Genomic DNA, 72,089 nt, shown 5'->3' on the forward strand with positions numbered 1-72,089 from the left:
CTCTACTTTTGCAAAAAAAAAACATTTATAGTGAATGTTATCTTCTTATGGCTGCAGGGGCAGTATTGAGTAGCTTGGATGAAAGGTGCACAGAGGTGCCCATATTCAACGGCCTGCTCCTCAGTCATAGTTGCTAATATTTGCATATTATTATTAGTATTGGATAGAAAACACTGTGAAGTTTCTAAAACTGTTTGAACTATGTCTGTGAGTATAACAGAACACATATAGCAGGCAAAAACCTGAGAAATTCCACTTTCTGCTTTTTTCCTGGAGGTGGGAGATTTTCAACCAAGCTCTCATTGAAATTACAGCGAGATATGGAGGAGTTTTCACTTCCCACGCCTTCCACTAGATGTCAACAGTCAATAGAACTTTGTCTGATGTCTCTAATGTGAAGGGGTGGTCGAATGAGACAGGAAATAGTCACCACTGCCATGAGTGGACTATGCTTTCACCAGGCGCGTTCACAGGGGAAGGACTTGCGTTCCACCGGTCATCTGAAGTAATTCTAATTCTCCGGTTGGAACGTTGTTCAAGATATATGTAAACAACATTCTAAAGATTGATTCAGTACTTCGTTTGACATGTTTCTACTGACTTTTACGGAACTTTTACACATTTCATCATGGTATAGAGGACGCGCTTTGTGACTTTGGAATTGTTTACCAAACGCGCTAACCAAAGTAGCTAATTGTACATAGATAACGGAGCATTTATTGTGGACCTGGGATTTCTAGGACTGCATTCTGATGAAGTTCATCAAAGGTAAGTAAACACTTATCATGTATTTTCTGGTTTCTGTTGACTCTAACATAGAGGCTAATTTGGCTACTGTTCTGAGTGCCATCTCAGATTATTGCATGGGTTATTTTTTTCCGTATACTTTTTTGAAATCTGAAACAGCGGTTGCATTAAGGAGAGGTATATCCATAATTCCATGTATATAACTTGTATTATCATCTACATTTATGATGAGTATTTCTGTTGAAACCTTATGGCTATGCAAAATCACTTGTTTTTGCATTTAGTGAATCTAATATGCCAATGTAAACTCAGATTGTTTTATATAAATATGAACTTTATCAAACAAAACATGCATGTATTGTGTAACATGAAGTCCTATGAGTGTCATCTGATGAAGATAATTCAAGGTTAGTGATTAATTTGATCTCTATTTCCGCTTTTTGTGAATGCTATATTTTGCTGGAAAATGGCTGTGCTTATTGTGGTTTGGTGGAGACCTAACATAATCGTTGGTAGTGCTTTTGCTGAAAAGCATATTTGAAATCGGACACTTTGGTGGGATTAACAACGAGCATAGCTTTAAAATGGTATGAGACACATGTATGTTTTAGGAATTGTAATTATGAGATTTCTGTGGTTTGAAGTTGGCGTCCTCTATTTTCTCTGGTAATTGTCATATCGATCCCGGTAGTGGGATTGCAGCCATAGGAAGTTATGAGATCTTCAACCAAAACCTGAAATTAGATTAAGAGAACTTCAGTGAACAAATAACACAACAACAAAATACTTGTTTCATTTATTTTCATAAACAAAGTCATGCAATAACCAATGCGCCAGTGTGAAAAAGTAATTTCCCCCTTACACTCAATAACTAGTTGTGCCACCTTTAGCTGAAATGACCCCAGCTTCCTGTAGTTGTTGATCCGTCTCTCCATGCATAACTGCTTTAACCCAGCAACATTTGTGAGTTTTCAAGCATGAACTGCTCGTTTCAATTCCCACCACAAAATCTCAATTGGCATTAGGTCTGGACTTTGACATTCCAAAACTTTAAAAGTGTTGCATTTTTTTGCCATTTTCTTGTAGACTTGATTATATGTTCTGAAACATTGTCTTGCTGCATGACCCAGCTGTGCATCAGCTTCAGCTCACAGAAAGATGATCTGACATTCTCCTGTAGAATTATCTGATACAGAGCAGAATTCATGGTTCCTTCTATTGAGGCAAGTCGTCCAGGCCCTGAGGCAGCAAAGCATCCCCAAACCATCACACTACCCCCACCATGCTTGACCATTGGGTATAATTTTCTTCCTCTGGAATGTTTGCTTTTCACCAGGTATTTGTTGACAATTTCACCAGACATTTGTTTTGTTGTTTTGATTCCTTAGAGGATTAATGTCTCTACGGTAGGGGGCAGCATTTGGAATTTTGGATGAAAAGCGTGCCCAAATTAACTGCCTTCTACTCAGGCCCAGAAGATAGGATATGTATATAATTAGTAGATGTGGATAGAAAGCACTTCAAAGTTTCCAAAACTGTTAAAATAGTGTCTGTGAGTATAACAGAACTGATTTGGCAGGTGAAAAGCTGAGAAAAATCCATTCAAGAAGTAGGATTTTTTGTTGTTGTTGTAGTTTTCTATTCAATGCCATTACAGTATCCATTGACTTAGGACTCAAATTGCAGTGCCCAAGCCTTCGACTAGATGTCACCAGTCTTTAGAAATTGTTTCAGGCTTGTATTCTGAAAAATTAGGGAGTAAGAGCAGTCTGAATGAGTGGATCCTGCCGTGTCACAAAGCTTTTTCATGAGCACGACCGAGAGAGTGCCTTTCTTGTTTGCCTTTTATATTGACTACGTTTTTGTCTGGTTGAAATATTATTGATTATTTAGGCTAAAAACAACCTGAGGATTGAATATAAAGATCGTTTGACATGTTTCTATGAACTTTATGGATACAATTAGGATTTTTTTGTCTGGCTGTTGTGACTGCGTTTGAGCCTGTGGATTACTGAAGAAAACGAGCAAACAAAACAGAGGTTTTTGGATATAAAGAGAGACTTTATCAAACAAAAGGAACATTTATTGAATAAATGAATGTCTTCTGAGTGCCACCATATGAAGATAATCAAAGGTAAGTGATTAATTGTATCTCTATTTCTGTTTACCTCTTCTACTTGGCTGGTTACTGTTTGTAATGATTTGTCTGCTGGGCTATGTTCTCAAATAATTGTAAGGTATGCTTTCACCGTAAAGCATTTTTTAAATCTGACACCGTGGTTGTATTCACAAGAAGTTAATCTTTAAACCTGTAAAATATGTAAAATAGTAGTATCTTTTCTGAATTTTTATAATGAGTATTTCTGTATTTGAATTTGGCTCTGCAATCTCACTGGATGTTGGCCAGGTGGGACGCTAGCATCCCACATACCCTAGAGAGGTTAAGGTCCAGTACTTGTCTTATTCTTCTCCATTGGTTTTTGTGAAGAGCATACATTTTGAGGCAATACCAATAGAGGGCAGTCATTCATTATGTTTTCACCAATTCTTGTCACAATTGCATATTCTGTTTGTGCTACTTTTATTAACAATTTACATTTATTTTATAAATGTCTGCGGTTTTCCAAATGCATGCAGTTTGCTGTTTCAGTGTCTTAAGATATTTTTGTCAGATGTTATTATGGAATACTGACATATAATTACATGCATTTCATAAGTGTCAAATGCATTTATTGACAATTACATGAAATTGATGCAATGAGTCAATATTTGCAGTGTTGACCCTTCTTTTTCAAGACCTCTGCAATCTGCCCTGGCATGCTGTCAATTAACTTCTGGGCCTGACTAAAGGCAGCCCATTCTTGCATAATTAATGCTTGGAGTTTGTCAAAATTTGTGGGGTTTTGTTTGTCCACCCGCCTCTTGAGGATTGACCACAAGTACTCAATGGGATTAAGGTCTGGGGAGTTTCCTGGCCATGGATCCAAAATATCGATGTTTTGTTCCCTGAGCCACTTAGTTATCACTTTTGCCTTATGGCAAGGTGCTCCATCATGCTGGAAAAGGCGTTGTTTGTCATCAAACTGTTCCTGGATTGTTGGGAGAAGTTGCTCTCAGAGGATGTGTTGGTACCATTCTTTATTCATGGCTGTGTTCTTAGGCAAAATTGTGAGTGAGCCCACTCCCTTGCCTGAGAAGCAACCCCAAACATGAATGGTCCCAGGATGCTTTACTGTTGGTATGAGACAGGACTGATGGTAGCGCTAACCTTGTCTTCTCCGGACAAGCTTATTTCCAGATGCCCCAAACAATCGGAAAGGGGATTCATCAGAGAAAATGACTTTTCCTCAGTCCTCAGCAGTCCAATCCCTGTACCTTTTGCAGAATATCAGTCTGTCCCTGATGTTTTTTTACTGGAGAGAATGGCTTCTTTGCTGCCCTTCTTTACACCAGGTCATACTCCATCAGTCTTCGCCTCACTGTGCATGCAGATGCACTCACACCTACTCCTCCAAACCCACGACTGTCTATTAAACTGAAGAAGGATAGAACCTGTGTGGATCTGGAGATCTCCTCTGCTGATGTAAAGTACTCTTCTCTGCACTCTTGCGCCTTGCAGTCCACAGTGCCAGGACACCTGGAAACATTGTACAAAAACCTGACAGTTCATGATATACTCCTGTTGTGCATGTTTTAGGGCAATGGTGTGGCTTACTACTGTAAGTAATAAAAAAAGCTACACAATTATTTTACTTTGTGTACCGACAGGTTAATAAATTACTGTATTCCTGTCATCCTCTTAAGGATCGGCCCCTTTTTTCCAAATTTTTGCCTAACATGACACACTCAAATCTAACTGCCTGTAGCTCTGGAACTGAAGCAAGGATATGCATATTCTTGGTACCATTTGAAAGGAAACACTTTGAAGTTTGTGGAAATGTGAAAGGAATGTAGGAGAATATAACACAATAGATCTGGTAAAAAATAATACTTAGAAAAAACCAAATGTTATTTTGCATTTTTTTGTATCATCATCTTTGAAACTTATGAGAAAGGTCATAATGTATTATTCCATCCCAGGTGCAATTTCAATTTTGGCCACTAGATGGCAGCAGTGCAAGTGCAAAGTTTTAGACTGGTCCAATAAACTGTTGCATTTTTGTTCATAATTTGGTATCAAGTCTGCCCAAATGTGCCTAATTTGTTTATTAATAACTTTCCATGTACGAAGTTGTGCAGTCTCCTCAAACAATAGCATGATATTCTTTCACTGTAATAGTTACTGTAAATTGGACAGTGCCGTTAGATTAATAAGAATGTAAACTGTCTGCCAATATCAGATATATCTATGTCCTGGGAAATGTTCTTGTTACTTACAACCTCATGCTAATCGCATTAGCCTACGTTAGCTCAACCGTCCCGGGGAAGGGACACCGATTCCAAAGGTTTACATTTTTTAGGCTAATGTATTTTTTTTTTAATCAGTATTATTGAATTTTAGAGTAAATACTAAGATCTTTCCTGATTTCAAAAACATCATTTCAAATAGACCATCCAGACAAACCGACATGAAGTATATGGAGAGGTGGGTAATTATGTTAAACTTTCCTGCAACTACTCCTCAGCATATAAAGAGTAACAGGAACAGGAACAATTCATCCTCTTCGCCCTCCATGCCTCTACGACTGTAGTGAGAGCTAAATCTCCATACTGTCACAAAGAGAAGACCCGTGTGAATCTGGAGATCTCCTCTGTTGAAATGAGAGACTGCTCTGTACGACTGTGCTGTAGAACCCACAATGACAGGAAACTGAGAAACACTGTACAAAAAACATAAATGCACTATACTGCTGTGCTGTGACGTCCACAGTGACGCATAACTTATTGACTTAGCAGTGAGCTGAATTTCATGGATTTACAAGCATCTGCTCTCTTCTGTTAGACATCACTGCCATCAAGTGGATTCTCTAGTGAATAAATAAAATGAATATGAAACATCTATGATTCTACATTGTCAGTAGGAGGAGCTAGAATATGAAACTCAGAATTAGATCACAGACTCCTCAAGATAAAACATGATACTACCACGAAGATCATAGCCAGTTGATGCTGTGCTTTTCACCAGCAGTTGGTGCTTATTCTACATATCCTGCCATCTACAATGTTGTTCTGTTCACTTTTACTCTTCTTTGACTTGATATGTAAGTAATTACATTTTGTTCATTTAAAATTAGTGTGATTATGTTTAGGTGTATTTATTTTTCAAATCAAGGAATATAAAGATAATGCACTGCATTTTTTATCTTTACACTGCATTTGGAATTAATTCATTCTGCCATGTGGTTTTAAAGTATTAAATGTAATATGTGTTTTATGTTTTACAGGTCTCAGTTCTGAACAGATATTAACACCCTACACTGATGTAGAAGTGGCTTCAGAAAGGGAAAGAATTACTCTCTCTTGTAATTACTCTTCTGGTGTTTCTTCTGGTGTCACTCTTCAATGGTATCGACAATATCCACAATCAGCACCACTGTTGCTGGTAATGGAACATATGCTTGCAAAAACACCAGGGTTCTTACTAAATCATGACAAAAAAGCCAAACGTGTGGATCTGGAGATCTCCTCTGCTCAAGTGACAGATTCTGCTCTGTACTACTGCGCCTTGCAGCCCACAGTGACAGGAAACCCAGAAACACTGTACAAAAACCTGACAGCTCACGATAAACTCTTCTCATTCATATTTTAGGGCAGGGGTAGGGCTTAGTCAAGATACTACATTCTCCTTTAAAAAACTATGCTGGGATTCAACCTAACATCTAACCTCAGATACAGTATGGCATTTATCCACACAATTATTTTACTTTCTGCACCCTCGCCTCACTGTAAAATGAATAAAGGGAAAACTTGGGCAGATCTGGAGAGCTCCTTTGCTGAAGGGAAATACTCTGCTCTGTATTGCTGTGTTGTAATGTCCACAGAGACACATAAGTCACTGACTCAGCAATCAGCAGAATACAGACCTGTCAGTTTGTGGTTTTACAAACATCTGCTTTCTTTTGTTTGACCACAGCGCCATCAAATGGAGTTTCTTGCATAAATACTTTGTCAACTGCTTTCAAATCTATATAACACCTTATTGTTTGATTCTACATAGTCAGTAGGAGGAGCTAGATTAGGATTAGATTATGAATCCTCAAGATAAAACATGATACTACCATGATGATTATAGCCAGTTGATGCTGCACTTTTCATCCGCAGCTGGTGCTTATTCTACACATTCTGCCATCTACAATGTTGTTCTGTTCACTATCACTCTTCTTTCACCTGATAGGTAAGTAATAACATTTTTATTGAAACGGAGTGTTATTATGTTAAGGTGTATTTATTTTTCAACTCAAATAATATGGAGATGATGCAAGACATGAGGATACATGTTTTGTTCCTTGAAAATATGTTCTCTTTAATCTGCTTAATTCAATCATTCATGTGTGTGTAGAGTATTACATCATATATAGTATTATGTTTTACAGGTCTCAGTTCTCCACAGGTAATAACACCCTACACTGATGCAGTGCTGGCTTTGGACGGGGACAGAGTTACTCTCTCTTGTAACTACTCCTCTGGAAACTATATTCAATGGTATCGTCATTATCTGAAATCTGCACCACAGTTTCTGGTTATGGGGTATGTGGATATTACACCAGGGTTCACTCTAAACCATGACACAAAGGCCAAACGTGGATCTGGAGATCTCCTATGCTGAAGTGATAGACTGCTCTGTACTACTGTGCTCTGAGGCCCAGAGTGACAGGAAACCCAGAAACACTGTTAATTAATATGTCCAGAACACTATTGTAGCCAAACCCTGACACTATCGTATTATCCACATCCCAGACCAATCCTAACCCGAGCCATAACTCAATCCCTAAATCCAGCTTAATTTCTACATTTGTTTTTGTATTTATTATGGATCCCCAATAGATGCTGCCATTAGTTCACGTTTTCTTGATAATGCAGTATAAAATGAATGGTCTGGATTCATTCAAAATAAATACATTAGCTTAATGTATATTAAGTACATTAAACAATGATTGCATTGCACACACAGAAAAAAGTTGGTTGTTCACCACCCCCTGTATTTGGGAATATATGGAGCTACAACATTTTCTCCAATCAGCACGACTGAAAGATTGCTATAGAGAGAGATATTCAACTCTGCCTGTAAGTCCTTGTTTGTGAGTGCTGTATTCAGTTTGACAATTTTAATTCCAAATCCAGACTACATTTGATAGTTGTCAAAAAAAGCTACCAAAAATAGCCACGTTTTTCCTTTTCTGGCAGATGGTAGTTTTGAAGATGACATTAAAACTTCTTAGGGCTGAAATCCCGTTAACGGGATTGATATGACAATAGCCAGTGAAAGTGCAGGTCTCCAAATTCAAAACAAAGCGCGTTCACTAGTTGCAGACAAAATGTCAAAAAGTTCCATTACTGTCTGTAGAAACATTTCAAATGATGTATGGAATCAATCTTTAGGATGATTTTAACATAAAACGTCAATAATATTCCAACCGGAGAATTCCTTTGTCTTTAGAAAAGCAAAGGAACGGGAGCTACCTCTCATGTGAATGCGCATGTTTGAGCGCGTGGCTGCTGGCAGACCTCTGACTCATTCCCCTCTCATTCAGCCCGCCTTCTTAGTAGAAGCCTCAAACAAGTTTCTAAAGACGGTTGACATCTAGTGGAAGCCTTAGGAAGTGCAAAATGACCAATATCTCACCGTATCTTCAAAAGGGGCTGAGTTGAAAATCGACCAACCTCAGATTTGCCACTTCCTGGTTGGATTTTTTCTCAGGTTTTTGCCTGCCATATGAATTATGTTATTCTCACAGAAATCATTCAAACAGTTTTAGAAATTTCAGAGTGTTTTCTATCCAATACTACTAATAATATGCCTATATTGGCATCTGGGACTGAGGAGCAGGCAGTTTACTCTGGGCACCTCTGGGCACCTTATTCATCCAAGCTACTCAATACTGCCCCCAGCCATAAGAAGTTAATTCTATGGTAGGTGGTGTGAGGGGTGGTACCATCACACTATCCTGCAGCTACACTGGCTCTGAAAACGATCTACAGTGGTATAGTCAGTATCCTAGGTCTAAACCAGAGTTTCATCACCAAATCAGGGTATGTCCAGAAAACTGTCCCTAAGGTCCATACCAAACGTGTGGATCTGGGGATCTCCTCTGCTGAAGTGACAGACTCTGCTCGTCCTCACTCTACTACTTTCATTTAACTTTTTCACCCCGGAAGGATAATCTGGACATAATGTTACTACTTAGCTTTTTGTCTTTTGGAGGTCCTGTAGAACTAACTTTATGCCCTCTACTTGCAGTCGCTGTACTCATAAAATGCAGCAGAACAATCATCTTAAGGATTGCCGAGTTGCAATCTCAGCTTCAGAAGCAATCATTAGGCAAGGGCAGTTTCAGTGTACGAAAGGATGAAACAGCATATGTGCCACAAGTAAGTGCATATAGTTGTGTTAAAATGTCTTATGGCTGGGGGGCAGTATTGAGTAGCTTGGATGAATAAGGTGCCCAGAGTAAACTGCCTGCTACTCAGGCCCAGAAGCTAAGATATGCATATTATTAGTAGATTTAGATAGAAAACACTCTAAAACTGTTTCAATGATGTCTGTGAGTATAACAGAACTCATATGGAAGGTAAAAACCTGAGAAAAAATCCAACCAGGAAGTGAGAAATCTGAGGTTTGTAGTTTTTCAAGTCATTGCCTTTCGAATATACAGTGTCTATGGGTCATATTGCACTTCCTAAGGCTTCCACTAGATGTTAACAGTCTTTAGAACCTTGTTTGAGTCTTCTACTCTGAAGTGGGGGTGAATGAGAGCTGTTTCAACCAGAGGTCTGCCAGAGTAGCATGAGCTGATCACGCACGCTCCCGTGAGAGCGTGCATTTCTAAAGACAAAGGAATTCTCCGGTTGGAACATTATTGAAGATTTATGTTAAAACTTCTTGCAGATCAGTGGGACGGTAGCATCCCACCTGGCCATCATCCGGTGAAATTGCAGAGCGCCAAATTCAAATTGAAATACTATAAATATTAAACTTTCAGGAAATCACAAGTGCAATACATCAAAATAAAGCTTAACTTGTTGTTAATCCAGCCAAGGTGTCAAATTCCAACAAGGCTGTCACGCCCTGGTCGAAGTATTTTGTGTTTATCTTCATGTATTGGGTCAGGCCAGGGTGTGGCATGGGGTTTTTGTATTGTGGTGTGTTTTGTCTTGGGGTTTTGGTGTGTATTGGGATTGTAGCTAGTGGGGTGATCTAGCAAAGTCTATGGCTGTCTGGAGTGGTTCTCAATCAGAGGCAGGTGTTTATCGTTGTCTCTGATTGGGAACCATATTTAGGCAGCCATATTCTTTGAGTGTTTTTTTGGGTGATTGTCCTATGTGTCGTTGTTCCTGTCTCAGTGTTAGTTTACACAAGTATAGGCTGTTTTCGTTAAAACCTGTTAAGTCTACCCTCTCCTTTTTCGAACATTCTGTTAAAAATCGCGCAACATTTCAGCGTCCTGCTACTCATGCCAGGAATATAGTATATGCATATGATTAGTATGTGTGGATAGAAAACACTCTGAAGTTTCTAAAACTGGTTAAATCACGGCTGTGACTATAACAGATCGTGTGTTTCATCGAAAAGCGCAAGAAAAACTGGTCACTGAAAACTGAAATATATCCATGCGCCACTTGCATGTATTGTTTAACTTCTTTCTCCTACTTGAGACGCAGATGTCTCAAGTAGACACCTGGAAATGCAAATGTGCTACGCTAAATGCTAAATGTACTCGTTAACTCAAACGTTCATCAAAATTCACATGCAGGGTATTGAATTAAAGCTACACTCGTTGTGAACCTAGCCAACAAGTCAGATTTTTAAAATGCTTTTCGGCGAAAGCACGAGAAGCTATTATCTGATAGCATGCAACACCCCAAAATGCCTGAATGCGACGTAAACAAAGATTTAGCTTAGCCGGCGCTACACAAAACGCAGAAATAAAATATAAAACATTCATTACCTTTGACGAGCTTCTTTCTTGGCACTCCTATATACCCCATAAACATCACTATTGGGTCTTTTTTTTGTTTAAATCGGTCCATATATACCCAAAATAGCTTTCTATGGAAGCTGTGTGATTCAGAAAAAAACAGTTTTAAAACGCTGCGTCATTTTTTAAAATTAAAAAAGTTGACGATAAACTTTCACAAAACAAATCGAAATACTTTTGTAATCCAACTTTAGGTATTAGTAAACGTTTATAATCTATCAAAATGATTACAGGGCGATGTATATTCAATGGCTCCTAGTCTTCAAATCAATGGCTGCCAATGTGCACATTCAAAACATCCTGGTGGAGACCGGAAGAAATTGAATCCAGTTAGTTGGATTTACCAAGAAAAAAGTCCCTGGAAAATGACGACAATGGCGACATCGTGTGGAATCTGTAGGGATTGCATGCAGGTCCATAATTAATTTTGTGCCCTTTTAACAACCCATGAAAGTGACGTATGGAAATAATTTTTAGCTTTCAGAGAGCAGTTTTTCTTGCGCTTTTCGATGAAACACACGATCTGTTAGTCACAGCCGTGATTTAACCAGTTTTAGAAACTTCAGAGTGTTTTCTATCCACACATACTAATCATATGCATATACTATATTCCTGGCATGAGTAGCAGGACGCTGAAAAGTTGCGCGATTTTTAACAGAATGTTCGAAAAAGGAAGGGGTAGACTTAAGAGGTTTTAAGGGGCACCAAAATTAATAGGGCCAAGGATGCAATTCCTACAGCTTCCACACGATGTAGCCAAAAACGTAATTTTCATTGACAAAAATCCTTTGTGTCATGACAAATAGAGCCTTCATTCCATCCAACCTACAGCAATCGATTTTGGAAGAGAGAAAAATGGACATTGTTTTCTTGAGTAGCTGCTATTGAATCCAGATCGCCCAGTGATCAATTTGATCGCTTATTAACGTTTACAAATACCTAAAGTTGGGTTACAAAAGTAGGTTGAAGTGTTTTGTCAAAGAATATAGGTAACTTATATAATTTTTAAAAATGACGTTGCGTGTTGGAAGAGAGCTTTTTTCCTGAACCAGACAGGCTATACAAATGGATATTTTGGGCATACATGGACGGATTTAATCGGGAAAAAGACCCAATTGTGATGTTTATGGAACATATAGGAGTGCCAACAAAGAATATCATCAAAGGTAATGAATGTTTTATATTTTATTTCTGCGTTTTTGTGTTGCGCCGGCTACGCTAATTCTTTTGTTTACGTCCCCTTCAGGTATATTGGGGTGTTGCATGCTATCAGATAATAACTTCTCATTCTTTCGCCGAAAAGCATTTTAAAAATCTGACTTGTTGGCTAGATTCACAACGAGTGTAGCTTTAATTCAATACCCTGTATGTGTGTTTTAATGAACGTTTGAGTATTAACGAGTACAGACGTCTGCGTCTCAAGTAGGATCAACAGGTTAAGTTCTTTGTTTTGTAGTGTTTGTTATTGATTTGTGTTTTACGTTCGTTCATTAAACATGGATCGCAATCTACACGCTGCATTTTGGTCCGACTCTCCTTCACACCTAGAAAACCGTTACAAATGCTTTATGGCGAAAGCAAAGCATGCGATTATCTGAGGTCAGTGTCCAGCACACAAATGCATAATAAATCATTTTCAAACAGGGAATAACGAAACGAAAGTCAGAAATAGCCATATAATATATGCCTTACCTTTGAAGATCTTTTTCTGTTGGCACTCCAAAATGTCCCAGAAGCATCACAAATGGTCCTTTTGTTCGATAATGTTCTTCTTTATGTCCCAAAAATGTCAATTTATTTGGCATGTTTGATTTAGAAATACACCGGTTTCAACTCGCCCAACATGCCTACAAAGTATCTAATAAGTTACCTATAAACTTGGTCCAAACATTTCAAACAACGTTCCTAATCCTTTGTCAGGTATTCTAAAACGTAAATAATCTATCAAATTTAAGACAGGATAATCTGTTTCCATTACCAAAGAAAAAAATACCACGAAGCACGCTCCTGTGTACGTGCAATTAAAGACTTCAGCCCTTCACAGTGAAACGAACAATTTACAATTTACAACAAAACCACACCAAACGATAAAGTATAGATGTTGGGGTAATTGTACTCTGCCAATCAGGTGATGTGCCTATCAGGTGGCAATGGAGGAGATGGGGAACAAAGTGAAAATGACATGGCTTGGGAACACCTCTCGGATCCTGGGGCCGGAAAGGGGAAGACTGGGCGAAAGCTTAAGGAGGCTTTTTAGGGCTTTCATTTTTGTGGAATGCAGCAGAAAAGTATCCTGGAGGCATTGAGTCAGGTGAAGAGAGAGTGGGAATTGTCATGGTCTCAGACTTTGGGTTTTCATGCATAAATCATTATGCATAGCTTACCACATTGTTAATACTGTTATGTTTTGTGTTTATTTTTGCTTTTCAAGTCTTGTGCTATCATTCTCTTAGGAACCAGAAGAGGAACACTGAACTGGAAGAAGTCAACAGATCCATTGGACACGTTATTATCAGTGTACAATGAGAAATGGAAATAAGAGTGTGCATGGTGTGACTATAGAACAGAGGCCTTAAGTCTCTGAGTTTGTAAACCTCAATGTTAATCATGTTTTATCCTTTGTTCATGTTTTGTTATCCTACTGTAAGTTGAACAGTAGGAAGCTATTGTTCAAGAGGTGGGACTGTTGGGTTCTGAGAATATAAATATACTTTTTCATGTCACTGGGGGAGAGAGGGTAATGTATAACATTTACATTATGTCAGGATATGTTATTGTTAGCTATCAGGCATCTTATGGTAGGGATCCTCTGGGACGAGAAGAGACACAGTCTGGTACCAGTCCCCATGACAGCCTTGAGTTGGGGAGGAGTGGGCACTTTGGGGCAGAAGTCAGGTCAGATGAAGTAAGGAAGAACATATCACTAAGGTTATTTATAGCAACAGATATGCATTGATTGTTTAGAGGTGTAGGAGGAGACTCAGCAAAGGAGATATAATTAAATATCAATGCTTGTGTGAAATGTCGTCGTCTACCGCAGCTGTATTAACCCTCTGGGAAGAATACACTTGGTTTGAGCTTTCATAGTGTCCGTTGAGTTTTTATTCTGAGAATTAAAACAACAGTAACAACAGTAACAACAGCAACAACAGTAAATGTTAATTATCTCCAGTGATACAGAAAGTACACTGGATGAGCATCCCAATTCCTCCTCCTCAGACACTGTAAATCTGCTTGTAGTGGGAGCTACTCATCCATACCCAAGAATGGCTGCTAAACTGAACGATGTGAGAACCTGTGTGGACCTGGAGCTCCACACAGGTTGCTGTAGTGATAGACACCACTGTGCCCTGGAGCCCACAGCAACAGGAAACCTGCCAACACTGTTCAGAAACTGCTATCTATTCAAGAGGAGGAGCTAAGCAGACCACATGGGGATATCATTTAGTTTGTTACAGGGGAGAGGTACCTCAGTGTTACTGAGAGAGCTGCTGAACTTCCACCATCATGTTTCTCTATCCACTTTTATTCATTTCTGCACTTGTTGGTGAGTTTTTTCAATGTTCATTATAGCCACTGTTTAATCAAGGTTCCAAATTAAAAGAGTAACGCTGATAGTGTGCTGCAGTTTGAAACGTTAGTAAATAATGATGGTGGAGATGGATTTTTTCACATGCCTTAAAACTTCTTAAGTCTACCCCTTCCTTTTTCGAACATTCTGTTAAAAATCGCGCAACTTTTCAGCGTCCTGCTACTCAGGCCAGGAATATAGTATATGCAAATGATTAGTATGTGTAGATAGAAAACACTCTGAAGTTTCTAAAACTGGTTAAATATAACAGATCGTGTGTTTCATTGAAAAGCGCAAGAAAAACTGCTCTCTGAAAGCTAAAAATTATTTCCATGCGTCACTTTCATGAGTTGTTAAAAGGGCACAACATTTATTATCGACCTGCATGCAATTCCTACAGATTCCACACGATGTCGCCATTGTCGTCATTTTCAATGGAGTTTTTTCTTGGTAAATACAACTAACTGGATTCCGTTTCTTCCGGTCTCCACCAGGATGTTTTGAATGTGCACATTGGCAGCCATTGATTTGAAAACGAGGAGCTATTGAATATACATCGCCCTGTAATCATTTTGATAGATTATAAACGTTTACTAATACCTAAAGTTGGATTACAAAAGTATTTCGAAGTGTTTTGTGAAAGTTTATCGTCAAATTTTTTAATTTAAAAAAATGACGCAGCGTTTAAAAACGATGTTTTTTTCTGAATGACACAGCTTCCATAGAAAGCTATTTTGGGTATATATGGACCGATTTAAACGAAAAAAATACCCAATAGTGATGTTTATGGGGCATATAGGAGTGCCAAGAAAGAAGCTCGTCAAAGGTAATGAATGTTTTATATTTTATTTCTGCGTTTTGTGTAGCGCCGGCTAAGCTATATCTTTGTTTACATCGCATTCAGGCATTTTGGGGTGTTGCATGCTATCAGATAATAGCTTCTCATGCTTTCGCCGAAAAGCATTTTAAAAATCTGACTTGTTGGCTAGGTTCACAACGAGTGTAGCTTTAATTCAATACCCTGCATGTGAATTTTGATAAAGGTTTGAGTTTTAACGAGTACATTTAGCATTTAGCGTAGCGCATTTGCATTTCCAGGTGTCTACTTGAGACATCTGCGTCTCAAGTAGAAGAAAGAAGTTAAGCATGAACAGAGTCCAGCACTCAGATTCAATCTCTTTTTCAGGTGTCAGTTACCAGGATGAATTTCAACCAACAGCAAAGATAATTCATGGTGACAAAGGAGATTTTGTTACACTGTCTTGCAACTACTCTAGTTCACCATACAACCTCCAATGGTATGGTCAGTATCCCAGATCAGCTCCCAAATTCCTTCTCCTCACTACAGTCTCCTCAAACCCCTCTATAGTGAACGCTACTCCTCCATACCCACATCTGTCTATTAAACTGAATAAGGAGAGAACCCACCTGGATCTGGAGATCTCCTCTGCTAATGTTACAGACTCTTCTCTGTACTATTGCGCCTTGCAGCCCACATTGATAGGAAATTGAGAAACACTGTACAAAAACCTGACAGCTCATGATAAGCTTACTACTGCAGGTAAAAAAAAATCTCCAGCAAAACAATTATTATCCTTTGTGTACCGACATATTAGTAAATTACTGTATTCTTGTAACTCTTTTAACTACATATTTTTTAGGCTAATGTATAGTTTATTTGTATTATTGGATTTTAGAGTAAATACCAAGATCATTCCTTATTTCAAATATATCTACCTTGTGATTTATCCAACACCTCCTCACATTTGTAGGTGACAGTTTTCTCCAGACCATCCAGCCAAACCAACATGAAGTGTATGGAGAGAATGGTAGCAATGTTAAATTTTCCTGCATCTGCTCCTCTGCATACAGTGTACTGTGGTATAAACAGTATCCAGGATCAGTTCCCCAATACCTTCTGCTCATCCACCATGCCTCTAGGACTGTAGTGAGAGCTAAACCTCTATACCCTCGCATCCCTGTTAAACTGAACAAAGAGAAGAACTGTACAGATCTGGAGATCTCCTCTGTTGAAGTGAAATACTTTGCTCTGTTCTACTGTGTTGTGACGTCCACAGTGACGAATAACTTATTGACTCAGCAGTGAGCGGAAATTAATGAATTTACAAGCATTTGCTGTCTTCTGTTACACCACAGTGTTATCAAGTGGAGTCTCTAGTGAATAAATCAAATGTACATATCTTTGTTTCTACATTGTCAGTAGGAGGTGCTAGAGTATACAACTCAGGATTAGATTATGAATCCTCAAGATAAAACATGATCATAGACAGTTGATGCTGTGCTTTTCATCAGCAGCTGGTGCTTATTCTACACATCCTGCCATCTACAATGTTGTCCTGTTCACTATTACTCTTCTTTGACTTGATAGGTAAGTAATTACATTTCCATTGAAACTGAGTGTGATTATGTTAACCTTTTGCGTGTAGGGGGCAGTATTTTTGTTTTGGGCTAAAAAACATACCCATTTGAAACTGCCTATGTCTCAGTCCCAGAAACTAGAATATGCATATAATTGTCAGATTAGGATAGAAAACACTCTAACGTTTCAAAAACTGTAAAAATATTATCTGTGAGTATAACAGAACTGATATTGCAGGCGAAAACCTGAGGAAAATCCAATCAGGAAGTTCCTCTTATTTTGAAACCTCTCTGTTCCTATGCATGCCTATCCTCCATTTAAAGGAATATCAACCAGATTCATTTTTCTATGGCTTCCCTAAGATGTCAACAGTCTTTAGACATAGTTTCAGGCTTTTATTTTGAAAAATTTGTGTGAAAGACCACATTGCGTAAGTGGATAGGTGGGGGCTCTCAGAGTGAGTTTTGCGCTACAGAGTAAAGTGGCCATTGTTTCTCCCGGTGTTTTTGAAAAACCTACACATCAGGCTGATATATAATCAAATATATATTTTAAAAACAACCTGAGGATTGATTATAAAAAAAAATTTGACATGTTTCTGTGGACATTATGGATATTATTTGAAATATACGTCTGCGTTGTCGTGACCGCTCTTTCCTGTGGATTTCTGAACATAACGCGACAAACAAACTGAGCTATTTTGGGTATAAAAATCATCTTTATGGAACAAAAGGAACATTTGTTGTATCCCAAATCAGCACCACAGTTACTGGTTAAGGAGTATGAAGATATTACACCAGGGTTCACTCTAAATCATGACAAAAAAAGCCAAACGTGTGGATCTGGAGATCTCCTCTGCTGAAGTGACAGACTCTGCTCTCTACTACTGTGCCCTGATGGCCAATGTGACAGGAAACCTAGAAACACTGCACAAAAACCTTCATTTGTGATTCTCCCCAGTGGAGGGAACGAGAGATGCAGTATCACTGAAGAGAGGACAAATGAGAGGAGAGGAGAGATTGAGTATTTTTAGAGCAACTGTACTTTGGGGTGGAGCTTGTAGCGAAACTAAGCAGGAACGATCAACAGAAAACATTTGCAGATTCATTTGGTTTGGAGTTTTCAGGTTCTGTTGTGCTATTAGTCAGTTTGACATCCAACCATAGCCATGTTGTTCATCTGGTCAATTATTACCTTCTCAGTAATAGGTAAGTTATGGCTTTCAAAGTAGTGTCATGTTTTCTGTTAAGAAAATTACAACAATACAATTTAATTTTAATAAAATAATTTCTCATTGTTCATCTCTTCCCATTTACAGGTGGCAGTTATGAGCAGACTATAGAGCCAAACCAACATGAAGTGTATGCAGAAGTGGGTAGTAATGTTCTTCTTTCCTGCAACTACTCCTCAGCAGACAGTCTACTATGGTATAAACAGTCTCCAGGATCAGCTCCCCAATACCTTCTGCTCATCCCACACTACAGTGGGATTGAACAGAGAGCTGATTCTCTTGACTCTCGCTTTTCTGGTAAACTGAAAAAAGAGAAGACCCGTGTGGATCTGGAGATCTCCTCTGCTGAAGAGACAGACTCTGCTATGTACTACTGTGCTCTGAAGCCCACAGTGACAGGAAACCCAGAAACACTGTACAAAAACTTAACATTGCCTGAGAGAGTTTCTACACTGTAGTTACAGGTTTCATTTGACAATAGCTCCATCAAGTGGAGTCAATATGCAGCCATTATATTGTGTCAAGAGGAGGAACTTAGTTTTACAAATCATGTGTCATGAGAGGAACTGAGTGAATGTTCCAAGAGAAGATCATTTAACAGAGAAGTCTCTGTCTCACACCCAGTCGCTATGATGCTGCTCTTTTCAGTCTTGTTTTTGTGCACTTATAGGTAAGAATTCCCTGTCATTAACTGAATGTGTACAAACAGAATGCACAATGTTCAGCATTCATTACAATATGGTATTATAAATATCAAGTGGTAAAACGTGATCCATATTTTCTTTTTTACAGGACATAATTTCTCCAGATTTAGTGGATGTTATGGAGGGTAGTAGTGTTAAACTCTCCTGTAGATACAACAGCTCATTAACCAACAGTCTGTTATGGTACCTCCAGCAACCTGGATCCTCTCTACAGATCCTCATTCTGGACTTCTCTGGGATCATAACCAACACTGATAGTACAAAATGGACCCTCATACACGAAGAAGAGGAAAACCGTGTGGATCTGGAGATCTCCTCTGCTGAAGTGACAGACTCTGCTCTGTAATACTGTGCACTGAAGCCCACAGTGACAGGAAACCCAGATACACAGTAGAAAAACTGATATTGACCAGTGGTGTAAAGGAATTAAGTTAAAATACTGTAAAGTACTACTTAATGAGTTTTTGGGGTTTGTATTCTGAATGTAAATCCGAGATACCAAATGTGTGTAGAGGGTAGGTTTGCTGTCCTGCAACTACTCCTCAACATACAGTGTTTTGTGGTGTAAACAGGGTCAGCTCCCCAATTCCTCCTCTTCATCCGCCATGACTCTATATTCTCACCTCACTTTTAAACTGAACAAAGATCTTGAGATCTCCTCTGCTGAAGTGAGACTTTGATCTGTACGACTGTACTGTAGAGCCCACATTGACATGAAACAGAGAAACACTGTATAAAAACTATACGACAGTCTGCACTGTACTGCTGTGATATGACATCCACAGTGCTTCAAAACTTATTGACTCAGCAGTGAGATCAATTTTATGGATGTACAACATCTGCTTTATTCTGTTAGACCACAGTGTCATCAAGTGGAGTTTCTAGTGAATAAATCAAATGTTTATGAAACATCTTTGATTCTACATTGCCAGGAGGAGGAGCTAGAGTATACAACTCAGGATTAGATTATGAATCCTCAAGATAAAACATGAAACTACCATGAAGAACATAGACAGTTGATGCTGTGCTTTTCATCAGCAGTTGGTGCTTATTCTACACATCCTGCCATCTACAATGTTGTTCTGTTCACTATTACTCTTCTTTGACTTTATCGGTAAGTAATTACATTTTCATTTAAACTGAGTATTATTATGTTGAGATGTGTTTACTTTTCAAATCAAAGATTATAAAGACAAGGCACAACATGAGGATCCATGTTTATATATTTATATATATATATATATATATATATATATATATTTTACTGCATTTGAAATTAATTACATTTTCAATGTGGGTTTTACAGGTCTCAGTTCTGAACAGGTTTTAACACCCTACAGTGATGTAGAAGTAGCTTCAGAAAGGGACAGAGTTACTCTCTCTTGTAACTACTCCTCTGGTGACACTCTTCAATGGTATCGACAATATCCCAATTCAGCACCACAGTTACTGGTTAAGGAGTATGTGGATATTACACCAGGGTTCACTCTAAATCATGACAAAAAAAGCCAAACGTGTGGATCTGGAGATCTCCTCTGCTGAAGTGACAGACTCTGCTCTGTACTACTGTGCCCTGGAGCCCACAGTGACAGGAGACCTGCCAACACCGTTCAAAAACTGCTATCTATTTAAGAGGAGGAGCTAAACTAAGCAGACCACATGGGGATATCATTTAGTCTGTCACAGAGGAGTGGTACCTCAGTGTTACTGAGAGAGCTGCTGAACTTCCAACATCATGTTCCTCTATCCACTTTTATTCATTTCTGCACTTGTTGGTGAGTTTTCTCAATGTTCATTATAGCCACTGTTCAAACAAGGTTCAAATTTAAAGAGTAACACCGATATTGAGCTGCAGTTCGAAACGTCAAAATCCATTGACAATGTTTGTAATGACATGGTCTCAGAGAATTTTATATTCTGAATGTAAATCCGAGATACCAAATTTGTAAGATATGTTATGAATTACAATTTGTATTTTAACCATCTGTCTTCTGTAACCATACCAAACAGAACATCTTACTTTTTTCACTGTCCTGGACTAACATTTACTAAGTTACGTCTAGTCTATGAGACCAGGCTGTGTATAAAGCTGTCATATCACAGAGCAGTAGTGAACCTATTCCTGATAAGAAATAATCATCCACAACGTCCCGGCCCTCAACTGAACTGATCATAACAAGCCTAACCCTGACAGGTTCATCTCCCTACTACATTGCTCTCAGGGATTGTTATAACCAGAGTATTTCTACTCTGTAGGTTTTATTTGACAATAATGCCATCAAGTGTAGTCAACAAGCATCCATTCTATTGTGTAAAGAGGAGGAGCTTAGTTTTACACATGACATGTAATGTTCACCCAGAGAGTGAATGTTCCAAGACAAGATAATTCTACAGATAAGTCTCTGTCTAACACACAGTGGCTATGATGCTGCTCTATTCAGTCTTGTTTTAGTGCACTTGTAGGTAGGAATTCACTCTCCATTAACTGAATGTGTACTAACAGAACGTTCACTGTTCAGTATGCAGTACAATATGGTATTATCAGTATCAAGTGGTAATACACTTTGAAACACCAAGTGTGGATATACTGTACACTGTCTATATTGACTCAGTAATACATGTTGTTATTTTTTACAGGTACAAGTGTTGAAGACATAATTACTCCAGACAGAGATGTAGTGGACGTTACGGAGGGTAGTAGCATTAAACTCTCCTGTAGATACAACAGCTCATTAACCAACAGTCTGTTATGGTACCTCCAGCAACCTGGATCCTCTCCACAGTTCCTCATACTGGACTACTCTGGGGTCATAATCAACACTGATAGTACAAAATAGACCCTCATACATGAAATGGATCTGGACATCTCCTCTGCTGAAGTGACAGTCTCTGCTCTGTACTACTAAGTAGCAATTCTGAAGATGACAATTCCACTAGGCCTATGGTGGGTGGTGTGGATGTTGATACCATCACATCATCCTGCAGCTACACTGGCTCTGTAAACAATCTACATTGGTATCATTAGTGTCCCAGGTCAAAACCAGAGTTCCTGAATCTCGCCTTCCAGCTCAGGTTCATACAGACCGCGTGGATCTGGAGATCTCCTCTACCATGGAGCACACAGTGACAGGAAACACTTCCTCATACAAAAAGCTGACAGTCTGACACAAATATGCAGATGGTATATATAGTATAGCGGATCTATTGAAAAAACAAACCAAGACTACAGCAAAAACTAGACCAAAAGGAACTGAAAACCCTTAAACACAAACCACAGAAGAAGAGTTACATATCAAAATATCGGAGGAGGGGCCTCATAGTTAAACACTGGTAAAGGCTGGGTATACCTGCAACCATGAGGATGTCTCTGTAGAGGATCTACTCAGCTCTCTCCCTGTCTTGTCTCTCAGTTAGTTTATCTAGTCTGTGTCAGGATGTCACTCATATTACTGTTGCTCCTCTCTGCATTTGTAGGTGAGTGCTGAGTTCTCAGTTTAAACAAAATAACATTTTGAATACAGTGACATTGCTTTTTTTCAGTGAATGATTGCATTAAAAACTAAGTGGTATTTTACTGGAAAGATTCAATTATTTCTCTGGTCATACTTTATCGCCACCTAATCCATGTCTTTTTTATCTTTAGAAATAAACATTGACACAATGACAATACTTATGTTGTTGCAGCTGATAGTATGGAGCAGGAAACAATAACTCCAGTGAAGGCTGAAGTTAATGTTCTCCAAGGAACAGACATCACTCTCTCCTGCAACTACAGGGGCATCGTTAACAATCTACAATGGTACCGTCAATACCCCGGATCCAGACCAGAATGTCTTCTATGGATCCTACCAACCAACAAGTATGCACAGAATACATCCATAACGACTCCACGACACACTGGTAGACTGAATGAGGAGAAGACCCGTGTTGACTTGATGATCTCCTCTGTTGAATTGGAAGACTCTGCTCTGTACCACTGCGCCTTGCAGCCCACAGTGACAGGAAACCCAGACACACTGTACAAAAACCTGTCAAGACACTTGGTGGTGAACAGTGCATTGTGTTCTGATCAATCAGTTATTATTTAGAGTACATTACATTACACATTATATATATAATACATATATTTTTTTCCTGCATCTCCACAATAAAACACATTTAATAAAAATATTATTCAGGAACTACTAAATAATATTGTCTGCATCTTCCTGTTCTGATATAACCTGATCCAAGGTACCAGTCTGAATAAATACAGAGTGAAAAGCATTCGTGGTGTTGTTTCGCTTCCTTTTAGCAAAGGTTCCCAACCTTTTTCACTCGGTGACCCCATTCCAGCATTGTGGAACATCACGCCATGTTAATTCATGTGATATTTGAGTGATACATTTTTTTTTACAATATTTATGGGATAAAAAACATAATGAAAAAACTTTAGCTGACATGGGCTTGTTGATCTGTACATTGCTGACAAGTTATAAATAGCTCTCTAAGGTATGCAATGAATAAAATGACAAGAGGAACTGATGATAAACTACCCAATTTCAAAATTGCAGCTTGTGCATTCTACTTTTACAACTTTCTAGAATGAGTTTAAAGCCGGACTGGCTGACCCCTCGCCTCACGGTTTGGGAACCACTGTTCAGAAGATGAAGAGCAGTAATTGTCTTATTGTTCTTATTTTGGTGAACAGCATACATTTTAAGACAATACCAATAGAGGGCAGTCATGAGCTGAAATGCCTCCATTCAGAACTAGAGCAAAATCATGAAGATGACATTTAGCAGCAATCCAACCCAGAAAGACAATTTAACTAAAATACCCGACTCTCTTTAGTGTAGAGAGGTAGAGCTACATAGTCAATGAGTGCTTTGACGTTACAGTGTGTAGTCTACAATATGTAGTCTACAATTGAAGAGAGGATAGTGATACACTCTTACTTGACAGCGCATGAAGCCAGCCATTCAGACCCCCTGAAGATGATTTTCGCAATTCTGCTTTTTTCAATGTTCATTGGTAAGTGCATAGGTTTTGCATTGCAGTTTTGTATTGCAGACATATGTCTATATAGCATTTACGGTACATGAACTGCAATATGATTTATTCAAAACATGTTTAACATTATTTATTTCAGGTTGCAGTTATGAGGAGGAAAAAATATCAGCCACAACTGAAGAGCGTGTTTTTGAGGGTGTTGGGGATACTTTATCCTGCAACTACACTGGCTCTTACAGTACTGATACTTTACTGTGGTAGCAGCAATACCCCAGAACAAAACCAGAATTCCTGCTCCTCATCACTGAAGGAGGGATAAAGACACATAATGAATCGACCCATCCTCGGGTGTCTGTTAAACTGAATGAAGATGAGACCCATGTGGCTCTGGAGATCACCTCTGCTGAAGTGACAGACTCTGCTCTGTACAACTGTTCCTTGCAGTCCACGGTGGCAGGAAACTGATAAACACAATGCAAAAACCTGACAACATTTTCTGAAAAAATAAAGCCATAACAGAAAACATTTCATGTTGGTGTCAAGAGGAGGGGCTGAATAATCAAAGATCCACATGTAGCTTATGTTATTGTTGAGGAAGTAGCTAGTTAGTCAGGTCTCTCAGTGCTGTCTATCGGTTTCTCAAAGGTCTAGCAAGATTTTTTTCTTCTCATTTGTTCTCTTTTCAGCTTTTTTAGGTGAGTTATTATATGGATTTAAATATTTTAATTTAATCTTACAGTGAATTAACAGCACAAAAACATGGTAATTCCACATTCATAATTTTTAAATGTCAGTTATAACTGCACAGTTGTACAGTTACAGAAGTTATTTGACCAAACATTTTTGTAGGAAACAGTTTTGGGGATAAAATAAACCCTTTGACTCCAGAAGAGCTTGTTCAGGAGGGAAGGAATGTTCATCTCTCCTGCAAATATGATGGCATTGTCTACAATCTACAGTGGTACCGCCAATATCCCAGATCCCAACCAGATTTCCTCTTGTACATCACACCAAAGTGGTCTCGTCTGACACAAAGTGGACAAACGTGTAGATCTCTTCTGCTGATCTTACAGACTCTGCTCTTTACTACTATACCATGAAGACCACAGTGACAGGAAACTGTGACACTGTACAAAAACCATGGGAGGAAACAGACATCCTGCATGACATACTTACGTAACATAACTATTGTATGTGATCTTCTGTTTCTGTTATCCTCCTATAGACTGCCCTCCACAGTTATGAAGTCCAGTGACAAGGTTTTTCTATGTATAATAATGATACAATAGTTCCGTACAGTGTTCAACATTCTGCCCAACAAGGTGAAACCTTGATAGAATTTTCCCTATACCACCAAAATTCCATAGAAACTGATTTAATAACACGTTCCTAAATGAAGTGTCTGTCCTATATCTATCTATCTATATCTGTCTATTAATTACTTAAAAATCATACAATGTGATTTTCTGGATTTTTATTTTAGATTCCGTCTCTCACAGTTGAAGTGTACCTATGATAAAAAATTACAGACCTCTACATGCTTTGTAAGGAGGAAAACCTGCAAAATCGGCAGTGTATCAAATACTTGTTCTCCCCACTGTATATATATATATATATATTTATTATTATTATTATTTATTTTTTCTTATATCTTATATCTTATATATTTCTTATATCTCATAGATAGATCTCATAGATATAGGACAGACACTTAATTTATGAACGTGTTATTAAATCCTTTTCTATGGGATTTTGGTAGTATAGGGCAAATTCTATATTTTATCAAATCATCTTGTTATGTATGTTTTATACCTAAAGGTGTTCTAAAATTCCAAATCAAGTAGCTGAATGATCCATTCAGTATGTCCTGAGAAGAGATAGTCATGCAGAAGGGAGCAATATTGATGAGCTTAAGAAGAGGTTTGATTCCAGGCTGAATTTCACTTCTAGCTCTGTCCCCTTGACAATCCAGAGGTCGCAGTTGTTTGACTCTGCTGAGTTCAACTCTGCTCTGAGGCCCACTGTGACAACAGGATGTACAGCCCCCCTACAAAAACGAGTGTATCCTTGGCACCAGTGTAGAAAAAATGCAAGACTTACATCTGTGGTATGTGTGACATTAGCAGGGCTGTACACCTCACACAGTGACACACATAAGGACATTTCAGAGGAGAGTGAATGAATGCAAACATCAGTCTGAAGATGGAGAAATCAACCAGCGTATTGATCATTCTGATTATGTCTACAGGTAAACAACACCTCAACATTTGAACTCCTTGCATCCTTTATCACATTATTAAATTATGGTATTGGTAGTAAAACATCTTTGTTGATGTAAAGTCATTTAAATGTGAATAACTTAGTTGATTTCTAAAAAGTCTTTAAAAAAGCATGTGTTATCAATCAGCTTTATTATATATTGTTCCTCTGCAGGAATGGTATGTGGAGATAGTGTGACTCCTGACAAGGAGGAGTACACCCCCACTGAGAGATCATCAGTATCTCTGAGATGTACATATGAAACAGGCAGTGAATATGTTCACCTTTACTGGTACCGGCATTATTGTAACCAGGCTCCTCAGTTTCTACTGTATAAAGGTGCCAGATCATGGAGCTCTGAAGAACACATCCCTGATAAGAGATATAAATCCACAACATCCCGGACATCATCTGAACTGGTCATATCAAGCCTAACCCTGGCAGACACAGCTCTCTACTACTGTGCTCTCAGGGAATATACACAGTGATACAAAGTGCATAGTACACCATACAGAAACCTGCAGACCAAAATGCTTTGATGAACTGGAAATCATAGTTAAACAGCAACCACATTTGATGTCATGATAGCAGAAGTTGAGATCAGAGAACTGTGGTCACAACTGTGCTGTGTGCAATCATCAAGTGGTCTAGTTTTTCTCTGTCTTAATTTTCAATGAACTGTGAGAAATATGTATTCTTCACTCTTCAATCAGTAGTCTTCAATTTCACTTACCGTAGGCATTTAAAAAAATATTGGTTAGATAATCACTTTGGAATATGACAATGTGCAAAAATATTATTATTTATCGTTGGCCCTATTCACAATTCACACAGCTTGGTGGTGTAGTATGAAAGTCAACCTGAAGGGGGCAACCTAACAAAGCACAAACACCCCATGGTCTACTACTGCATGTAATACAGAACAACAATAAGCATCAGCAGTAGGACAGAGGGTGTCAAAGCTCTGTGATAGATAGATCAGCATTGTTCTGCTCCTTACCTTTTCCACTTCAAACTGGCTGACTAGTCATGAGAAATTGTCTGATCCTTCACATTCTGGCTGCATGCTGCTTTGGTAAAACATCACTCTGTTCATCTGTCTCTTTCTGTGCATTTGTTCATTTGAATTATATACATTTTTATGATACAGTGCCTTGCGAAAGTATTCGGCCCCCTTGAACTTTGCGACCTTTTGCCACATTTCAGGCTTCAAACATAAAGATATAAAACTGTATTTTTTTGTGAAGAATCAACAACAAGTGGGACACAATCATGAAGTGGAACGACATTTATTGGATATTTTTTTAACAAATCAAAAACTGAAAAATTGGGCGTGCAAAATTATTCAGCCCCCTTAAGTTAATACTTTGTAGCGCCACCTTTTGCTGCGATTACAGCTGTAAGTCGCTTGGGGTATGTCTCTATCAGTTTTGCACATCGAGAGACTGACATTTTTTCCCATTCCTCCTTGCAAAACAGCTCGAGCTCAGTGAGGTTGGATGGAGAGCATTTGTGAACAGCAGTTTTCAGTTCTTTCCACAGATTCTCGATTGGATTCAGGTCTGGACTTTGACTTGGCCATTCTAACACCTGGATATGTTTATGTTTGAACCATTCCATTGTAGATTTTGCTTTATGTTTTGGATCATTGTCTTGTTGGAAGACAAATCTCTGTCTCAGTCTCAGGTCTTTTGCAGACTCCATCAGGTTTTCTTCCAGAATGGTCCTGTATTTGGCTCCATCCATCTTCCCATCAATTTTAACCATCTTCCCTGTCCCTGCTGAAGAAAAGCAGGCCCAAACCATGATGCTGCCACCACCATGTTTGACAGTGGGGATGGTGTGTTCAGCTGTGTTGCTTTTACGGCAAACATAACGTTTTGCATTGTTGCCAAAAAGTTCAATTTTGGTTTAATCTGACCAGAGCACCTTCTTCCACATGTTTGGTGTGTCTCCCAGGTGGCTTGTGGCAAACTTTAAACAACACTTTTTATGGATATCTTTAAGAAATGGCTTTCTTCTTGCCACTCTTCCATAAAGGCCAGATTTGTGCAATATACGACTGATTGTTGTCCTATGGACAGAGTCTCCCACCTCAGCTGTAGATCTCTGCAGTTCATCCAGAGTGATCATGGGCCTCTTGGCTGCATCTCTGATCAGTCTTCTCCTTGTATGAGCTGAAAGTTTAGAGGTACGGCCAGGTCTTGGTAGATTTGCAGTGGTCTGATACTCCTTCCATTTCAATATTATCGCTTGCACAGTGCTCCTTGGGATGTTTAAATCTTGGGAAATCTTTTTGTATCCAAATCCGGCTTTAAACTTCTTCACAACAGTATCTCGGACCTGCCTGGTGTGTTCCTTGTTCTTCATGATGCTCTCTGAGCTTTTAACGGACCTCTGAGACTATCACAGTGCAGGTGCATTTATACGGAGACTTGATTACACACAGGTGGATTGTATTTATCATCATTAGTCATTTAGGTCAACATTGGATCATTCAGAGATCCTCACTGAACTTCTGGAGAGAGTTTGCTGCACTGAAAGTAAAGGGAATGAATAATTTTGCACGCCCAATTTTTCAGTTTTTGATTTGTTAAAAAAGTTTGAAATATCCAATAAATGTAGTTCCACTTCATGATTGTGTCCCACTTGTTGTTGATTCTTCACAAAAAAATACAGTTTTATATCTTTATGTTTGAAGCCTGAAATGTGGCAAAAGGTCGCAAAGTTCAAGGTGGGCCGAATACTTTCGCAAGGCACTGTATGTTGTGAAGATATATCTGTCTTTATTTTCAGGGTGCAGAGCAGAAGATAATGTTACACAGCCAACAGAAGATGTCCTGGTTGTAGAAGGACAACCAATAACACTGACTTGTCTATTTGTCACAACTAATCAATCACCATATCTCTTTTTTTTCTTTACTTTTATTTCACCTTTATTTAACCAGGTAGGCTAGTTGAGAACAAGTTCTCATTTGCAACTGCGACCTGGCCAAGATAAAGCATAGCAGTGTGAACAGACAACACAGAGTTACACATGGAGTAAACAATTAACAAGTCAATAACACAGTAGAAAAAAAGGAGAGTCTATATACATTGTGTGCAAAAGGCATGAGGAGGTAGGCGAATAATTACAATTTTGCAGATTAACACTGGAGTGATAAATGATCAGATGGTCATGTACAGGTAGAGATATTGGTGTGCAAAAGAGCAGAAAAGTAAATAAATAAAAACAGTATGGGGATGAGGTAGGTAAAAATGGGTGGGCTATTTACCGATAGACTATGTACAGCTGCAGCGATCGGTTAGCTGCTCAGATAGCAGATGTTTGAAGTTGGTGAGGGAGATAAAAGTCTCCAACTTCAGCGATTCTTGCAATTCGTTCCAGTCACAGGCAGCAGAGAACTGGAACGAAAGGCGGCCAAATGAGGTGTTGGCTTTAGGGATGATCAGTGAGATACACCCGTGTTACGGGTGGGTGTTGCCATCGTGACCAGTGAACTGAGATAAGGCGGAGCTTTACCTAGCATGGACTTGTAGATGACCTGGAGCCAGTGGGTCTAGCGACGAATATGTAGCGAGGGCCAGCCGACTAGAGCATACAGGTCGCAGTGGTGGGTGGTATAAGGTGCTATAGTGACAAAACGGATGGCACTGTGATAAACTGCATCCAGTTTGCTGAGTAGAGTGTTGGAAGCAATTTTGTAGATGACATCGCCGAAGTCGAGGATCGGTAGGATAGTCAGTTTTACTAGGGTAAGTTTGGCGGCGTGAGTGAAGGAGGCTTTGTTGCGGAATAGAAAGCCGACTCTAGATTTGATTTTCGATTGGAGATGTTTGATATGAGTCTGGAAGGAGAGTTTACAGTCTAGCCAGACACCTAGGTACTTGTAGATGTCCACATATTCAAGGTCGGAACCATCCAGGGTGGTGATGCTAGTCAGGCGTGCGGGTGCAGGCAGCGAACGGTTGAAAAGCATGCATTTGGTTTTACTAGCGTTTAAGAGCAGTTGGAGGCCACGGAAGGAGTGTTGTATGGCATTGAAGCTCGTTTGGAGGTTAGATAGCACAGTGTCCAAGGACGGGCCGGAAGTATATAGAATGGTGTCGTCTGCGTAGAGGTGGATCAGGGAATCGCCCGCAGCAAGAGCAACATCATTGATATATACAGAGAAAAGAGTCGGCCGGAGAATTGAACCCTGTGGCACCCCCATTGATACTATTCTTCATGTTCAATTACATATCCAATGTAATTACTGGAGCCTGGATTGATATTCCTGTGAAGGAAATTGTATTACTTTTTCATACAATTGACTCATTCTTGTTTTCATGAATGTTTTCCAGGTGGCTGTCATGGGAATGATATTACTTCAACATCAGATAAAGTGTTTGGGTTGGATGGTGATGTCATAAATCTGTCCTGTAACTACTCCTCTGCTAGTACTCTCCAATGGTATCAACAGTACCCTGGATCATCTCCCATCTTCCTCCTCCTCACTACAGTCTCCTCAAACCCCTCTGTAGTGAACGCTACTCCTCCATACCCACGACTGTCTGTTGAACTGAATAAGGAGAGAACCCGTGTGGATCTGGAGATCTCCTCTGCTGTTGTAACAGACTCTGCTCTGTACTACTGCGCCCTAGAGCCCACAGTGACAGGAAACCCAGAACCGCTGTAAAAAACCTGACAGCTCATGATAAACACCTCTTGTGCATCTTTTAAGGCAGGGGTGGGGCATCCTACTGTAGGTTCATGAAAATAAATTATCCTTTAAAAAACTGTTGTACTTCACTCCAGCAAATAAACTTATCTACAATATGATGGTTCTCTACACAGTAATTTGACTTTCTTAGGTTAGTAAATTAATGTATTCCTGTCATTATTTTTACTACATTGTTTAAGCTAATTTATAGTTTATCTGCGCTATTGGATTTGAGATTAAATTCAAAGATATTTCCTAATTTCAAATTCATCAATCTTGTAATTGATCTGTCACCTATTCATATTTGTCGGTGGCAGTTTTCAGCAGACCATCCAGACAAACAAACATTAAGTTTACGAAGAGGAAGGTCGTTTTGCTATCCTGCAACTACTCCCCAGCATATAATGTAAATAATATAAACAGTATCCAGGATCCTTCTCTTCATCCTCCATGCCTCTAGGACTGTAGTGAGAGCTAAACCTCCATACTCTCACCTCCCTGTTAAACTGAACAAAGAGAAGACCTGTGTAGATCTGGAGATCACCTCTGTTGAAGTGAGAGACTGCTCTGTACGACTGTGCTGTAGAGCCCACATTGACATGAAACAGAGAAACACTGTACAAAAACCATACAACACTGCACTGTACTGCTGTGCTGTGACGTCCACAGTGACACATAACTTATTGACTCAGCAGTGACTCAGCAGCTGTCTTCTGTTAGACCACAGTGCCATCAAGTGGATTCTCTAGTGAATAAATCAAACGTATATGAAACATCTTTGATTCTACATTGTCAGTAGGAGGAGCTAGAGTATAAAACTCAGGATTAGATGATGATTCCTCAAGATAAAACATGATACTACCATGAAGATCATAGCCAGTTGATGCCGCACTTTTCATCAGCAGCTGTTGCGTATTCTACACATCCTGCCATCTACAATGTTGTTCTGTTCACTATAACTCTTCTTTGACTTGATAGGTAAGTAATGACATTTTCATTCAAACTGAGTGTGATTATGTGGAGATGTATTTATTTTTCAAATCAAAGATCATGAAAAACAACATGAGGATAGATGTTTTAACTTTGAAAACTTCTTATCTTTACACTGCGTTTGGAATTAATTCAATTTTCCATGTGGGTTTAAGTATTAAATATAATATGTTTTATAGATCTCAGTTATGAACAGGTAATAACAACTCAAACTGCTGTAGAAGTGGCTTCAGAAAGGGACAGAGTTACTCTCTCTTGTAACAACACCTCCTCTGGTAACACTTTTCTATGGAATTGACAACATCCCAAATCAGCACCACAGTTCCTGGTTATGGAGTATGTGGATATTACACCAGGGTCACTCTAAATCATGACAAAAATGCCAAATGTATGGATCTGGAGATCTCCTCTTCTGAAGTAGCAGACTCTGCTCTGTAACACTGTGCCAGAAACACTGTAGAAAAATCAGACAGTATACTGTCGAAATAAATCCATAACAGAAAACATTTCACGTTAGTGTCAAGAGGAGGGGCAGTATAATGAAATATCCACACAAAGCTTATGAATGTTATTGTTCTGGAAGTAGTTACAGCAGTCTGTACTCTCTGTCTGTCTGTCTGTGTCTCAAAGGTCTAGCAAGATGTTGCTCTTCTCATTTGTTCTCTTGTCAGCTTTTTTTAGGTCATTTATTGCATGAATAAATCCTTGTCATATTTGAAATTAAATCTTAGTGAATGAACACCACATTTTTATATACATATTGTAGTAAAACATGGTAATTGCACATTAATCAATCAATTGTAAATATCAGTTTCAACTGCACAATGTTCGAATTACAGAAGTTACTTGACCAACTCTTCCAGCAGGAAAATGTTTTGGGGATTCAATAACCTCTTCAACTACAGAAAAGCTTGTTCAGGAGGGAAGGAATGTCCATCTCTCTTACAAAACCAGAAATCCTTCTGTACATCAAACCAGAGGGGTTAATAATTAAAGCTACTCACCACATCTTCATCTGACAGTTTCCATTGACAAAGTGGACAAACGTGTGGATCTGAAGATATCCTCTGCTGAAGTGACTGTGTGTCTCAGTTCATCAAAGATAGAGTTACTTGCTGTATTCAGTGTTGTTCCTGAACATATTTGTACAAAAACCTCAGCAGGGACCACATCATAAATATACGTTGTGTTTTTGCTGTAAAACATTTTATAAATTGGACACGATGGGTAGATTAACAAGATGTTTATCTTTCATTTTCTGTATTGGACTTGTTATTGTGTGAAAGTGAAATATTTCTACAAAATATTTTTGAATTTCCCGTGCTGCATTTTCAGCGGAATGTTGGGGGGAGGGTTCCGTTAGAGGAACCTGTGTCCTATACAGGTTAACTGTTAAGGATATGGCAGACATACGCCCCCTTTGGAGAGATTGGGTACCCCTAGTAAACTGGAAAAAAAATCTGTCAAAAATTGCTAATATATGCAAATAAAAATTATTATTGGATAGAAAACACTCTAAAGATTCTAAAACCGTTGGAATTATGTCTGTAAGTATAGCAGAACTCACAGGGCAGGCATTCTTCCAAACTAGTTTTTGTGGCCATGAAAGTTGGAGCAACTTTGACGTCATGGCCCCCACCCTTCCCAACCAGCTATGATTCTGGGGACACTTTCTATCTCTTCCGCTAGATGTCCTCTTTCATTAGAGCTTCAAATCGTTCAAATCCCGCGAGAATTGACCCTATGGGAGTGAAATTAGTGCGTGCCACGAGAGAATAGGCTGTGCGTATGGGCGCGAATTGGTCCCAGCCATTCCTTTGTTTCCAGCACTCAAGAGAAGGGCAGACGATGGCCGATTGAATTGAAGTTTGTTTTGCATGTCTAAAACATCATAAAGCTTGCTTCTGCACTTAGTTTGACCTGTTTAGTCGACATATAATGTGTAATTTTGAAGTTTTGATGCGCAACTTATCTGGACCAGAGGACGTTTTGGGTGCATTTCAGCTGATGTTATTAGCAGTAGCTAATACAAAGACGCAAGACTTGAAACCAAACGATGTATTGGGTAAGTATGAAGCCTTCCAGAACATTCTGAACGAAGACCATCGAAGGTAAGGGAATATTTATGCTTAAATCTGTGTTTCTGTTGACTCCAACATTACGTGGAAATGTAGCTTGGACCTGAGCGCTGTCTCAGCATATGGAATAGTGTGCGATTTCTGTAATGTTAAAAATAAATCTAACACAGCGGTTGCATAAAGAAGCAGTGTATCTTTCTAACTATATGTAGAACATGTATATTTAGTCAAAGTTTATGATGTCTATTTACGTTATCTTGCCGCGCTACATAGATTTCCTGCGGGCATTTTTGAGTAATTTCTGAAGGTGAACTCACTGTAAATGGACATTTATGGATATAAATGGCATATTATTGAAAAAAAAAAATATGTACTGTGTAATATGTCATATTACTGTCATATGATGAAGATTTTCAAAAGGTTAGTGAGCGATTTATTTTTTAATCCTGCGTTTGTTGATTGCATGTTTTGGCTATTGAAATGAGCTGTGTCTGGTGGTGGTTTTACATATATATGTGCTATGTTTTCGCCGTAAAACATTTTAGAAATCTGACTAGCTGGCTAGATGAACAAGGTGTTTATCTTTCATTTGAGCTATTGGACTTGTTAATGTGTGGAGGTTAAATATTTTTAAGAATATTTTTGCGTTCCATGCGCCACCGTTTCAGCTGAACGTGGGAGGGTTGATCCCCAATTGGGAACCAGTATCGTAGACAGGTTAATCAACATCAATGAGAAATTCTTACTTCCTATGACTTCCTATGATCATATATGGCAAATGGACATAACATGCTGATTTGGTACTTTCAATACTTATATATGCCATTTGGACATTTCTTATGCCATTTGGACATGGTTCACTGACTTTTGGGTTCGGAAGCCGACTTCCTATGATCATATGAGGCAAATGGACAAAACCTAGGCCTTATAGACAAACTCAATAAAATAAACAAAGTATGTCCATACGGTTACTACATATGATAACTGACAAAAAAGTCCAAAACGCACTCTTTATGAGGTTTTAAAATCTTTATTTTTTTTTAGATTTTGAAAAATTCTCCCTTGGGACCTGACTTTGACCATTTCCTATATGAAAATCTACAGTGGAGTGCACTCACCTCCTATGGGATTTTTGGTTTATTACACTTGGCATTTGTAATGTTTAGGTTGCTATATGGTTTTGATGAACTGCCGTCCATTTGAGTGGTATTTGCAATTGTGTAAATTGTTTGCCCAATGCCAATAAGTTGCCATTCCTTTTTTGTCCATTTCATTGGGGTCTTCCCTTACCAGCAGGAGACACATGACAGGAGTCGACGTCAATATCAGTCAAACCTAAGTCACGTAAGCACCCAGGAATGCTTGAATTGTCAAGTCCGTCAGTATCATCAAGTCAGCTGGAACTGTCATCAGTCAGAGTCAAGTCATCTTGGCAGTCAGTGAGTATGTCAGCCGTTCTCTGCACTTGCTGCTGTAAAGCTGCTGATGAATCATCCTTCACACACGAACAGTCAAAGTCCTCTAGAGCCATGCAAGGAAAGACATTGGCTAGAGTTGGGATTCGTCACTGTCTTCTGAGAAGGGTTTATCACTCTAACAGGGAGCCACCCATCCCCCCACAACAGAGCTACTGTCCTCCCTACCAGGATTGATCTAGGTGTTGATCTTGAACTGCTGGGCTCAATGAGAACAGCACTGCCAGCTGATAGATTCTGAGTGTTTCGTAGTCTACCACAGACTAAGTATTACTGCATAGGCTCTAGAGCCACAGCCCCTTCCAGTCTTCCAGTTCCAAATTTGTCAGGTCACTATCTCTCCATCAATCCACATTAGCCATCATGTTGATTAGCTTGCTTTCCCCACCCCCATCTCACACAGGAGTATAAACCCTCTTCCAGAGATCTCCATTAGTCTTCGGATGGCGAATTAAGTGCTTTAGGAGATTGCTGCCTACTACCAGTGTAGGCACGGCAACTCTACAGCCGTACACCTCCATCTACAGCTCACATACTCCCAAAGGTCCCGTCTTCAACCCACCACAACCAACCAAGGCTACCTCTGTAGGACTCAATGATGGACTTTTCAACACTCCTGCATGCAACAGTTCAGGTAAGACCTTAGAGCTCAAAGTACAAGCCACAGACCCACTGTCAAGCATAGCTCTCACTTCTACTTCTCACCTATTAACACCTTGGCATGGAAAAAAATCATCATATGGGGAAGACCTCTGTGTGTTTTGCATTATGATACTTTTCTCAGTCTCCATTTTGTCACAAACACTTTTATATACAGACTCAAAATCAACAGCTCTCACTTATTGGGACTCTACAAAAGGCCCAAACCTCTCCCCTTCTACATGCAGGCCTACTATTTTTCCAGGAGCTGAGCAGTGATTACTGTAGGGACTCCAGCAGCTCTTGTCAGAGCTGAGGCCTTGAGGCTCTGAGAGCATTTTTTTTTATTTTTTTTATTTTACCTTTATTTAACCAGGTAGGCAAGTTGAGAACAAGTTCTCATTTACAATTGCGACCTGGCCAAGATAAAGCAAAGCAGTTTGACAGATACAACAACACAGAGTTACACATGGAGTAAAACAAACATACAGTCAATAATAAAGTATAAACAAGTCTATATACAATGTGAGCAAATGAGGTGAGAAGGGAGGTAAAGGCAAAAAAGGCCTTGGTGGCAAGGTAAATACAATATAGCAAGTAAAACACTGGAATGGTAGTTTTGCAATGGAAGAATGTGCAAAGTAGAAATAAAAAAATAATGGGGTGCAAAGGAGCAAAATAAATAAATAAATTAAATACAGTTGGGAAAGAGGTAGTTGATAGGGCTAAATTATAGGTGGGCTATGTACAGGTGCAGTAATCTGTGAGCTGCTCTGACAGTTGGTGCTTAAAGCTAGTGAGGGAGATAAGTGTTTCCAGTTTCAGAGATTTTTGTAGTTCGTTCCAGTCATTGGCAGCAGAGAACTGGAAAGAGAGACGGCCAAAGAAAGAATTGGTTTTGGGGGTGACTAGAGAGATATACCTGCTGGAGCGTGTGCTACAGGTGGGAGATGCTATGGTGACCAGCGAGCTGAGATAAGGGGGGACTTTACCTAGCAGGGTCTTGTAGATGACATGGAGCCAGTGGGTTTGGCGACGAGTATGAAGCGAGGGCCAGCCAACGAGAGCGTACAGGTCGCAATGGTGGGTAGTATATGGGGCTTTGGTGACAAAACGGATTGCACTGTGATACACTGCATCCAATTTGTTGAGTAGGGTATTGGAGGCTATTTTGTAAATTACATCGCCAAAGTCGAGGATTGGTAGGATGGTCAGTTTTACAAGGGTATGTTTGGCAGCATGAGTGAAGGATGCTTTGTTGCGAAATAGGAAGCCAATTCTAGATTTAACTTTGGATTGGAGATGTTTGATATGGGTCTGGAAGGAGAGTTTACAGTCTAACCAGACACCTAAGTATTTGTAGTTGTCCACGTATTCTAAGTCAGAGCCGTCCAGAGTAGTGATGTTGGACAGGCGGGTAGGTGCAGGTAGTGATCGGTTGAAGAGCATGCATTTAGTTTTACTTGTATTTAAGAGCAATTGGAGGCCACGGAAGGAGAGTTGTATGGCATTGAAGCTTGCCTGGAGGGTTGTTAACACAGTGTCCAAAGAAGGGCCGGAAGTATACAGAATGGTGTCGTCTGTGTAGAGGTGGATCAGAGACTCACCAGCAGCAAGAGCGACCTCATTGATGTATACAGAGAAGAGAGTCGGTCCAAGAATTGAACCCTGTGGCACCCCCATAGAGACTGCCAGAGGTCCGGACAACAGACCCTCAGATTTGACACACTGAACTCTATCAGAGAAGTAGTTGGTGAACCAGGCGAGGCAATCATTTGAGCATGCGTGGCCACTTACATGACAAAGAAAGCAGAGGTGATTGGCCCTGCAGTGAAAGTAAGTATCATGTCCAGCATCCCCGCACACTTCACATGGCCCTTTAGACCTCAACTTGCTCCTATTCCCTTTTTGGAAGTGACAGTTAGACTGTTATGGCCTCTGCTTCAGCACACGCTCCAGCATTGCAAGGATATGTTCCATCGGCTTAGCTGAGCCCTGAATCGTCTGGGCTGGGGAAGGCAACGCATTAGGTGATTCCATGTGGGGCCTCACAGCAGGCATGGAGAGTGACATCACAGCACCAACGTCCTGCTTTATTGTTGCGATGGCTGGGGTCACCTTAGACAAGTGAGAGTACTTCTGCTCCCTTCTGTATTAATCCTACCTCTCATGAACATCTGCAGCAGATTTTCTCCGGTAGACACCATGTGACCACTCGCCAAATATGGTCCCTTACAGCCATTCTCCAATGGAAATGCCTAAAACGACGTCACAATGCTGTAGACACCTTGGGGAATGCGTGGAAAACGTAAGCTCATTTGTTGCTCATTCACAGCCATATAAGGAGTCATTGGCATGAGGCGGTTTAAAAAAATGCGTCACTTCCTGATTGGATTTTTATCGGGGTTTCGCCTGTAACATCAGTTCTGTGGCACTCACAGACAATATCTTTGCAGTTTTGGAAACGTCAGAGTGTTTTCTTTCCAAAGCTGTCAATTATATGCATTGTCGAGCATCTTTTCGTGACAAAATATCTTGTTTAAAACGGGAACGTCCAACTGGATAACAGAACTCGTATGGCAGGAAGCTAAGATATGCATATTATAGTAGTAGATTTGGATGGACAACACTCTGAAGTTTCTAAAACTGTTTAAATGATGTCTGTGAGTATAACAGAACTAATATGGCAGGCAAAAACCTGAGAAAAATTCCAACCAGGAAGTGGGAAATCTGAGGTTTGTAGATTTTCAAGTATATGCCTTTCCAAGATACAGTGTAAATTTGGTCCGATTGCACTTCCTAATTCTTCCACTAGATATCAACAGTCTTAAGAACCTTGTTCCAGTCTTCTGCTGTGAAGGGGGAGAGAATAAGAGCTGTTTGACTAAGGGGTCTGGCAGAATGCCATGAGCTAAGTCACGCGCACGGCCGTGAGAGCGAGCTGCGTTCCCTTTCATTTCTAAAGACAAAGGAATTGTCCGGTTGGAATATTATTAAACATTTCTGATAAAAACATCCTAAAGGTTGATTCTATATATCGTTTAACATGTTTCTATGAACTGTAATGGAACTGTTTTGACTTTTCGTCTGGACTAAGTGCCTGCACCTTGTGAATTTGGATTTGTGAATTAAACGCGTGAACAAAATGGAGGTATTTGGACATAAATTATGGACTTTATCGAACAAAACAAACATTTATTGTGGAACTGGGATTCCTGGGAGTGCATTCCGATGAAGATCATCAAAGGTAAGTGAATATTTATAATGCTTTTTCTGACTTCTGTTGACTCCACAACATGGCGGGTATCTGTAAGGCTTGTTTTGGTGGCTGAGCGCTGTACTCAGATTATTCCATGGTGTGCTTTCGATGTAAATATGACACAGTGTCACGCCCTGACCTTATATATCTGTTTTTCTATATATTTTGGTTAGGTCAGGGTGTGACTAGGGTGGGTACTCTAGTTTTTTGTATGTCTAGGGGTTTTTGTATGTCTAGCGTTTTGTAGGTCTAGAGGTTTATGTATTTCTATGTTGGCCTGATATGGTTCCCAATCAGAGACAGCTGTTTATCGTTGTCTCTGATTGGGGATCATATTTAGGCAGCCCTGTTTCCCACTTTCTGGTGTGGGATCTTGTCTATGTGTAGTTGTCAGTTCAGCACTAGTTTGTATAGCTTCATGTTTCGTTTTGTTATTTTTTTTTATGGTTTATTCGGTGTTCATTCTGTTAATAAGAATGCACGCATACCACGCTGTGCCTTGGTCCAATCATTATAACGAATGTGACACACAGCCGTTGCATTAAGGAGAAGTATATCTTTAAATCCATGCATAACACTTGTATTTTCAGCAACATTTGTGATGAGTATTTCTGGCTGTCTGTGGCTCTCTGCAAAATTACCAGATGTTTTGGAAGCAAAACATTACTGAACATAACGCGCCAAAGTAAACTGAGAAATTTGGATATAAATATGAACTTTTTTGAACAAAACATACATCTATTGTGTAACATGAAGTCCTATGAGTGCCATCTGATGAAGATCATCAAAGATTAGTGGTGAATTGTATCTCTATTTCTGCTTTTTGTGACACCTCTCTTTGGCTGGAAAAATGGCTGTGTTTTTTTGTGACTAGGCACTGACCTAACATAATCGCATGGTATGCTTTCATTGTAAAGCCTTTTTGAAATCGGACACTGTGGAAGGATTAACAACAAGTTTATCTTTAAAATGGTGTATGATACTTGTATGTTTGAGGAATTTTAACAATGAGATTTCTGTTTGAATTTGGCGCCCTGCACTTTCACTGGCTGTTGTCAAATCGATCCCATTGGGTTCTGGCCATAAGAAGATTAAACACGTCTGTAAAACCGCAATGAAGACATCAACCTACCAAGCAAGTTCTCATAAATCATTGGTTTCAGTGTTAGAAAAACATCAGAGTAATCTGAAATAGGGGCATTATTCATGTTCAATTTATCAACACAACATACATAGGCATTTCCTCATTAAGACCTTTAGGAAATAATGTCTGGAGGGTGAAAATCCCAAAACATTCTCTTTTACTCAGAGTATTATTCATATCACCTCCCCTGTCTTATATCTTAACTCTCTCTATGCCACAAAATCTAAAGGTAGAAATGTCATGTTTTAGGTCATTAAAATGTACTGCAACTGGATAACCCTGTCGTTTCTCCTAATGAACGTTTGTGTTCACTGATTTTCTGTTTCAGAGAATGAGAGGTTTTATCTACAGAGCACAGCTCACATGGACATTTAATAATGGAACACATAATAATGTAATGGAACACATAATAATGTAATATATTTGGAACCGTTTTCCTGTATGTGGGTGGCAGAAATATTCATACTCGTCATATTGTTGCACTGTGTGTAACCTCTGCATTTATAGCCTGGCTGATTTTCTATGGTGGCTGGCAATTGGCATGGACCAATTTATTGCGTCAATTGCGACCTCTCCTATATACAATAAGTGGTGGATTCCTAAATTCAGCAGGCAAAGCTGGGTCAGATGACAAAACATGCCAGTGTTTCTTGATGTAGTTGTGAACATTACAGAGTGTTCTTTAGCTTTAGCGGGTCTTTATTGTAGCGGTTCATCTCGTGTTTTCTTCAATGGCAAATTAAGAGCTTCATCCACACATTGTGGAGAAACCTGTTGTGCATCTCCGCTGCTTATTACAGATAGTCCTGAAAATGATTTGTTGCAAGGTGGGGAGGAGGGAGGGGGTTCACACCTAGCTCAAGTTGGGGAGGGGAGGGTGTGTTCACACCTAGCTCAGCTATTAGACAATTATTTAGTAATGGTTGAAAAGTCTATTGTTCAGCTAATAGCCCATCCTGCTACGCTTGTGTAAAACTAAAAATAGTACTTTTTCCCCTTTCCAAATGTTAAAGATTCCAATGTATAAAGTGTTTTTTTGCCACAATTGGCCCCAACCCCAATTAATACATTTTGGCACAGTCGATAGCGTGCTGGACTTCAGGCTAGAATGTTGAGGGTTCGAAAACCTGCTCCCTGCTTGTTATAATGAATGATTTTGATACACCTGGTATTGGATATGGCTTAAAAATAACTGCTAAATAGCGATTTTTGTAAATTAACTTTATGACAAAAAAATATGCACAATTGTTTATCTCTACATTAACTAACATATTCCTCTCAATTCTAATGTTTTGCTTGATTTGTTATGACATTATAACATCATACATTTGCTTCACAGTAATGTTTTGTCAGCTATCTTTGCTGAAGAAAGTCACTGGGGACGGGGGGCCCGCGTCAAAATTCATCATAGGATCCACTTGATATGATTGGTCAATTAAAAACCTTGGGACCCAAATGCATAATGAGTGCTCTAACTCCCCCTTGTGGTGGTCTGGAGCAATGAAGCCGTGATGCTGGGTACCTCTAAGTCTCACGGTGCAAGCTCACAACTTTTAAAGGAACCCCTGTACACTGCATATCACATACAGTGCCTTGCGAAAGTATAAGGCCCCCTTGAACTTTGCGACCTTTTGCCACATTTCAGGCTTCATACATAAAGATATAAAACTGTATTTTTTTTGTGAAGAATCAACAACAAGTGGGACACAATCATGAAGTGGAACGACATTTATTGGATTATTCAAACTTTTTTAACAAATCAAAAACTGAAAAATTGGGCATGCAAAATTATTCAGCCCCTTTACTTTCAGTGCAGCAAACTCTCTCCAGAAGTTCAGTGAGGATCTCTGAATGATCCAATGTTGACCTAAATGACTAATGATGATAAATACAATCCACCTGTGTGTAATCAAGTCTCTGTATAAATGCACCTGCACTGTAATAGTCTCAGAGGTCCGTTAAAAGCGCAGAGAGCATCATGAAGAACAAGGAACACACCAGGCAGGTCCGAGATACTGTTGTGAAGAAGTTTAAAGCCGGATTTGGATACAAAAAGATTTCCCAAGCTTTAAACATCCCAAGGAGCACTGTGCAAGTGATAATATTGAAATGGGAGGAGTATCAGACCACTGCAAATCTACCGAGACCTGGCCGTCCCTCTAAACTTTCAGCTCATACAAGGAGAAGACTGATCAGAGATGCAGCCAAGAGGCCCATGATCACTCTGGATGAACTGCTAGAGATCTACAGCTGAGGTGGGAGACTCTGTCCATAGGACAACAATCAGTTGTATATTGCACAAATCTGGCCTTTATGGAAGAGTGGCAAGAAGAAAGCCATTTCTTAAAGATATCCATAAAAAGTGTTGTTTAAAGTTTGCCACAAGCCACCAAACGTGGAAGAAGGTGCTCTGGTCAGATGAAACCAAAATTGAACTTTTTGACAACAATGCAAAACGTTATGTTTGGCGTAAAAGCAACACAGCTCATCACCCTGAACACACCATCCCCACTGTCAAACATGGTGGTGGCAGCATCATGGTTTGGGCCTGCTTTTCTTCAGCAGGGACAGGGAAGATGGTTAACCTGTCTACGATACTGGTTCCCAATTGGGAATCAACCCTCCCACGTTCAGCTGAAACGGTGGCGCATGGAACGCAAAAATATTCTTAAAAATATTTAACCTCCACACATTAACAAGTCCAATAGCTCAAATGAAAGATAAACATCTTGTTCATCTAGCCAGCAAGTCAGATTTCTAAAATGTTTTACGGCGAAAACATAGCACATATATATGTAAAACCACCACCAGACACAGCTCATTTCAATAGCCAAAACATGCAATCAACAAACGCAGGATTAAAAAATAAATCGCTCACTAACCTTTTGAAAATCTTCATCAGATGACAGTAATATGACATATTACACAGTACATATTTTTTTTTTCAATAATATGCCATTTATATCCATAAATGTCCATTACAGTGAGTTCACCTTCAGAAATTACTCAAAAATGCCCGCAGGAAATCTATGTAGCGCGGCAAGATAACGTAAATAGACATCATAAACTTTGACTAAATATACATGTTCTACATATAGTTAGAAAGATACACTGCTTCTTTATGCAACCGCTGTGTTAGATTTATTTTTAACGTTACAGAAATCGCACACTATTCCATATGCTGAGACAGCGCTCAGTTCCAAGCTACATTTCCACGTAATGTTGGAGTCAACAGAAACACAGATTTAAGCATAAATATTCCCTTACCTTCGATGGTCTTCGTTCAGAATGTTCTGGAAGGCTTCATACTTACCCAATACATCATTTGGTTTCAAGTCTTGCGTCTTTGTATTAGCTACTGCTAATAACATCAGCTGAAATGCACCCAAAACGTCCTCTGGTCCGGATAAGTTGCGCAACAAAACTTCAAAATTACACATTATATGTCGACTAAACAGGTCAAACTAAGTGCAGAAGCAAGCTTTATGATGTTTTAGACATGCAAAACAAACTTCAATTCAATCGGCCATCGTCTGCCCTTCTCTTGAGTGCTGGAAACAAAGGAATGGCTGGGACCAATTCGCGCCCATACGCACAGCCTATTCTCTCGTGGCACGCACTAATTTCACTCCCATAGGGTCAATTCTCGCGGGATTTGAACGATTTGAAGCTCTAATGAAAGAGGACATCTAGCGGAAGAGATAGAAAGTGTCCCCAGAATCATAGCTGGTTGGGAAGGGTGGGGGCCATGACGTCAAAGTTGCTCCAACTTTCATGGCCACAAAAACTAGTTTGGAAGAATGCCTGCCCTGTGAGTTCTGCTATACTTACAGACATAATTCCAACGGTTTTAGAATCTTTAGAGTGTTTTCTATCCAATTTGCATATATTAGCAATTTTTGACATATTTTTTTTCCAGTTTACTAGGGGTACCCAATCTCTCCAAAGGGGGCGTATGTCTGCCATATCCTTAACAGGTTTTAAAATTGATGGGAAGATGGATGGAGCCAAATACAGGACCATTCTGGAAGAAAACCTGATGGAGTCTGCAAAAGACCTGAGACTGGGACGGAGATTTGTCTTCCAACAAGACAATGATCCAAAACATAAAGCAAAATCTACAATGGAATGGTTCAAAAATAAACATATCCAGGTGTTAGAATGGCCAAGTCAAAGTCCAGACCTGAATCCAATCGAGAATCTGTGGAAAGAACTGAAAACTGCTGTTCACAAATGCTCTCCATCCAACCTCACTGAGCTCGAGCTGTTTTGCAAGGAGGAATGGGAAAAAATTTCAGTCTCTCAATGTGCAAAACTGATAGAGACATACCCCAAGCGACTTACAGCTGTAATCGCATCAAAAGGTGGCGCTACAAAGTATTAACTTAAGGGGGCTAAATAATTTTGCACGCCCAATTTTTCAGTTTTTGATTTGTTAAAAAAGTTTGAAATATCCAATAAATGTCGTTCCACTTCATGATTGTGTCCCACTTGTTGTTGATTCTTCACAAAAAAATACAGTTTTATATCTTTATGTTTGAAGCCTGAAATGTGGCAAAAGGTCGCAAAGTTCAAGGGGGCCGAATACTTTCGCAAGGCACTGTATCACAATACACTGCATATCAGACAGTTGACTTAACCCCGGTGCTGTAGCTGCATTTTCTGTCTCACAATCCAACTGTTTTCAGTAAGTAAGGTTTTATGCAATGTCATTTCCACATTTCCATAGTAACAACTAACAATAATCCATATAAGGTAAGATGTGATCCACAAGACTTTTGACTGTTTGTTAATCTGAATGAAGAGAGAAACCGTGTGGATCCCCTCTGCTGAAAGGACAGACTCTGCTCTGTACTACTGTGCACTGACGGCCACAGCGACAGGAAACCGAGAAACACGGTACAAAAACCTTTCAAATTTGATTCACACAATTAAATGGAGAGAATCTACACCACCCAGTGGAGGGAATGAGAGATGCAGTATCACTGAAAAGAGGACAAATGAGAAGAGAGGAGAGGGAAGGGAAGGAGAGGCCAGGAGAGGTGAGGAGAGGAGAGATTGAGAATCTTTATAGCAACTGTACTTTGGGGTGGAGTTTGTAGGTGAACTAAACAGAAATTATCAACTGAAAACCTTGCAGATGAAGATAGTTTGGAGTATTCAGATTCTGTTGTACTATTAGCCATTTTGACTTCCAACCCCAGCCATGTTGTTCATCTGGTCATTTATTATGTTCTCAGTAATAGGTAAGTTATGGCTTTCAAAGTAGTGTCATGTTTTCTGCTTAGAAAAGTACAACAATAAATGTTTATTACAATAAAAAAATTACTCCTCAGCAGAAAGTCTACTATGGTATAAACAGTCTCCAGGATCAGCTTGTTACGGTGCGTGAATGAGGACCCAAAAGCGAATTAACGTAAACAGAGCTTCTTTAATAACAAAACAAAACGTAGGCTCAGATGGACCGGCAGGTTCCGACAGGACAGGACAAGGTTGCAGCAAACATGACGATAGTCTGGTTCAGGCATGAACAACACAAACAAGAATCCGACAAAGACAGGAACAGGAACAGAGAGAGATATAGAGACCTAATCAGAGGGAAAAAGGGAACAGGTGGGAAAAGGGGTGACGAGGTAGTTAGGAGGAGACAAGGCACAGCTGGGGGAAAGAGGGGGAGAAAAGGTAACCTAACAACGACCAGCAGAGGGAGACAGGGTGAAGGGAAAGGACAGAAACAAGACACAACATGACAGTACATGACACAGCTCCCCAATACCTTCTGCTCATCCAGCACTCCACTGGGATTGAACAGAGAGCTGATTCTCTTGACTCTCGCTTCTCTGGTAAACTGAACGAAGAGAAGACCCATGTGGATCTGGAGATCTCCTCTGTTGAAGAGACAGACTCTGCTCTGTACTACTGTGCTCTGAGGCCCACACTGACAAGAAACCCAGAAACACTTTACAACAACCTAAAATCATCTGAGAGTGTATTTCTACTCTGTAGTCCCAAGTTTCATTTGACAACAGTTCCATCAAGTGGAGTCAACATGCACCCATTATATTATGTCAAGAGGAAGAGCTTAGTGTTACACATAACATGTAATGAGTGGAACTGATTCACCCAGAGAGTGAATGTTCCAAGAGAAGATCATTAGAGAAGTCTATGTCTATCACCCAGTGACTATGATGCTTCTCTATTCATTATTGTTAACCTCTTGGAAATAGGGGGCACTATTTTTATGTTTGGAAAAATAACGTTCCCAAAGTAAACGGCCTATTTCTCAGGACCAGATGCTAGAAAATGCATATAATTGACAGATTGGGATAGAAAACACTCTAAAGTTTCCAAAACTGTCAAAAAATTGTCTGTGAGTATAACAGAACTGATTTTGCAGGCGAAACCCTGAGAAAAATCAAACAAGGAAGTGGCTTCTTTAAATGGAGGCTCCCTTTGCTCCATTTAAAGGGATATCAACCAGAGTAGCGTCAAGAAGTTAATGTGCACTTATAGGTAAGAATTCCCTCTCATTAACTGAATGTGTACTAACAGAATATACACTTAAGTTTTCATTACAATATGGTATTATCAATATCAAGTGGTAATACACTTTGAAACACCAAGTGTGGATATACTGTACACTGTCTATATTGACTCAGTAATACATGTTATTATTATTTACAGGTACACGTGTTGAAGATATAATACGTCCAGACAGAGATGTAGTGGATGTTATGGAGGGTAGTAGTGTTAATCTCTCCTGTAGATTCAACAGCTCATTAACCAACAGTCTGTTATGGTATCACCAACACCCTGGATCCTCTCCACAGTTCCTCATACTGGACTACTCTAGGATCATAACCAACACTGATAGTTAAAATTGGACCCTCATACATGAAAAAGAGAACAACTGTGAGTATCTGGAGATCTCCTCTGCTGAAGTGACAGACTCTGCTCTGTACTACTGTGCTCTGTATTATATGTTACGAATTTACCAAACGTATGATTTGTTACGAATTTCCAAAACATACAATATGGTGCAGATTCACAAAATGTATGATATTTTACAAATTCTATTTAGGTGGCTAGCTGGGTTCGGGGTTAGGGTTAAGTTTAGGAGTAAGGTTATAGGGTTAATAAGGTACGTTTTAAGGGAAGGGTTAGCTAAGTCGTTGCAAAGTACCGAAAAAGTAGTAAGTAGTTAGACGTTTATGTTATACACACCAACCATCCAACCAAAATGTGTTTTTGCCATAAGTAACCAAACCAAATGTAATAACATATCATACTTATTTGACTGTCCCGGACAAACATTTACTATGTTACGTCTAGCCTATGAGATCAGGCTGTGTATTAAGCTGTCATATCACAGAGCGGTAGTGAACATGTCCCTGTTAAGAAATTAACATCCGCAACGTCCCTGTCGTCAACTGAACTGATCATAACAAGCCTAACCCTGACAGACTCATCTCTCTACTACTGGCATCTCAGGGATATAACCAGTATTGTTATACCAAGTGATACATACAAGAACCTGTACAACATGCTTTGTTGCTGTGTGGATCATCATTGAACATCAATTACAACTTGATATAATAATGGCAGACATTGAGATCAGAGAATTGCTATCACACCTGTGCTGTGGTCACACCTGTGCTGTGCTGTGTGCAATCACCAGGTGGTGATATGGAATATGACAAAGTGCAACAATATTGTTGTTTGTAGTTACTCCATACAATTTATACCACTTGGTGGTGTAGTATGAAAGTCAACCTGAAGGGGGCAACCTAACAAAGCACACACACCACTGAATCAGAGGATGCCATACAGACAGACACTTCCCCATGGTCTACTACTGCATGTAATACAGAACAACATGAAGCATCAACAGTAGGACTGAGGGTGTCAAAGCTCTGTGATAGATAGATCAGCATTGTTCTACTCCTTACCTTTTCCACTTCAAACTGACTGACTAGTCATGAGAAATTGGCTGATCCTGCATGTTCTGGCTGCATGCTGCTTTGGTATAACATCACTAAGTTTATCTTTCTCTTTCTGTGCATTTGTTCATTTTATTTATATACATTATTATTATGTTGTGAAGATATATTTATCTTTCTTTTCAGGGTGCAGAGGAGAAGAGAATGTAAGACAGCCAACAGAAGACGTAATGGTCGTAGAAGGACACCCAACAACACTCACTTGTCTATTTGATACTTCTCAATCACCATATCTCTTCTGGTACAAACAACTAGCAAATGGCAAGCCCATTTTTATGCTGAGAAGGGATGCATTTTCACCAGGGGAATCTTCTACTGAATTCAAGGACAGATTTGATGCCCATCTGAATGTCTCAGGACAATCAGTCCCCTTGACGATCCAGAGGGTGCAGCTGTCTGACTCTGCTGTGTACTACTGTGCTCTGAGGCCCACTGTGGCAGGAAACCTGAGAAACACAAAACAAAAACTGATCCTGGCAATAGAAACACAGAGAACCTGAATCTGAGACCCCTAGAACCCCTAGAAACTGAGTCTGAATAGATCTTATCTTCCATGCATTATATTCCCTTCTTTTGACATGAAAGTAATTTGCTTATTCAACTACCAGTGACAAGATTTTATATTTGGAAATTAAATGAATACGTCAAGAATATTATAATATTTTCATATGTCTAAACATTCTTAACATTCTCTCATAGAAATACCATTGATTCCATCTTTACAGTGATTTAGTAAAGCAAACCTTCATCACCACCATCATTGAATGGGTTTTATGTCATAGGGAGGAGATACAAATAATCCTGTTCAAACTGTACATATGATGACAAGTGACATATTTCAAATAGTTAGTTGGTCCAGCATATAGTAGATGAATGGTGATGTTACTTGGTTTGATCTGGAAGTTCTCTACAATTTGAACAGGTGAACCTTACAACATTTTGTAAGTGAGCTTGTAATGTTGGTAGTTACTTTTTTTACTTCTGTCAATTGATTTAGTTTCAATATTCTCTTCACAGGACAGATTGCTGGGGATCACATTCCTCCTGCAAATAATGAATCATCAGTACAGAGGGAATACCTGTGACTCAGAACTGCTTATTTGATATATGAAGAAAAAATACATTTACCTTTACTGGTACCGGCATTATTCTAACCAGGCTCCTCAGTTTCTACTGTACAACAACCTGGTCTCAGAGAATTTCGTATTATTCTGAATGTATATCCGAGATACCAATTTCGTATGATATGTTATGAATTACAATTTGTATTATATGTTACAAATTTACCAAACGTATGATATGTTACGAATTTGCAAAACATACTATATGGTGAAGATTCACAGAACGTATGATGTTTTACAAAAAATGTAGGTGGCCAGCTCTGTTAGGGGTTAGGGTTAAGTTTAGGAGTTAGGTTATAGGGTTAGCTAAGTCGTTGCAAAGAACCGAAAAAGTAGTAAGTAGTTAAAAATGTGTTAACTGGATCAAATGCTAAAGTTGTCCCTGATGTTATTCGAACTTACAACTTTTGGGTTGTTAGGCGTTCATGTTATACGCCCAACCATCCACCCAACATTCGTTTTTGCCTTAAGTAACGAAACCAAATTTAATAACATATACTTATTTGACTGTCCCGGACTAACATTTACTATGTTACGTCTAGTCTATGAGATCAGGCTGTGTAAAAAGCTGTCATATCACAGAGCGGTAGTGAACATGTCCCTGATATGAAATGAACATCTGCAACGTCCCGGCCATCAACTGAACTGATCATAACAAGCCTAACCCTGACAGATTCATCTCTCTACTATTGTGCTCTCAGGGATTGTTATAACCAGTATTGTTATACCAAGTGATACATAAGAGAACGTGTACAAAAACCTGCAGAACAAAATGCTTTGTTGCTGTGAGGATCATCATTAAACATCAAACCACAACTTGATATAATAATGGCAGACATTGAGATCGGAGAATTGCTGTGCTATGTGCAATCACCAGGTGGTGATATGGAATATGACAAAGTGCAACAATATTAATGTTTGTAGTTACTCCTCACAATTTATACCACTTGGTGATGTAGTATGAAAGTCAACCTGAAGGAGGCAACCTAACAAAGCACACAAACCCCTGAATCAGAGGATGCCATACAGACAGACACCTCCCCATGGTTTACTACTGCATGTAATACAGAAGAACAACGTCAAGCATCAACAGTAGGACAGAGGGTGTCAAAGCTCTGTGATAGATAGATCAGCATTGTTCTGCTCCTTTTCCACTTCAAACTGACTGACTAGTCATGAGAAATTGGCTGATCCTGCATGTCCTGGCTGCATGCTGCTTTGGTATAACATCATGGCGATCATTTGTCTCTTTCTGTGCATTTGTTCATTTTATTTATATACATTATAATTACATGTTGTGAATATATATTTATCTTTCTTTTCAGGGTGCAGAGCAGAAGAGAATGTAAGACAGCCAAAAGAAGACTTAATGGTCGTAGAAGGACACCCAACAACACTCACTTGTCTATTTGATACAACTTCTTCATCACCATATCTCTTCTGGTACAAACAACTAGCAAATGGCAAGCCCATTTTTATGCTGAGAAGGGATCCATTTTCACCTGGGGAATCTGCTTCTGAATTTAAGGACAGATTTGATGCCCATCTGAATGTCACAGCAAAATCAGTCCCCTTGACGATCCAGAGGGTGCAGCTGTCTGACTCTGCTGTGTACTACTGTGCTCTGAGGCCCACTGTGACAGCAGGATATACAGCCCCCTTACAAAAACACTGTGTGTGCAGTACTTTGTGTTGTGTGCCATTTAAGGGTGTGCCATTTAAGGGAATGTTTTACATAATTGAGGCAGAGGAAAGGAAATTCCTTTTATAGGTAACAGTGAGAAAGCAGGGAAGTCATTCAGTCATAACTCTACTTGTGGTCACTCTTTTTACTGTGTTAAATAACACTTACCAGCATGTTACTAGGATCAATTTAAGCATATACACTAGTGGGTGAGATTGAAGCTATTCTTCATATCCAATCACATAGCCAATGTAATTACTGGAAACTTGAGTATTATTACTGTGAAGGATCTTCTGTCAATTTTTAATACCCTGAATAATTATTTTAATTGTATGATCATTTTCTGATAATAATTCCAGTTTTCATAAATGTTTTCCAGGTGGCAGTCATGGGAATGATATTACTCCAACATCAGATAAGGTGTTTGGGTTGTAGGGTGATGTCATAAATCTGTCCTGTAACTACTCCTCTGCTAGTACTCTCCAATGGTATCGTCAGTATCCCAGATCAGCTCCCAAATTCCTTCTCCTCACTACAGTCTCCTCAAACCCCTCTGTAGTGAACGCTACTCCTCCATACAAACGACAGTCATTTGTTCTGAATGAGAGAACCCTTGTGGCTCTGGAGATCCTCTCTGCTGAAGTGTTTTACTCTACTCTGTGCCACTGTGCCCTGGAGCCCACAGTAAAAGGAAACCCAGACACACAGTACAAAACTCTAAACTGAAAACACCAACATCCCCTAAGATAAACATTGTCATTATTGGGTTTCCTTCAGTAGACAAGAAATATACAAGCAGGCTGGAAATGTACAGTGAAATATTTTCAATAAACAATTATAGATGTTGTAACAAATGGAAAAGTGACAGAAACTCATTCGGAATTCTGAATTTGTTGCAGATGTATACTGTAGATTCTAGATATAAAGATGAAAACAAAAATACCTGTGAATGAATGAATTGCCTCATGTTGATAGATTCATTATCTTACAGATATGCCCTTCAAGCAATGTTTCCCACTGTGACATCACAGTAGACAGGTCAGGTCCTTCTGCCAACTCCGTGCCCTAAAATCAAGAAAACACATGGAGATAAATAACAATATCCAATGAAAAGGGGGAGACTAAGGTAATAATATTTCAGTGCTGCCCTGCATTTTGAGGATGTGACAGTGGCATCAAGCAGCAGCAAGAAGTATGTTGTTACTACAGCTCATCTGACAACTCTCTGTATTTTGGGATGGGGCTTCAAAGGTTTGAGAAGATACACTTTTTTTGTATGCACAAATATTGCTGTGCGGTGTGTTATCATTTTAACTTCCAGTTTCAGCTACAATGTCAATCCCCACATTTATTTTGCTTTTAGTAGTTGCATGTAAGTAATCTACTATTATTAGTGTTATGTAGAATTTAAAAAGTGTTGATGTGTTGAAAATAGATCTATAACAGAGTAATAATAGAAGAATAACATATTTTGCATCTCTTGCAGGTGACAGTAATGGTCAGACCATTGAGCGAATCAGAGAGGAGGTGTATGCTCCAGCAGGTAGAAATATTACACTTTCATGCACCTACTCATCTGCAGCCTCTCTTCAATGGTATCTCCAGGACCCTGGATCAGCTCCTCAGTATATCCTGCTTATCCTGCATGGTGTCAGGTCTCCATCACAAGCTCCAGGTCTGGATCCTCGACTGTCAGTCAAACTGAATGATGAGAATAACCGTTCTGATCTGGACATCTCTGCTAAAGAGGAAGATTCTGCTATGTACTACTGTGTCCTGACGCCCACAGTGAAAGGAAACCTACAAACGCAGTACAACAACCTAACCTGACACATTCTATACATTCATAACTTGACCTACAGGAGATGGTGCATCTCAAGTTTTTTCTTTTTGATAGGAAACCTGGTGGGTGTGTTTAAGAACTTATGTAAAGAGGAGGAGCAACATTGTATATGCCTACTTATCATTTCAGAGTCATAGCAGTGTCTTGGCTTTGCTGTTTTCTAAAGAACATATTCATGTTTGATCTGTAACATAGACCATGATGCTACCCTGTTATATTCTACTGATTTCAGCCCTTGTAGGTTATACTTTAGAGGATGATATGACAGACACCCTGCAGCCCAGAGTGACAGGAATCTGAGAAACACTGTATACAAACCTTTCATATGTGATTCATACAACATGCAAGAGATGCAGTATCACAAAAGAGAGGACAAATGAGAGGAGAGGAGAGATTGAGAAGCTTCATTGCAACTGTACTTTGGGGCGGAGCTTGTAAGTAAACTAAGCAGAAATTATCAACTGAAAACCTTGCAGATGAAGTCAGATGAAGTCATGTTGTGCTATTAGTCAGTTTGACTTCCGAACCCAGCCATGTTGTTTATCTGGTCACTTATTATGTTCTCAGTAATAGGTAGGTTATGGCTTTCAAAGCAGTGTCATGTAATAAACCATTTTTATTTCAATAATAAATTACTCAATGTTCATCACATTTGCAGATGACACTTATGAGCAGACTATAGAGCCAAACCAACATGAAGTGTATGCAGAAGTGGGTAGTAATGTTCTTCTTTCCTGCAACTACTCCTCAGCAGACACTCTACTATGGTATAAACAGTCTCCAGGATCAGCTCCCCAATACATTCTGCTCATCCTGGACTCCACTGGGACTGAACATAGAGCTGATTCTCTTGACTCTCGCTTCTCTGGTAAACTGAACAAAGAGAAGACCCGTGTGGATCTGGAGAACTCCTCTGCTGAAGTGACAGACTCTGCTCTGTACTACTGTGCTCTGAGGCCAACAGTGACAGGAAACCCAGAAACACAATACAAAAACTGATCCTCACGATACAAACACAGACAACCTGAATATGAGAACCCGAGAACCTGATTCTGAATAGCTCTTAATAACTTCCATCCATTATATTCCCTTATTTTAATAGGAAAGTAATTTGCACGTTCAACTGCCAGTGACCAGACTTTACATTCAGAAATTAAATGAATATGTAATGAAAATCTGAATATTTTCAAATGACTAAACATTCTAAACATTCTCTCAAATAAATACCATTTATTCCATCTTTATAGTGATTTATTAAACCAAACCTTCCTCACCACCACCACACCTCATTAAGAGCCATCATTGAATGGGTTTTATGTCATAGAGAGGAGATACAAATTATCCTGTTCAAACTGTACATACAGTGGCTATTTTAGTATGTAATTCTAGGTAGGGAAAACTCCCCAATTGCTTTGTAGATGCATGCCAGCAAAGCTACTACACAACACTAAACAATCGTTTAATTGCACCATAACTGTGATAAGCAGTGCCCACAAACTGTTCGGGCCTACATAAGCTTGATGTATTCTGCTTCGGTATGATGGAACCTTCTCTCTCATTGGTTCTATCTAATTAATATATATTTTTATTATCACTCACTTTATGCTTTTTTATCTTCCAGAGTGCACAGCAGTCCATGTCCAACAGCAACCAGGAAGTGTGATTGCTACAGAAGGAGGATTGGTGACACAGAGTTGTCAATATACCACCACTGGAGCTAATAATATTCAATATCTCTATTGGTACAAACAAGAAGCAAATGATTTCCCTAAATATATGCAGAGAAGTTATTCTATTGGATCTGGAGGCAATGCTATAGGGTTCAAGGAGAGATTCATTGCAAGTCTAAACGCAAAGACACAATCAGTCCCTTTGACGATCCAAAGGTTGCATCTGTCCGACTCTGATCTGTACTACTGTGCCCTGGAGCCCAAAGTGACAGGAACTCTGCCAACACTGTTCAAAAACTGCTATCTATTCAAGAGGAGGAGCTAAACTAAGCAGACCACATGGGGATATAATTTAGTCTGTCACAGGGGAGTGGTACCTCAGTGTTACTGGGAGAGCTGCTGAACTTCAACCATCATGTTACTCTATCCTCTGTTATTAATTTCTGCACTTGTTGGTGAGTTTTCTCAACGTTCATTATAGCCACTGTTGAAACAAGGTTCAAAATTAAAGAGTAACACTGTGGGGTGTCAGGTAGCTTAGCAGTTAGAGTGTTGGTGCCAGTAACTGAAAGGTTGTGGAGTCGAATCCCTGAGCTGACAAGGTAAACATCTGTTGTTCTGTCTCTGAACAAGGCAGTTAATTAACCCACTGTTGCCAGGTAGACTGTTATTGTAAATAAGAATTTGGTCTTGACAAGAAAAAGGTCCAATTCACACACATCTCTGATCTGCCAGACTCACCCAACACAAATGCTTTCTTTGTACATTACTGTTATGGATACAGGTATTCTCTGTGTGTGTGTGTGTGTGTGTGTGTGTGTGTGTGTGTTTCTTTTCTCTCCTTCTCCCCTCCTCACAGGTGGCAATCATCATTCCCCAATCAGTCAACATGCAGTCATCAATCAGAAGACACACCTAGACTGCCGGGCCAAAGGGATTCGTAACAATTACGTTGGAGTGTTCTCCTAGCTATCTGTATATTATAATAATTGTGCCGTTTGCTTAATATAAGTAATCTGAAATTTTATATATATATATATATATATATATATATATATATATACTTTTTAAAATAAAAAATAAAAAACTTTTGATACTTAAGTATATTTTAGCAATTACATTGACTTTTAAATAAAAATAAATACTTTTAGACTTTTACTCAAATAGTATTTTACTGGGAGACTTTCACTTGTTTCATGTTCTATTAATTTCCTATTTCTTTACTTTTACTCAAGAATGACAATTGGGTACTTTTTCCACCACTGTCACTGAAAGATTAGTGGAATCTGTGTGGGTAGCTGGACAGGTAGGATGACTGACAATGAAGGTGAACAGGTCAGGTGACAGAGGAATGGATGAGACTGAGGCAGGAATTCCTTTAACCATAAAGTGGTATATTTACTGAGTAGTGTAGATTCATGGACGCACAGAACTTCTGGATCAGATGGAGTTAAGGAAGAGAAAGCAGCGAGATCAGCGAGATCAGGCGATGGCAATTTCCTCCTTTTATGGAGTTGAGATCTGTCAGACATTTCCACCTGACCTAATTAAAGCGCCCCTGGCCCAGCTGAGTAAGTGGCAATGAATTAAAGGATTATTCCTCCAACTCCATGGGCCTTTTCTACAGCCACCCCGGAAATGTGTTAAATTCCACACTCCTCAAAAAAGGCTCATTGCTCCCCGGCCTCTGTCATCTCAGGGAGAGGAATTAGTCGGGCAACTGGCCGGATATATGTCCGGTTCTTCACCTTGATCTCCACTGATCTAACACGACCATCGGTCCCAGGCATGATCTTAGTGATCCGGCCCACCGGCCAGGAAGCTCGAGGCAACTGAGGGTCCACCATCATTTCTACTTGGCCAGTTTCCAGGCTGGCCATTTCTCTCTGCCATTTCCCTCTGTGCTGTAGACTTGGTAGGTTATCCCGAATTAATCGGGCCCAAAAATGGTCAGCTAAGATCTGGCTGTGTCGCCACCGTCGTCTGCCAACGAGGTTGGTATCAGCATACATGGCTTGAGGAAGTGACGCATCTCGGCGTCCCATCAAGAGCATATTCGGTGTAACCGGATCGGGGTCAGCGATGTCTGCAGAGACATATCCCAAGAGTTCAGTTTTCCCTTCCACCTCATTTAGGACGGTTCTCAAGAAAGTTTCAGTGACAGTTTGGTCCCCCAGGACGACTTGTAAGGCCATCTTTACAGATTTGATCTCTCGCCCCCATGTTCCTCCAAAATGAGGAGCTCCTGGAGGGTTAAATTTGAATGAGATATGTTGGTCCATCAGCTGATCCTGGAGGCTGGGTTCCATGGCTTGGAATGCTTCCTCCAACCTGGCTTCTCCTGCCTTGAAGTTCGTACCTCTGTCAGCCAGGATCTCGTAGGGTTTCCCCCGTCGGGAGATAAACCACCATAGGGCCATGAGGAAGGCTTCAGTATCCAAACTCTCCAGTAGGTCTAGGTGGACACATCTGGTTGTCAAACACTTGAATAGAATGCCCCAGCGCTTTTCCACATGACGAACTAGCTTGATCATCAAGGGGCCAAAGCAATCTACTCCTGTTGACCAGAAGGGTGGTTTAAGGAGGCGAAGCGAGCAGGGGGTAAATCTGCCATTTTGGGCACCGTGGCTCCGACCCGCCATCTCTGACATTCTACGCAGGCGTATTGGTGCTTACGAATGGCTCCTCATCCTCCAATTATCCAGTACTTCCACCTCATCTCCCCATAGACCCTCTCTGGCCCTGGGAGGGATTTTTTTTGACATTTCGTGTATAGTTAGTGAGAAAGTCCATATTGCAAATGTACGGTCCCTTACTAGACGTCCGAAAACGTTTGTAAAATTTGCGGTCGGCGTCGGGCCGTGCGGTAGGGCCGGACCTACCGGGAAGTCATCGAATTAACTTTCTCTGACATTCGGTTTCCGTTTTATAAAATAATCAAATTCTGGTCATTTTTCCGCTGTACCGGAAATTCCCACAAGAGGGCATAAGCAATCATATTGCAATTGTACAAAACATCACGAATCACGACGGGGCCTTATCTCCAAAAAGGAAAATATTTTGAAGCCGAAACTTGGTGAGCGTAGGTTTGGCATAATGGGCAGTTGGCCCCGAACAAGATGGCGTCTAGGCCTCAACGTTTTTTGGGTTATGGCCATTTCTCTGGGATTAAAGGTCCAAAATGAAAATAGAGAAATTATTTTTCCACTTCACATCAATGTCAAGGAGCCTCCGGTGTCAATAAAAAAATAACCAGCCATTTATCTATCGTCATTTAAGAGAAATCGTACAATGACAAATTGGGGATGTTCAAAGATAGGTGTTGTTTTTTTCAACAGTTACAGATCCAGTTGCAGGGTGTTCATACGAATCTTTTTAAAGTGTGCTGCGGAGCTTTGCGAGATTTCTGTGATTTTCTATGATTTTCTGAAATAACACACACTCACTAAACCCTCCGTAAATAACTCAGTTCTTAACGAAAAGACTTAAAACTCAGGATTATGTAAAGGCATAACCCAATCAGGATATGATTTTATTTATAGCTTCCTGTGCCAATCGGAAGTGCCTTAACCTGTTGGATCTCTAGGGGCGCTATTTGATTTTTGGATAAAAAAACGTTCCCGTTTTAAGCGCAATATTTTATCACGAAAAGATGCTCGACTATGCATATTATTTTTGTTTTTGAAAGAAAACACTCTGAAGTTTCAGAATCTGCAAAGATATTGTCTGTAAGTGCCCCAGAACTCATTCTACAGGCGAAACCAAGATGATGCGTCAAGCAGGAAATGAGCAGAATCTCTGAAGCTCTGTTTTCCATTGTCTCCTTATATGGCTGTGATTGCGCAAGGAATGAGCCTACACTTTCTGTCGTTTCCCCAAGGTGTTTACAGCATTGTGACGTATTTGTAGGCATATCATTGGAAGATTGACCATAAGAGACTACATTTTCCAAGTGTCCGCCTGGTGTCCTGCGTGGAATTCGGTGCGCAAACGCCAGCTGCTTGTACTTTTCCATTTGATTGAGGGGAGAAACCATGCTTCCACGAACGATATATCATTGAAGAGATATGTGAAAAACACCTTGAGGATTGATTCTAAACAACGTTTGCCATGTTTTCAGTCGATATTATGGAGTTAATTTGGAAAAAATTTCGCGTTTTGAGGACTGAATTTTTTATTTTTTTTTGGTAGCCAAATGTGATGTACAAAACGGAGCTATTTCTAATACACAAATAATCTTTTTTGGAAAAACTGAGCATCTGCTATCTAACTGAGAGTCTCCTCATTGAAAACATCCGAAGTTCTTCAAAGGTAAATTATTTTATTTGAAGGCTTTTATGTTTTTGTTGAAATCTTGCGTGCTGGATGCTAACGCTAATGCTAACGCTAAATGCTACGCTAGCTAGCCACTTTTACACAAATTATTGTTTTCCTATGGTTGAGAAGCATATTTTGAAAATCTGAGATGACAGTGTTGTTTACAAAAGGCTAAGCTTGAGAGATGGCATATTTATTTCATTTCATTTGCGATTTTCATGAATAGTTAATGTTGCGTTATGGTAATGAGCTTAGGTCTGTAAATAGAATCCCGGATCCGGGTTTGGTCGACGCAACAGGTTAAATGGTGTCATAGTGGCTGTTTCCAAGGGTTAAAAAGATCAGATCTTTTCAAAACTTCATATGTGTGATTAGGCAACCCCCATGAACTGTAAGTCAGTCATTTCTCCCAACAGATGTCAAAGAAAAACTCTCACACACACACACACACAGCAAGGATGGAGTGACAAAGTGCGGTGCTTAAAGACACAGAGAGCAGGCAATAGCATTACCATAATCCCTAGGCCGTACCGAGTTCAACGAGATATCCCGCTTGACCGTAGCTCGCCCGGTCTACGCGCAGCGACCATTAGAAAATTAGGCCAAAAATGAAGCCTGCACCACAACGTCATTTGATTTTGGGTGACAGCGGCGGAACCGTTAGGTTTAGAAGGACAATTCAACAACAGGAATGTTCCTAAGGGCCTCCCAATCTTTGCAAGCCTAACCTTGACCTTGTGGCATTAACCCTTAACAGTAAAACAGTTTTTTTTGATCTCACAGATTACAATGACTTCTCTCCCCATAGGAATACATTGCCTGCACCGCTAATTTCAACCTCAGGTCTATGTGGGTTATGAATGACCTTATGAACCTGTCTTCGATAACAGTCCATCAGGCCACTATGAGGTCTACCTGTGTCGATTCTAAGCTTCCTGGATCAACCGGAAGTGGTTAAAATCACCGTAAAAGTGTATACCCATACTCTGCCTGCAGTTTTATAGACATTCAACCCTGTGTAAATCAGTCAGTTCTTAACGTAAAGACTTAAAACTCAGGATTCTGTAAGAGCATACCCCAATGAGGATGTGTGTTGACTTATAGCTTCCTGTGACAACCGGAAGTGCCATAATTGGTGTCTCAGGGGCTGTTTTGAAGGGTTAAAAAAGTCAGATCTGTCCAAAACTTCATATATGTGATTAGGCAACCCCCATGAACTGTAAATCAGTCATTTTTTCCCATAAAAGTTCAAAGGAAAACTAAATCACACACACACACAGCTTGGAAGGAGGGACCCATTGGGGTGCGTAGAGCCATACACTGCCTGCATTAGTTAACCTTGTTGGAACTTTTAAAGAACCGTCAGACCTAGAATTCCAAAACTTTAGAATCCTGTTCTAGACCTCAGGTCGATAGTGCGTGGTGAGTTATGTGGCTCTAGAAGGTTCTTGGACCGAGAAACAGCCTCGTACATTTGCAATGACTTCAATTCATTTTGACCATTACGAAAATGACGACATTTAGAAAAGTCTCCGAGACGCAAGGCTAGGTGCATTCAAGGACCCCGTAGCAAGGCATGGAAAAAGTGGATTTTCAGCACCAATTAGGGTTTTGCTCGGGCACCGAAGGACCTATCGTGCCGAAACTCGGGATTCGGGGTCGCCTCACATAGGCCTACACATAATGTCTGAACTGGACCCGCAGCTAGAACGTAACTATGTGTTTTACGTTTTTATTATGTTTTAAACTGAAGGCGCTGTGAATTATGGGCCTGCTCTGACATATGTGATAGTTGGCTTCTAAATGAGTTGGAAAAAGTGGGTTTGGTGTCAATTGATATCAGTTTGGTGTCAGAATGACATCTAATTGACTGATGGACACTGACTTGCTAGTTGACTTTTGTACATTTGCAATGTGTTTAAACGGAGAGGGACCATCACCAAAATGGCATTCTGAAATCAACACAAAAAATGGCATCACCATAGTCTCCAGACTGTGCCGAGTTCAACGAGATATCCCGCTTGACCGTAGCTGGCTCGGTCTAAGCGCAGCAACCCTTAGAAAAGTAGGCCCAAAATGAAGCCTGCCCCACAACGTCATTTGATTTTGGGTGACAGTGAGAGAACCGTTAGGGTGAGAAGAAAAATTCCACCACAGGAATGTTCCTAAGGTCCTCCCGATCTGTGCAACCCTAACCTTGACCGTGTGGCATTAACCCTTAAACTCTAAAACAGGGTTTTTTGATCTCACAGATTACAATGACATCTCTCCCCATAGGAATACATTGCCTGCACCCCTAAATTCAACCTGAAGCCTATGTGGGTTATGAATGCCGTATGAACGTGTCTTCGGTGACAGTCCATCAGGCCACTATGAGGTCTACCTGTGTTGATTCTAAGCTTCCTGGACCAACCGGAAGTGGTTAAAATCACCCTAAAAGTGTATATCCATACCCTGCCTGCAGTTTGATAGACATAGTGCATTCAACCCTGTGTAAATCAGTCAGTTCTGAACGTCAGGATTCTGTAAGAGCATACCCCAATGAGGATGTGTGTTGACTTATAGCTTCCTGTGCCAACCGGAAGTGCCATAATTGGTGTCTCAGGGGCTGTTTCGAAGGGTTAAAAAAGTCAGATCTGTGCAAAACTTCCAATGTGTGATTAGGCAACCCCCATGAACTGTAAATCAGTCATTTTTCCCATAAAATTTCAAAGGAAAACTAAATCACACTAACACACAACTTGGAAGGAGGGACATATTGGGGTGCGTAGAGACAGACAGTGGCTGCAATAGTTAGCTTTGTTCGAGCTAAAAAAGAACCGTCAGACCTAGAGTTCCAAAACTTTAGAAACCTGTTCTAGACCTCCAGTTGATAGTGAGTGTTGAGTTACGTGGCTCTAGAAGGTTCTCGGACCGAGAAACAGCCTCGTACATTTGCAATGACTTCAATTCATTTTAACCATTACGAAAATGACGACGTTTAGAAAAGTCTCCGAGACGCAAGGCTAGGTGCATTGAAACCGGCTCGGCCCACAGAGACGGACCCCAACGTTTCTGTCCGATAGCTCATTCAAGGACCCCGTAGCAAGTCATGGAAAAAAGTGGATTTTCAGCACCAATTAGGGTTTTACTCGGGCAACGAAGGACCTATCGAGCCAAAACTTGGGATTCGGGGTCGCCTCACATAGGCCTACACATAACATAATGAATGGATCCGCAGCTAGAACGTAACTACGTGTTTTATGGTTTTTTTTATGGTTTGAACCGAAGGCGTTGTGAATTTTGGGCCAGCTCTGAAGTATGTAATAGTTGGCTACTAAACGAGTTGGAAAAAGTGGGTTTGGTGTCAGTTTGTATCAGTTTGGTGTCAGAATGATATCTAATTGACTGATGGACTGTTGTCCACTTGACTATTGTCAATTTGCAATATGTTTAAACAGTGAGGTACTATCACCAAAGTGACATTCTGAAATCAACCCTAACGAGCGATTGAGATGAACCAGAATCACTGCCCAGCCATCCCGAGTTCATCACCAGTCAATTTCACATTCCTGCAGGATTTTTAGAGCATGACAAATTCGTGATGGTACCTGCCCATTGAACCATATTGCAAATGCACAGTGACTTTGCAAAAGTGAGAAAACATAAACAAATGGACATAATGAAATCATGAAAACAATCTGCATCCATCGTCATATTTTAAACTGTCCATAAAGCACTCAGGACGGTCCCCATGGATAGAGGGCCGTAGTAGGGTACTTCCATAGCGGGCATGGACAATAGGAGTCCCGGTAAATGCATTTACAACCATATTTTTATTTTTGGGTTACCAGTTGCACAACAATACACGTGCATTTGCAATATGATTCTATAGTGAAAAAACATCACCAAATGGACATGATGAAATCAACACAACGAGTGATGGAAAGGAACAACTATCACTGCCCGGCCATCCTGTGTTCATCAGGTCAGTCAATTTTGCAATTCTGCAGTATTTTCGAGCATGTCAAATTTCTTTTGACATTTGGCCAAAGAAAAAGTGACTTTTGACTTTGACTTTTGACTTCCTATGAAATCATATTGCAAATGGACAAAACATATGCTTTATGCACAAGTAAAAAAAATAATTATGATAATAAAAGTTGACAAAAGTATAGTTTGAGCAAAGTATAGTTTGACTTTTGAGCATGCCAAATTTGTGATGGTAAATTCCCATTGAAACATATTGCAAATGCACGTGCATTTGCAATATGATTCAATAGTGAAAAAAACATCACCAAATGTACATGATGAAATCAACACAACGAGTGATGGAAAGGAACAACTATCACTGCCCGGCCATCCCGAGTTCATCAGTTCAGTCAATTTTGACCCCAAAAAAAGAGACTTTTGACTTTGACTTTTGACTTCCTATGAAATCATATTGCAAATGGACAAATCATGTTCCTTATGCACAAGTAAAAAAATAAAAAAAATTATGATAATAACATTTTACAAAAGTATATTCATACAGTTCTTACACATGATTAATTTACTTAAAATCGAAACAATTTCGAAAAACGGTCCAGAAAGCACTTTTTTACGAGGGTGATAAGTTTTTTTTAAAAAGTTCACATTTTCGACTTTTGACTTCCTATTAAATCATATTGCAAATGAACAAAACATATGCCTTATGCACAAGTAAAAAAAAAAAAATTATGATAATAAAATATGACTGAAGTATGTTGATACAGTTCTTACACATGTGTAATTGACACAAAAATCGAAAGAATTTTGAAAAACGGTCCAGAAAGCACTTTTTTAAGGGGTGATAAGTTTTTGACAAAAAAATCATTTTTTCAACATTTTGCTTTTGGATGTTGACTTGGGTTGCATTTCCAATATGAAAAACCCCGGTGGAGCACACTCGCCACTGGTTGGATTTTTGAAGTGTTACAACTGACACTTGCCATATGGCATTTGCAAACAACTTTACAGGCAACAACGCCACATTGGGTGATATTGGAGATCGTGTATATGGTTTGTCCAATGCCAATGTTTTGCCATTCATTTTTGTCCATTTCAGGGGGGTATTCCCTTACATCATGCAACACGGTGAGATGGATTTCTTTACAGCGGTTGCAGGGTTTCCTCAATGTGCAGGTCTCCACCTTATGGCTACGGGCACACTTGTAGCATCGCTCGCCTGAAGTGATCCAGGCCTTCAATTGAGTTTGAGTGAGCTTTTTTATCCTGGGGCATGAGCCAAGGAAGTGCCCCTTACTATTGCAATATGGGCAGTAAGGCTGGAATTTGATGCTCTTGCTCTTGAGAGGGGTCTTCTTCCCGGGTTCCTCCCCGGCTTCACTATTTAAGTGCATGGTAGTGGGATTTGGCCTTTTCTGTCCCTCCTGGCGTTCAAACTCCTTCCTTCCCTAAGGTGGCTATGGCTGAGATTATGGCCTGGTGAGCGATGCTCTTCACCTTTGCCTTCATCTCCAACCACGCGGCCAGGTTTCTGAGAGCATAGGTGCTTCTCGAGCCCTCTTTCAGGATGCCCTTATTCAAACAATGTTTAATGAAACTGTCTCTGAGGTACACTGGAAGTTTGCTAAGAAGCCTGTCCACGTGGGAGCCACCTTTCAGCTCGTTCCCGTCTTCTCCTTCAACGGATTGGAGCATCAAGGTCAGGGATTGGACAGCCAGGGAGAATTCTTGGAAGGCAGCATGGTCTCCCATTTTAATTAGAGACGTGTTCAGGGTGTTGTTTAGTTCACTCTGGACTAGCTGGCGTGGCTCACCATATCTCGCCTTCAGGGCCTCGAGAGCTGCAGTGTATGGTGTTGCGGAGTGCATAAAGGATTGGGTCAGCCTGTATGCACTGGGAAACCGCAAATTATCCATTAGTACTTGGTATTTGTAGCGTTCTGACAGATGACTGTGAATACCCAGTAGGCTCTCCAATGCCATTTCCAAAAGGACAAATTCACTCTCCTTTCCACTTTCAAAGTATGGCAGTTTGGGTCTGAGAATTCCATAGGCTGAGGCTACTAGAAGTTTCATAATGTTGGCTCCCTCTTCTGGTTGCGTGAAGGATAAACCTGGGACTTCTGATGAGCCCACTGTGGCCTCATTGGGCCGATCCCCTACTGTCCCAGGCCCTCCATTTGTGGCAGCCGGAATTGGGTGAGAGCCCTCCGACCTGATGTTTGAGGACTGGCCCTGGACGAAAGGAACGATTTGCCGTGGTTGGTAATTGGCGGAAAGGCGAAGGAGTGATGCTTTGTCCAGATGGAGGAATGCTAACTTGTGTCACTGGCATATAAGGTGTTGGCAGAGCGGCCTGTCTCCCGTGCTCCATGTTGGCTGTTGACACCGGAGCCTCCGGGGACTGTGTGCCATGCTATACCAGATGGGCAGATTGGGAAAGAAAGGCAGACAGGTCAGGTCCATGTGGAGGGCTGGTCAGGTCAACTCCCTGTTCGTTCCTCTCCAGGAAGGATGAGACCATCCGTGCCTCCTCCAATTCCCTTCTTGCTTGACGGTGCCGTCGCTGCTGTGCCAGGTCCTTGGCAATGAATTCCCTTTCCTGTAGAGCTCTACGGGCCTGCACATCCAATTGGTAACATCGTTCGTCAGCCTGTCGTTCCTCCTAAATCTGACGTTCAATTTCCTCCAAAGCTAATAGTTTCATCCTCTCTTGTAGGACAGCGGTCTGTGAATCGCTGAGGACTAGTGAATGGCGGCTGCCATGGCCACTTCCAAAGGGGTATCCACTGGTCGAACACCCACTCCGTCTAGAGTGCTTCGACGATTTTAGCGGAGCCTGCCTCAGAAAGCTGTTCGACCTGTGCGGTGGGAGTTATCTCCTCCATAGGTTCTTCATGTAGACCACTTTCCTGCTCCAGAGCAGTTTCCGGTCCTTGGCTCAGAGGGGATGGTTGATGGATGAAATGTATAGTTGATCCATCAACACTTTGAGCTCTGGTGGGCTTGCCCTTTGATGTCGGAAACTTTACCACATAATCCGTAAGATAAGCAGGTGCTTGCCTGGTTCTGCTGGTGCTGCTGGTGGTTCAGGATGAAGCCTTTGTTGCTTTAGGCTTAGCTCCTGGATATTTCCTTTGTTCCAAGACCTTTCCCTCGGCTGCTCTCTCCTCCTCTCTTCTTCCTTCCAGTGGAGACAATTCTTCCCTCTCCGCCTCCATTTCCTTTTCACCTGTCTTTGGTTCAGTCATGATCCGGCACGAAAGACCACTGAAAGATTAGTGGAATCTGTGTGGGTAGCTGGACAAGTAGGATGACTGACAGTGAAGGTGAACAGGTCAGGTGACAGAGGAATGGATGAGACTGAGGCAAGAATTCCTTTAACCATAAAGTGGTATATTTACTGAGTAGTGTGGATTCATGGATGCACAGAACTTCTGGATCAGATGGAGTTAGTAACCTCTAATAACTCGCTGAGGACTAGTGAATGGCGGCTGCCATGGCCACTTCCAAAGGGGTATCCACTGGTCGAACACCCACTCCGTCTAGAGTGCTTCGACGATTTTAGCGGAGCCTGCCTCAGAAAGCTGTTCGACCTGTGCGGTGGGAGTTATCTCCTCCATAGGTTCTTCATGTAGACCACTAGACATAAATATTCCTAGAAAATATTCCTATTCATGAAAATCACAAGATAAATATATTGAGACACAGCATAGCCTTTTGTTAATCACCCCGTCATCTCAGATTTTCAAAATATGCTTTACAGCCAAAGCTAGACAAGCATTTGTGTAAGTTTATCGATAGCCTAGCATAGCATTTTGTCCAGCTAGCAACAGGTAAGTTGGTCACGGAAATCAGAAAAGCAATCAAATTAAATTGTTTACCTTTGATGAGCTTCGGATGTTTTCACTCACGAGACTCCCAGTTAGATAGCCAATGTTCCTTTTTTCCAAAAATATTATTTTTGTAAGCGAAATAGCTCCGTTTGTTCTTCACGTTTGGCTGAGAAATCGCCCGGAAATTGCAGTCACGAAAACTCAGAAAAATATTCCAAATTAGCTCCATAATATCGACAGAAACATGGCATACGTTGTTTATAATCAATCTGCAAGGTCTTTTTTCAAATATCTATTCGATAATATATCCACCGGGACAATTGGTTTTTCAGTAGGACCGATTGGAATAATGGCTACCTCTGTATTTTACGTGAGAATCACTCTGAGAGCCATCAGGTGACCACTTGCGCAATGTAGCCGCTTACGGGTATTCTTCAACATAAATGCGTAAAACTACGTCACAATGCTGTAGACACCTTGGGGAATACGGAGAAAAAGTAATCTGGTTGATAGCCAATTCACTGCTCAATAGGGACGCATTGGAACGCAGAGTTTTCAAAAGATGAGTCACTTCCGGATTGGATTTTTCTCAGCCTTTCGCCTGCAATATCAGTTCTGTTATACTCACAGACAATATTTTTTACAGTTTTGGAAACTTTAGAGTGTTTTCTATCCTAAGCTGTCAATTATATGCATATTCTAGCATCTTGTCTTGACATAATATCCCGTTTACTACGGGAACGTTATTTTTCCAAAAATGAAAATAATGCCCCTCTAGTCACAAAAGGTTATTAAGGAAGAGAAACCAGCGAGATCAGGCGATGGCAATTCCCTCCTTTTATGGAGTTGAGATCTGTCGGACATTTCCACCGGACCTAATTAAAAATCATACAATGTGATTTTCTGGATTTTTGTTTTAGATTCCGTCTCTCACAGTTGAAGTGTACCTATGATTAAAAAAATTACAGACCAATACATGCTTTGTAAGTAGGAAAACCTGCAAAATCGGTAGTGTATCAAATACTTGTTCTCCTGTATATATTTCCCAAGCTTTCTTATTTCTCATAGATATAGGAAAGACACATCCTTTTTTTGCCATTGATGAATGTATTATTCATTGTGTTTCTATGGGATTTGGTAGTAAAGTCCAAATTCTATATTTTATCAAGTCATCTTGTATTTGTTTTATACCTACATTCCAAATTCGATCCACTGTATGACCCCCCCAACCTTTTAGACTAGAAATTCAAATGAAGACCCAGCTATTGTTATTTACTGCTGCTCTTTAAATACTTGTTTTTCTTATCTAACACTTATCTATTTTCTTATATCTTACTTTTTTGAGGGTATTTTCTTAAAACTGCATTGTTGCATTGTTGGTTAACTTCTTGACGCACCCATCCCGTTAGCGGGATCATTTTGGTATCGCATATCACATATCACTCAATATCACATATCACAGTACAGTGGTTCCTCCTTTAAACGGTATGGCTGATTAATTAGGGCCGATTTCAAGTTTTCATAACAATCGGAAATCGGTATTTATGGACACTGATTTGGCCGATTTTTTTTTTACACCTTTATTTAATCTTTAATTAACCAGGCAAGTCACATTCTTATTTTCAATGACGGCCTAGGAACGGTGGGTTAGCTGCCTTGTTCAGGGGCAGATTTCCACATTGTCAGCTCGGGGGATCCAATCTTGCAACCTTACAGTTAACTAGTCCAAAGCTCTAAACACCTGCCTCTCGTTGCACTCCACAAGGAGAATGCCTGTTACGCGAATGCAGTAATCCAAGCTAAGTTGCTAGCTAGCATTAAACTTATCTTATAAAAAACAATCAATCATAATCACTAGTTAACCTTTGACTATTGGATGTTCTTATAGGCACTTTAGTATTGCCAGTGTAACAGTATAGCTTTCGTCCCTCTCCTCACTCCTCCCTGAGCTCGAACCAGGAACACAACAGTAACAGCCACCCTCGAAGCAGCGTTACCCATGCAGAGCAAGGGGAACAATCACTCCAAGTCTCATGGATTTTTCCCCTTTCCAAATGTTAAAGATTCCAATGTATAAAGTGTTTTTTTTTTCACAATTGGCCCCAACCCCAATTAATACATTTGGGCACAGTTGGTAGCGTGCTGGACTTCAGGCTAGAATGTTGAGGGTTCGAAAACCTGCTCCCTGCTTGCTATAATGAATGATTTTGATACACCTGGTATTGGATATGGCTTAAAAAAAACTGCTAAATAGCGATTTTTGTAAATTAACTTTATGACAAAAAAATATGCACAATCGTTTGTCTCTACATTAACTAACATATTCCTCTCAATTCTAACGTTTTGCTTGATTCGTTATGACATTATAACTACATACATTTGCTGCACAGTAATGTTTTGTCAGCCATCTTTGCTGAAGAATGTCACTAGGGACGGGTGGCCCATGTCAAAATTCATCATTGGAACCACTTGATATGATTGGTCAAATAAAAACCTTGGGACCCAAATATATAATGAGTGCTCTAACTCCCCCTTGTGGTGGTCTGGAGCAATGAAGCCGTGACGCTGGATACCTCTAAGTCTCGCGGTGCAAGCTCACAACTTTTAAAGGAGGAACCCCTGTACACTGCATATCACATATCACCTTTACACTGCATATCAGACAGTTGACTTAACCCCGGTGCTGTAGCTGCATTTTCTGTCTCACAATCTTACTGTTTTCAGTCCTGGTTGGTAAGTAAGGTTTTATGCAATGTCATTTCCACACTGGCACTGTTTCATTGGTACATATTGGGCTGCTTTACATGTTAAGAGGTTTTCTTGTTAAGTCTCATGCTTATTTTCTTCTCCTTCACAGGTGATACTTTAGAGGATGATATTACTCCAACCAGTCCTGAGGAGTATTATTTAGAGGGTAGCAGAGTTAAGATCTCCTGTAACTAATCAGTAAAATCAGATATTCTGCTGTGGTACAGACAGTACTCTGGATCAAGCCTCCAATTCCTTTATATAGTAACAACTAACAATAATCCATATAAAGTAAGAGGTTATCCACAAGACTTTTGACTGTCTGTTAATCTGAATGAATAGAGAAACCGTGTGGATCCCCTCTGCTGAAGTGACAGACTCTGCTCTTTACTACTGTGCACTGACGGCCACAGCGACAGGAAACAAAGAAACACGGTACGAAAACCTTTCAAATTTGATTCACACAATTAAATGGAGAGAATCTACCTCCAACACCACCCAGTGGAGGGAATGAGAGATGCAGTATCACTGAAAAGAGGACAAATGAGAGGAGAGGAGAGGGAAGGAGAGGCCAGGAGAGATGAGGAGAGGAGAGATTGAGAATCTTTATAGCAACTGTACTTTGGGGTGGAGTTTGTAGGTGAACTAAACAGAAATTATCAACTGAAAACCTTGCAGATGAAGATAGTTTGGAGTATTCAGCCTCTGTTGTACTATTAGCCAGTTTGACTTCCAACCCCAGCCATGTTTTTCATCTGGTAATTTATTATGTTCTCAGCAATAGGTAAGTTATGGCTTTCAAAGTAGTGTCATGTTTTCTGCTTAGAAAATTACAACAATACATGTTTATTTAAATGATAAAATTACTCAATCTTAATTTCTTCAAATTTGCAGGTGACACCTTTGAGCAGAATATCAACATGAAGTGTATGCAGTTGTGGGTAGTAATGTTCTTTCCTGCAACTACTCCTCAGCAGACAGTCTAATATGGTATTAACAGTCTCCAGGATCAGCTCCCCAATACCTTCTGCTCATCCCGCACTACACTGGGACTGAACATAGAGCCCTTGACTCTCTTGACTCTTGGTTCTCTGGTAAACTGAACAAAGAGAAGACCCGTGTGGATCTGGAGATCTCCTCTGTTGAAGAGACATACTCTGCTATGTACTACTGTGCTCTGAGGCCCACAGTGACAAGAAACCCAGAAACACTGTACAACAACCTAACATCGCCTGAGAGAGTATTTCAACTCTGTAGTTCAAGGTTTCATTTGACAATAGTGCCATCAAGTGGAGTCAACATGCACCCATTATGTTATGTCAAGAGGAGGAGCTTAGTGTTACACATAACATGTAATGAGTGGAACTGATTCACCCAGAGAGTGAATGTTCCAAGAGAAGATCATTAGAGAAGTCTCTGTCTGTCACCCAGTGACTATGATGCTTCTCTATTCATTCTTGTTAACCTCTTGAAAATAGGGGGCACTATTTTTATGTTTGGAAAAATCACGTTCCCAAAGTAAATGGCCTATTTCTCAGGACCAGATGCTAGAAAATGCATATAATTGACAGATAGGGATAGAAAACACTCTAAAGTTTCCAAATCTGTCAAAAAATGGTCTGTGAGTATAACAGAACTGATTTTGCAGGCGAAACCCTGAGAAAATCAAACCAGAAAGTGGCTTCTTTAAATGGAGCCTCCCATTGCCCCATTTAAAGGGATATCAACCAGATTCCGTTTCCTATCGCTTCCTCAAGGTGTCAACAGTCTTCAGACATAGTTTCAGGCTTTTATTTTGAAAAATGAGCCTGAAAGATAACATCGCGTCAAGTGGTCACATTAGTTTTGCTCGCGCAACAGAATTTGGACAGCTATTGTTTTTTCCTCTCCTACTGTGAGAGACATTTGCGGTTGATATATTATCTATTATATATTTTTAAAACAACCTGAGGATTGATTCTAAAAAACATTTGACATGTTTCTGTGGACATTATGGATATTATTTGGAATTTGTCTGCGTTGTCGTGACTGCTCTTTCCTGTGGATTTCTGAACATAATGCGCCAAACAAACATTTGATGTGTAACTGGGAGTCTCGTGAGTGAAAACTTCCAAAGATCATCAAAGGTAAATGATTAATTTGATTGCTTTTCTGATTTTCATGACCAAGCTACCTGATGCTAAGTGTACTTAATGTTTCGTCATGCGATCGATAAACTTACACAAACGCTTGGATTGCTTTCGCTGTAAAGCATAATTTCAAAATCTGAGACGACAGGTGGATTAACAAAAGGCTAAGCTGTGTTTTGCAATATTTCACTTGTGATTACATGAACATGAATATTTTTTGTCATATTATTTGATTGAGGCACTATGCTATTCAGCGGTTGCTGGTGACAATTATCCCGCTTAATTAAGGGATGGGTAGCGTCAAGAAGTTAATGTGCAGTTATAGGTAAGAATTCCCTCTCATTAACTGAATGTGTACTAACAGAATATACACTTAAGTATTCATTACAATATGGTATTATCAATATCAAGTGGTAATACACTTTGAAACACCAAGTGTGGATATACTGTACACAGTCTATTTTGAC

The 72,089-nt window shown here is 40.0% G+C and overlaps 4 long non-coding RNA genes and 1 gene segment (V, D, J or C); all 5 read left to right on the plus strand.

The window, feature by feature from the left end:
• Nucleotides 1-14,297: 14,297 nt before the first annotated feature.
• LOC149982062 (uncharacterized) lies at nt 14,298-15,942 on the plus strand. 2 transcript variants are annotated; one of them, XR_016482533.1, is made up of 3 exons: nt 14,298-14,430; nt 15,641-15,688; nt 15,824-15,942. It is a non-coding gene; the product is annotated as an uncharacterized LOC149982062 (long non-coding RNA). The 2 variants fall into 2 exon arrangements; XR_016482532.1 differs by adding an exon at nt 15,171-15,280 and having other exon boundaries at nt 14,331-14,430; nt 15,641-15,840.
• Nucleotides 15,943-18,604: 2,662 nt separating this feature from the next.
• Nucleotides 18,605-19,227, plus strand: LOC149982063 (uncharacterized). Its single transcript, XR_016482546.1, has 2 exons — nt 18,605-18,735; nt 18,858-19,227. It is a non-coding gene; the product is annotated as an uncharacterized LOC149982063 (long non-coding RNA).
• Nucleotides 19,228-23,468: 4,241 nt separating this feature from the next.
• Nucleotides 23,469-24,290, plus strand: LOC149982064 (uncharacterized). The gene is made up of 2 exons (XR_016482535.1): nt 23,469-23,782; nt 23,901-24,290. It is a non-coding gene; the product is annotated as an uncharacterized LOC149982064 (long non-coding RNA).
• Nucleotides 24,291-24,594: 304 nt separating this feature from the next.
• LOC149982065 (T cell receptor alpha variable 3-like) lies at nt 24,595-30,699 on the plus strand (the record flags this gene model as incomplete). The annotated part of the segment is given in 2 exon segments: nt 24,595-24,796; nt 30,365-30,699. Coding segments are annotated over 2 exon segments (537 nt in total), but the record flags the coding sequence as incomplete, so codon positions are not given.
• An 819-nt stretch (nt 30,700-31,518) lies between these two features.
• Nucleotides 31,519-36,237, plus strand: LOC149982066 (uncharacterized). 3 transcript variants are annotated; one of them, XR_016482541.1, is made up of 4 exons: nt 31,519-31,701; nt 35,085-35,230; nt 35,670-35,900; nt 36,154-36,237. It is a non-coding gene; the product is annotated as an uncharacterized LOC149982066 (long non-coding RNA). The 3 variants fall into 3 exon arrangements; XR_016482540.1 differs by having other exon boundaries at nt 31,523-31,701; nt 35,088-35,230; nt 36,126-36,169; XR_016482539.1 differs by having other exon boundaries at nt 31,524-31,701; nt 35,088-35,230.
• Nucleotides 36,238-72,089: the final 35,852 nt, after the last annotated feature.

Source organism: Oncorhynchus mykiss, chromosome 8, assembly GCF_057628025.1.
Source record: "Oncorhynchus mykiss isolate SJ-2025 chromosome 8, ASM5762802v1, whole genome shotgun sequence".
Lineage (NCBI taxonomy): Eukaryota > Metazoa > Chordata > Actinopteri > Salmoniformes > Salmonidae > Oncorhynchus > Oncorhynchus mykiss.